The 72,089-nt window shown below is 38.9% G+C and overlaps 1 protein-coding gene and 3 long non-coding RNA genes across 8 annotated transcripts; 2 read left to right on the forward strand and 2 right to left on the reverse strand.

Moving 5' to 3' along the window:
- Positions 1-11,558: 11,558 nt before the first annotated feature.
- Positions 11,559-13,591, reverse strand: LOC114819564 (uncharacterized). 2 transcript variants are annotated; one of them, XR_003766857.2, is made up of 5 exons: positions 13,093-13,591; positions 12,873-12,931; positions 12,497-12,583; positions 11,981-12,150; positions 11,559-11,874 (listed from the first exon to the last, which is right to left on the reverse strand). It is a non-coding gene; the product is annotated as an uncharacterized lncRNA (long non-coding RNA). The 2 variants fall into 2 exon arrangements; XR_003766856.2 differs by having other exon boundaries at positions 11,843-12,150; positions 13,093-13,559.
- Positions 13,592-14,071: 480 nt separating this feature from the next.
- LOC139189306 (uncharacterized) lies at positions 14,072-16,400 on the forward strand. The gene is made up of 2 exons (XR_011573079.1): positions 14,072-14,559; positions 14,699-16,400. It is a non-coding gene; the product is annotated as an uncharacterized lncRNA (long non-coding RNA).
- A 479-nt stretch (positions 16,401-16,879) lies between these two features.
- LOC103430250 (protein CHROMATIN REMODELING 5-like) lies at positions 16,880-37,455 on the reverse strand. Of its 4 annotated transcripts, none has more exons than XM_029088683.2 (31): positions 36,896-37,455; positions 35,271-36,055; positions 35,051-35,118; positions 34,180-34,593; positions 31,663-31,887; positions 31,417-31,500; positions 30,099-30,158; positions 29,906-30,009; positions 29,607-29,658; positions 29,367-29,430; positions 27,857-27,950; positions 27,665-27,752; positions 26,842-26,976; positions 26,571-26,762; positions 26,420-26,487; positions 25,079-25,172; positions 24,832-24,956; positions 24,675-24,738; positions 23,567-23,779; positions 22,730-22,972; positions 22,499-22,609; positions 22,258-22,344; positions 21,813-21,992; positions 21,468-21,548; positions 21,145-21,381; positions 19,533-19,688; positions 19,221-19,398; positions 18,942-19,123; positions 18,224-18,574; positions 18,012-18,105; positions 16,880-17,769 (listed from the first exon to the last, which is right to left on the reverse strand). In XM_029088683.2, the coding sequence occupies exons 2-31, from the start codon at positions 36,007-36,009 to the stop codon at positions 17,327-17,329; spliced, it is 5,226 nt and encodes a 1,741-aa protein (XP_028944516.1). In that variant the 5' UTR covers positions 36,010-36,055; positions 36,896-37,455; the 3' UTR covers positions 16,880-17,326. The 4 variants fall into 4 exon arrangements, with proteins under 4 accessions (XP_028944516.1, XP_028944518.1, XP_028944517.1 ...); XM_029088685.2 differs by having other exon boundaries at positions 35,051-35,115; positions 36,896-37,391; XM_029088684.2 differs by having other exon boundaries at positions 36,914-37,386.
- Positions 37,456-60,928: 23,473 nt separating this feature from the next.
- Positions 60,929-61,696, forward strand: LOC139189705 (uncharacterized). Its single transcript, XR_011573558.1, has 4 exons — positions 60,929-61,025; positions 61,110-61,207; positions 61,291-61,388; positions 61,564-61,696. It is a non-coding gene; the product is annotated as an uncharacterized lncRNA (long non-coding RNA).
- Positions 61,697-72,089: the final 10,393 nt, after the last annotated feature.

Below are 72,089 nucleotides of genomic sequence, written 5' to 3' on the forward strand. Positions count from 1 at the left end.
TTTCTGCGCTGGCAAGCCTCTGTGTTTTTTCTGCTGTCCCGTCCTCTGTCCCCTGCACGCTGCCAGTCTCTTCTCTCCCCACTCTTCCTGCGCCTCTCCCCTTCTCTCTGCCTATCTCCCTTGCTTGCCTCACGTCTTTTCCGCTGCTCCTTCCTTTCTTTCTTTTTTTTTATATTTTTTTCTTTTCTTTGACGCTGCTCAAGCAGCTCTTTTTTTCTCCCCGCTATCCCCCTTGCGTCTCTGCGAGCTGCCCAAAGGCAGCTCCCCCCCTGTTCGTCTAGCTGTCTCGTTCCTTTTTTGGATTCTTTTTCCGTCCCCAGTGTGGACTCCTCCATTTCCTCTGCTTTGCCAGTTGTTGTCCCCTAATTCTTCTGATTTCCTTGGATCCCTTTGTCGCTGACTTGCTTTCCTCCAGCTGCAAAGGCAGCTTGCTTTCCTCTATATTCTCCTCCCGATGCTCTCCTATTTTTTCATTTAGTTTCTAGCAGCCCCACATAGCAGAAAAATAAGTTCTTTGGATCATGTTACTCCTACAAACACAATATATCAAAAGTATCATAAATACTTAAAGCTTCCAAATAAATTAGACAAGAAAAGAAATATAAAATGATGAAATATATAGTTTAAATATTGGTTTATCATTTAGCGTCACAATGGGTTAGCAATATTGTAATTTAAATTTTCTTTTCACGAATAAAATTTCACTTGTTCTATTTTTATTTTCTTTGCATAACAAATCCTATAAACACAAAAATAACGTAAATAGCTCAAAAATATAAGGAACTAACTAAGAAAAGACGAGTGAATTTGAAGTAAAAATATATATAAATATGATCCGATCAAATACCCCCATACTTAGCTTTTGCTAGTCCTCGAGCAAAACAAAGAAAACATGAAAAAGTACTAACATGAAAAACATTAGTTTCCCCCTATGTGACCTTCATAGAATTTCATTTGAGAGCACAAATCATCAAGAACCATAGCTAGCACCAAACAAGTTAATCCAAGTTCATCTTCCTTATTCAAATATTAGCAGTAATCTTTGAATCATCCTTGAAGGGTAGTGTGTGAGATAGCCATGCTAATGCAATTTCAAGTTTTTATTTTTAAAATCATCATATGCAAACTAGTAACCTTCTCACGGGATATACACTCAATCACATATGTGTTTAGTTTTAATGTGTTTCGCTCAAAGAATCAAATGTGAAATTTCTACCATAAGCTTGCATAAAGATCTCATATCCACAATCATAATTGCAAAACTTAAATCAAGAGGACTTTTATTGGATGTAATGAGGCTTAGGGATAAGGTTATTGAAACGAAAGAATAGGAAAACACAAGTTCCAAGCTACATTGCAAGCAATTCTTTTGTTTAGATTTATAAGAACTCAAGCTCTCCAACGATTCTTCTGATACCTCCAATCACACCCTTAAACTGAAACTTTAAAAACTTTTTATTTTCTTTGTGTACAATCTTTCTTTTTCTTTTTTTTTTTTTTTCTTTTTTTTTTTTTTTTTTTTACAAACATGAAATACCCCCACAATTATTCTTTTGCCAAACACCTTCAAAGTACTTCACAAATATTTCTCATAAGACAATTTCACATTGCTCACTAGCTTGCTTGGAAAGGGTAAGGAAAAATGTTTCAGGTATAAGGGTAGACATATCTGGTGATAAGAAATAAAAGGCTCAACATACACGGCTCAAATTGGCAATCTAATGATATCATTTTTCTTTTGGGAAACATGGTTATTTGGGCCATAGTGGTAAACCTAATGCCTCTATCATTTCCAAGTTCATGCAATCAATGACAAACATTTCGAAAGATCGTTACGCAAGTTCTAGAGATGTATCTCACATAAGTTCATCACACATAAAAAAATAGGAGTGTATGAAAAATGCACACACTTTCAATAGGCTCAAAAACTCACATAGGATGTATATGGTCACTAAATTCACATATGAAGCTTTAAGTCATACTTTAGTTTCACAATAACAAGGCTATGTGCATTTGGTTTTTCAAAGATGATCAAACATGTACAAAACTAACAAGAGAATTAGGAATTTCACAAAACACATGTTAACTAAGTTCTTGATGATCATGGTTCAAATTTTATCCAATTATATCATTGGGTCGGGAAACTAACAAAAAATCTAATTCAAAATAATAAGGGAAACAAGACAATATTTTTGGATTTTTAAATTTTCCGATTTTTTTTTTATTTATTTTTTATTTTTAAAGAAAACAAAAAGCAACAACACAGAAACAAATGAAATTCTAGAGATTTCTACCCCCACACTTAAACTTGACATTGTCCCCAATGTCAGAAAACACTATAACGCAAATAAAATAAAATAAATAAATAATAAGAAACAAAATAAAGCAATTGGACTGAAAACTTCCCTAATTTGCAGTAAAATCAAGCGATGACCCCCAAGATAAAATTCTGCAATCAACTTCAAGGGTGGAAATAACCAAAAGTTCCTGCAAAAAAAAGAAATAATTCAGTTAAGTAACGCAAGAAAATAAAATAATAATAAAAAAAAAATTGCAAACGAAAAATTGAAAATCACGATAAAAGACAATGAATAGAACTAATAAGTGATCATTGGTCGTGCTTGTTGACTTTCCACAGCTTTCCTCTTGAACAGGGTGACACTTAGCTTTTTACTTGCAAGTGATGATTTGATGATATTGTACGGCGAAGCTTTGCTCTTTGGTGATGTTGCAGTTCCTTATTTGTTCTCCAAGCAGATGTGGCAGCTTCTCTAGTTCCTCAGCTCGGACTCCTTCCGCTGGGATGATTGTGCAAGCTGCATTCTTCTCTGCTTGTTTCTTCTGTACGTTGTCTCCACATGTTGTTGGTATCATTTTCGCTTGCCTTATCTGTTCTTCAGGTAGATGTGGCAGCTTCTTTGGAAGTACATCAGCAGTGGAAGACGAGTACTCGAGAGCAATTTCTCCATGTCCTGCAGGTTAGAACAAAGACAAGGAAAAGGACATGGAGAATGCATGATATGAGATACTCTTGCTTTCAACCTTTATGATATGAAATACTTTTGCTCTGGATGGGTTGTTTGCAGGGGTATCCCAGGGAATGAGAAATACAGAGTGACTCGAGAGGGTTTTTTGGGAATGCATTCTCGGAGATGAAGAAGTGCTGAGAGGGTGTGCCTTTGCTGTGGAAAGCGAAGGTAAATACTTATATGACTTTTCTTCACAACCGGAACTATTCCCTCACTCATTGTCGGCAGCCGGTGGATGAATGAATAGTACAAATTACGCGCTTTCTGACAAAGCTGCCCGTAATTTCCGCAAAGCTGATTCCTCATTGATATCTGGAATCGGCGCTTCGAGCTCTGAGCATCGTCGATTGTAGAGGTAGCATGTGACACGTGCGGATAAATCTAGAAAAGAAGATTTGCCCGTGGGTTGAAGCCCAGCTTTTGAGAAATGCAACGCCTCTTTTGAGAAAAGAATCCGGCTTTTGAGAAAGGAGCCCCGACTCTTCGATTTGCGAGAGGACGCTTCTTTGAGGAGCGCCTCTTTGATTTCTTCTTTTTATAGAGGCGTTAATTTTGTTCCACAACACACTTGAGCTCCCTCCTGTAAACACTCCCTCCTGTAAACTTCCAAAATCTTAATCAGTCCGACTCTCTTCTTTCTTCACCACCTTCAGAAAATGTCTGGCCCTTCCGATCGTCGTTTTGACTTGAACATTGGTGAAGAGGCAGCTCCGCCTTCACCAGACAACATATGGCGCCCATCTTTCATATCCCCTACCGGTCCTCTTACCGTTGGGGATTCGGTGATGAAAAATGACATGACCGCTGCGGTGGTGGCCCGGAACCTTGTCACTCCCAGAGATAACAGACTGCTCGCTAGACGGTCTGATGAATTGGCGGTTAAGGAGTCTCTGGCTCTTAGCGTGCAGTGTGCCGGTTCCGTGTCCAACATGGCCCAACGCCTATTTGCCCGAACCCGTCACGTTGAATCGTTGGTGGCTGAAATACAGAGTCTCAAAGAGGAGATTAAAGGACTTAAGCATGAAAATAAACAATTGCATAAGCTTGCACACAGTTATGCCACAAACATGAAGAGGAAAATTGACCAGCTGCAGGAAAATGATGGTCAGATTTTACTTGATCACCGAAGGTTTGTGGGTTTGTTCCAACCGCATCTGCCTTCGTCTTCTGGGGCGACACCGCGTAGTGAAGCTCCAACTGATCAACCTCAGATACCTCCTCCTTCCGTGGCCCCGCCGACTGCTGAAACTCCGCCGACTACTGAAGCACCACCTGACCAATGAATGCTATTAGTTCACACATCATTGTAAAATATTTTTAAGTTTAAGTTTTTTTTTTTTTTTTTTTTTTTTCATGAAAAAGAATGTAAGAATATCTTGCATATCTATCAATGTTTCAAAAATAAACCCACACCCAAAAATAATTAAATAAACAAAAATAAAAAAAAATAAAAAAAATGACAATCATGGCAAAATAAAAATGCAGAAAAGTGAAGGTTTTTAGAAACGCAAAACTGATTGTAGAGCGATTCATAGATCTTCCTTTTTTTTGAATACATGGGTTGCCTCCCAAGAAGCGCTTTCTTTAACGTCTTGCAGTCGGACGATACTTCCTTCTAAACTTGGATAGGGCCCATAGCATGGAATTGATCCTTGAATGGACGGTGATACTTGACGTGATCCGGCAATGGTTTAAATTCTAGTGTAGGTGCCTGAATCATCAAAATCAACAAGTTAGTATATACTAAAATCGAAATTGGAGAAGATGGCTTACTTGCTTTGTCCGACAAGAACTCAATGACAAACACCACATTTTTGAAAGTTTCAGGGATATTGGACTTGGCCAGATTGAATGTGATGGTTGGGACTTGTCCCATGTCATAAAATTCAACTTCTTTAGGAATGGTTGTTTCAAGCACATCCTCTTTGATGCATTCTAGACATTCCCCATCCACTTCTTTCTCTTGATTCTTTGGAAAGGTTTCAAAGATGCCTTTCTCACCCTCTTCTTCCTTGGATTGCATGATCCTGCAAGGAATAAAGACATTTAGTGGAACGGGGTCAGGACGAATTGAATTTGGGCTTACCTTGGTTGTAGTGGACTGCATAGAGGGCATATGGGGCTGCGGCAAGGGTGTTGGGGCTAGGGTAGGCTGCAGCAATGGTGGTTCTTCCTTTGCCGTGGCCTTGTTATCCTCCTCTTCTTTGAGCAGTAACTGTTCATCCATGTTTTGGCTTGGTTTTGACATCTTGGGTTCATCTCCAACCTCTATGCCACTTTCCAAGTTGATAGCTTCAATAATTTCAACAGTTGAGTCAGTTACTTCACTTTGTTCTTGCATTTGCCCCATGAATTCTGCGATCTCTCCCATTTGATTCTTCAATTCGCTCATCACTTGGGCTTGATTTTGTGATTCCTGCGTCAAAGAAGTTAGTATGGATGTAACTAAGCACACAAATTAAACCCTCTTTTTGACAATTGTAGTATGGATGTAAGTAGGGTATCGTTCTAGGCCGGGGATTAGGAGGGATTGCTAATCTATTCTAAATTAATTTAAAAATATTAAATAAGACTCAAGGACACAAAACTAGGCTAAAAACTCTAATAACTCGAAACACACTTAGGATAACTCAAAATAATGAAAACAATCAAATTAGACACTAGGAACTGCAATGGACGGAAATTGAATTAAAAGACTAACATCAAAGAAAACTAACTAAATAAAATAATTTAATAATGGGGGGTTTGGTTTTGACGAGAAGTAAATTAAACTTAAATAAATTACAGAATTGACAAAAACATGAAATTAAGGTGAAAGGATAGGTGATGGATTAGCTAGAGGGTTCTTCTCTACACATGACACATATGCAACCTAAATTGATTTTCAGTTGTTCTTTCAATAAGTTGTGAATCTCAACACTTCAGATTAACCGTGAACAGCACTTTTTTAATCTTCAAGTTTTCCTTAAGTTATTGAATTGGACGGGAAAACGCATACAACAATTCAAAACATTCTTCAAAAGTCCCCTACGTGAAAAGCACAATAGAGATACAATCAAAGATCATTAGACTTTGTGAAAACTATAAGTATTGACGAGGCATTCGTAACTATGAAAAGCATGATACTCTTGCCAAGAATTTACTTAACGTGATTGTGACTAGCAACCTTTACTACTTGTGAATATAAGTTCATAACGATTAGGTGAAATTCACTTATATTCTAGCATCAAATTCATGCATGTAAATTAAGTATACATCCTTAATCGACATACAAAAATAAGTTATCAATCAAGCAGTTAAGCAAATTAAATCACAACTCAGAAATCACAACTGAATGTAATCAATTCATATTACAAATATATTCATGGCTTTGAATTAACCTCTAGCCAAAATAAATTTAATTACACATTATGAAAACAGAAATAAAATAGAAGTTTGGAAAGTTTAAACCGAGAGAGAGAACAGCTTGCAGCTTTCTTCACTCCGTGACTTCCCTCTCCCTGCGTTTCTGCGCTGGCAAGCCTCTGTGTTTTTTCTGCTGTCCCGTCCTCTGTCCCCTGCACGCTGCCAGTCTCTTCTCTCCCCACTCTTCCTGCGCCTCTCCCCTTCTCTCTGCCTATCTCCCTTGCTTGCCTCACGTCTTTTCCGCCGCTCCTTCCTTTCTTTCTTTTTTTTATATTTTTTTCTTTTCTTTGACGCTGCTCAAGCAGCTCTTTTTTTCTCCCCGCTATCCCCCTTGCGTCTCTGCGAGCTGCCCAAAGGCAGCTCCCCCCCTGTTCGTCTAGCTGTCTCGTTCCTTTTTTGGATTCTTTTTCCGTCCCCAGTGTGGACTCCTCCATTTCCTCTGCTTTGCCAGTTGTTGTCCCCTAATTCTTCTGATTTCCTTGGATCCCTTTGTCGCTGACTTGCTTTCCTCCAGCTGCAAAGGCAGCTTGCTTTCCTCTATATTCTCCTCCCGATGCTCTCCTATTTTTTCATTTAGTTTCTAGCAGCCCCACATAGCAGAAAAATAAGTTCTTTGGATCATGTTACTCCTACAAACACAATATATCAAAAGTATCATAAATACTTAAAGCTTCCAAATAAATTAGACAAGAAAAGAAATATAAAATGATGAAATATATAGTTTAAATATTGGTTTATCATTTAGCGTCACAATGGGTTAGCAATATTGTAATTTAAATTTTCTTTTCACGAATAAAATTTCACTTGTTCTATTTTTATTTTCTTTGCATAACAAATCCTATAAACACAAAAATAACATAAATAGCTCAAAAATATAAGGAACTAACTAAGAAAAGACGAGTGAATTTGAAGTAAAAATATATATAAATATGATCCGATCATTTTGTGGATGATTTGGGACTTCTAGAAGAGAATGCTTTTAGAAATAGGTTCTAGAAATATATATTTAGGTTCCCTTGCAGCTAGGATTAAGGCATGATAAGATTAAGATAAGATAAGGTTAGGTTGGATAAGGTTTTGGATAATGTTTCCTCTTTTGAGCTAATTCTTTATCTTCTTTGTCTTGAATTTAATTGCTTTATCTTCTTATCAGATTCATAGCCTTTTGAACTCCAAATTCATCCATCCATCTTGGCCCATACATGTGCTATCCATTTAGTGCCCAAAACTGCTCCAAGATGCACTTTCTTGCTACTTTAATCCTTTGGACCTACAAACACACGAAAATAGCTTGAAATACTACATTAACTAAGAAATAACAACACAAATACACAAGAACAAGCTAACTTAGTCGAATAAATATGCTCATATCACCACGTGTCATTATTCATTAGTAATATCCCAAGTGTGTGTTATCAATTAACCTTACATCACTACCGTTATTACCACCACCATTGTTGTAAACATTATCGCTACCACAATTATCAGCAACACCATCACCGCCACTACCAGCAACACCGCCAACACAACCACAACTGTCATTATCACCAACATAGTTGTCACACCGCCGCCATAATATACTGCCACAACCACAACCACTGCATATGTCATTGAATTGTTACCTCTGCAGCCCAACCACCACACCCTGTTATTGGGGCACCAACATTATGCCATCACTATTGTCGTAGCCATCACCACGCCCCTTATTATATCTGTTAATGCACAAAACTGGAGGGGTCTTGAAACAACATAAATCCGACCGTGAATCTGCAAGAAAGTAAATAACATAAGATGTATCGTGGTTCACCCCAATGTTTGGTCTACTTCCACACTGATATTGTATTTCTCTGAGATGTAAGAGGATGAAAGGGTGAGAGAGAGCCTCTATAATGAGAGTGAGGCTTTGGGAGTCTCAGGCCTAAGAATTGGCCTCCTTTAATGCGGAGAGTGAGGGGTCCTTTTATAGAATAAGGGCTCCTCACTTATTACATATTTTCCCCTTTATTTATTACATAATTACATTTGAGTCCCCCGAATATTTATACGATGTCTAAATACGGAGGCTCTAAGTATGGTACCAATAGTAGTCCCCCAAGTCTTCAGTCAAGAGAGTCTTTTGGCTGGAGACTTGAAATTCAGTCCATGTGTGGGCCAAAGTAACTAGATGTCGTCTTGAACTGATACTCGATATGAGACGGTACTCAATTTGAAATGATGCTCAACTAGAAGTAGCATATGTTGCGAGGCTGCTCGGTTTGTGGCTTATGTTGCCTTGGTTGGCTCGGCTTGTGGCGTTTGAAGGTGAGGGGGTCCCTTTTATAGAATAAGGGCTCGCTCCTCAATACAAAAATGATGGGCTAAAGTTGGTGCTCGTGGCGAGACGGTTGCTCAGCAAGCGGCGATGCTCTCAAATGATGGTGAGGGAATCTCTTTTATAGAATAAGGGCTCGCTCCTCAATGCATGAATAATGGGCTAGAGTTAATGTTCTCTAATGATGGTGAGGGAGTTCCTTTTATAGAATAAGGGCTCGCTCCTCAATACATGAATAATGGGTGCTCTCTAATGAAAGTGAGGGAGTCCCTTTTATAGAATAAGGGCTCGCTCCTCAGTACATAAATAATAGGCTAAGTCCCTCAAGTATTTTTCATGAGGCCCAATTGAGGCCCAATATATGGTACATAATGTAGTCCCCCAAGTCTTCGGTCAATAGAGGTTATTGGCTGGAGACTTCAAATTCAATCCATGTGTGGGCCGAAATGGCAGTTGTTCGGAGGCGGTCTTTGTAGACCATGCATTGAAGTTTTGTAGGTGAAGCTTTGCAAGTTAAAGCTTTGAAGCTAGAGCTCTGTAAATGAAGCTTTTGAAGCTAGAGCTCTGTAAATGAAGCTTTCAAAGCTGAAGCTTTTGTAAATGAAGCTTTTGAAGCTAGATCTCTGTAAATGAAGCTTTTGAAGCTAGAGCTTTTGTAAATGAAGCTTTTGAAGCTAGAGCTCTGTAAATGAAGCTATTAAAGCTAGAGCTCTGTAAATGAAGCTTTCGAATCTAGATTGACATGAGTGATGCTCATGAATGTTTATGTTGATTGACATGAGTGATGCTCATGGATGTTGACATGAGTGATGCTCATGAATGTTGACATGAATGATGGTCATGAATGTTTATGTATGATTGAAATGAGTGATGCTCATAAAATGTTTATGTATGATTGACATGAGTAATGCTCATGTATAATTTTGGAGTACTGGGCGTACTTTTGATCACCTGGTTAGTGATAATAGTGGCAGGCTGCCAAATAATTTTGGAGTACTGGACGTACTTTTGATCTACTTTTGATCACCTGGTTGGTGATAATAGCGGCAGGGTGCCGAATAATTTTGGAGTATTGGACGTACTTTTGATCACTTGGTTGGTAATAATAGAAGGCCTTCGCCCTCCCTATAGTATTGCAGCCCATTATTTTGGGCTTGCCATTTTTTTTTTAATTACCCTCTGATGGGGTTTATACAGATGTCTCCGAAAGATAAGAAAAATAAATTACATGTTTTCAGCATGTTGATGGGCATCTTCTGGTCCAACAGAAAGTGGAAACGGGGAATCTTGGTGGGCATCTTCTTGTCTTTAATCATGTTATCTCGTGGGATAGTGGAATAGTAGAGCATCTTCTTTTCGGCTTTTCCTTTTCTTCTTTCTTTTGCTTTTTCTTTCTCTTTTCTTCTTTTGTTTCTTTTCCTGTAGCTTTACTGATGTTATTAGGGGTGGATTTTTTTGCCAAATTGCCGTGCCAACCGAATTGCCAACCGTGCCATACCGATTTTGTGCCAAATTTTTTGTACCAATCGGTAATGGTACGGTATTGTATCGTACCGAAATTTTATGGTACGGTATTGGTAATGGATATCATTACCACGGTATTACCGTAACATACCGAAAATACAATATAATATATAATTTATAAATTATATAATAGATAATTATATAACACATATTTATAATATTCCAATAAATTGAAAATAAAACCCTACTTATATTAGCATTGTTGTTGGTGACTTTGATCTCTTGAAATTGTGGAAATCAAACACAAAAGAGTTCCTAATTCTTTCACAAATAGCCAAAATATCTTTGTAACTCCCACTTCTACTGTTGCTAGTGAAAATGCATTTAGCCTAGGGAGGAGGGTTGTGGACCTTTGTAGGGTATCCTTGACTCCTAAAATAACGAAGGCACTAGTGCGTACTAGTGGTTGGCTTAGGACAGATGAAGTAAACTTCTACAAGGAACCAACGGAAGATATGCTTCAATTTTACAAGAAAATGGAAGAAGAGAAAACAAGAAAGATATGCTTTAATTTATTTAGTAAATTTGTTATTGAATGGTTTTCAACTTTAATTCTTCTTGCTACTAATTAATATGTTTTCTTTGTTTGTAATGTAGGCTTGACACAAACTCAATATTCTACAAGTTCAATGCCTCCTCCAAAAGCTTCGACATCTCAAGCTTGAATAACTGATCAATGAATTCTCCTTTTTGAAGTTTACTTCCAATTTTCATTTGGTTTGAAACTTTAATTTCTATTTGGATTGTTAACTTCTATTTGTTTTGGTTCGTAACTTCCATTTGGATTGTAAGCTTAATTTTCATGATGAATCTTGATGCATCATTTGAATTATTATGTGTGTGAATTGTGAATGATGAATAATAGATGAATTTAATCTATATGTATGAGATAAAGGTACCCAAAAAAAGTTTTGCCCTTAAATTGGGTTAAAAAAACAAAAACAAATTTTGTCCCAAAACAAAATGGCAATTACCATTGCCATTAGGGGTGGTTCGGTATGGGATCCCATACCGAAACCCTTGTCCCGATTCCCATACCGAAATTTTCGGGAATCCCAATTTCAATACCGATCCCAAACCAAATTTTCGAGAATCCCAATTTTCAGGAATCCCGAAATAGTTTCGGGATTTCGGGACAAATCGGGAATCCCAAAAATAATTTTGGGCTTTTGGACAAAAAAAAACTAATATTGGTCCAATTGGACAAAAACCTAATATTGGGCCTGCCCATTGAATGTAACAACCCCCACATATGGGCTTAACTTTTATTCAACCAAATAAAAAAAATATTGGGCAAACCTGCAATGTTTATAAGAGCAGTTCAGCTGCATTTTCCACTTGTATGGTAGCCAAGGTTTTAAAATAAATAAAGTAACAAACCCAAAAGCAAAAAAATTAGTTACAATCTAAAGTTTTAATAATTAAGTTACAAACCAAAAGCAAAAAAATTAGTTACAATCCAAAGTTTTAATAATTAAGTTACAAACCAAAAGCAAAAAAACAAAGTTTCAAGTTTATGAAGATTGTTGACATCTTCGGCCCCTTCGGCCCCTTCTTGTTGGCACTTGTAATCTTTCCCTTGATGTTGATGGTTGAGCCCTTCCCCTTACAATGGGTGGTCGTGATCGTGGACATTAATATATCACAACCACAGTTCAGCATAGTGTGTACATTAATATTAATATATAACAGTGTATATTAATGGAGTTACCTCAGAGCAAATCTTTCCAACAATGGAGATCGTCTCAACAGGGTAACTTCGTCGAAGTTTTTCACAGGCCTGTAACAAATTCAAGGCATATACTGTCGCTTCTTGAACACTGCAACAATCTCCTTTGGATCAGCTTTTGTTACCTTGTATGCCTCAATCTTGTTGATTTCCTGCACAAGGATATATAACAACCATAATAATCACCATCTCTATGAGATATATTACAGAGCAGCGCGTCCTCTATCAAATCCGATTTTAAGATAGTGGTTAACAGAGTGCTTTTGCTTAGAGTTCTTGCTCTGAAACCACTTGAACAGCTAGCTTAGTCTCATGAAACGTTTAACTTTGTTTTTAAACAGATGAGAGACAGTCATCCGTACATGGGATAAAGCTCAGACAATGGAATCCATAACATTCATTATACAATCAAGAGATTTATCCAGCTTCACCCAATTTTCCACAGACAATCAATGGCAGCAAAGAAGAAAAAACACTCATTTTTGTTCAAAATTATACCTTGTTTCCAGGGTAGACCTTTTCCTTGTACCAATCAGGCCTGTTTTGAAGATCTATACCGACTAACTTAATCTTGTCTTGCAAACCCTGCAACTCAAAAATTTCAACAAAAACAAACAATAAGACATGGGTTCTGATTAATTCTCAATTTACCAATTCATGAAATGATTAAAATCAAATACAGACGACATATCCATCAAATATAGCCAACAGAAAAAAAAAAACAAAATCTCGAAAAAATCATTTCCGCACTTGGGATTTGTATTTCATCATATTAGCCAATTTCTCAAACAACAAATTGAATTATCTTATAACAGGGTCATTGCCAGAAGCTCCAAAGACAGAAAAATGGTGAAGAAAAAAAAAGAGAACAAACCTTGTAGTTCAGTGATCCAAACCCGCTGTGCAAATGGACATGTGTAATTTACGTACAACCTTCAAAACACAAAGCAACCAATACACATCAAAACATGGTAATCAACGAACAAAACAAAACTCAGTGACCAAAATAACAGTACCAACTGAGATGACCAAAATAACGAACAAAACATTGTGATAATATAAACGGAATCAAAACGGACAATGCAAAAAGTTACCATCTTCAGCACTTGATTCGCCCTGTCCCGTCATCCACAGTGAAACCAACATCAGTGTTCCTTTTGGCTTATCGAAAACCATCCCAACACGGAAGTTACGAACTTTTTTACCTGAGGTGGAGGAAGAAGAAGGAAGAGGATGCCTGAGGTGGACCGTGGGTTGTGGAAGGAAAGGACGAGGAAGAAGTGAAGTAGTGAACTCTGCAATTCGTCAAGTGTGGTGGTGGGCCGGTGGCTGGCCGGAATTCGTCACAGAGAGAGAGATGAGATCAGAGACGAGAGAAGAGACGGCTAGAACGAAAGTGAAGTTTGTGAAATGGTTGTGACGGCTAGAACGAAAGAAGAGATCAGAGACGAGAGAAGAGGGAGAGATCAGAGATCAGAGACGAGGGAGAGATCAGAGACGAGAGAAGAGACGGCTAGAACGAAAGTGAAGTTTGTGAAATGGTTGTGAGATGGTTTCTGACCTAAAAACATATGAACGGCAAAGATTAAATCTAAAACAATGAACGGTTGAAATAATTCTCTTATAATTAAAAGAAAAAAAAATATATATATATATATATATTATATAATATTTATTTTCGTATGGGAATACCGAAAATTTAAGATTCAAAACCGAATCCCGTACCGAAAATATCGGTTTGGTTCGGGATTACATACCGAAAATTTCGGGATTTTTGGTTTGGGATCGGGATTTTTTCGGTTTGGTTTGGGATTTTTGAGATTTTTTTCCAGCCTTAATTGCCATACCATGCCAACCGAACTTTTGGCAATACCGAACTTCGGTATACCGAAAGTTTAGTACGGTAATGGTAATAGATTTTACCAAACCGAAAATTTGATACGGTAATTGGTACAAGGATTTTGGTACGGTAACCGTACCGAACCCATCCCTAGATGTTATTACGAGAGCAAATGATTTTGCTCGGTATGGCAGTGGAAACTTTATATTAGCCACCCACACAATGCCTTTGCTAACAAGACTCTTGCAACTTGCATCAGCATCTTCCAGGTCATATGGTTCCACACCCCATGCTTCAGTATCCTCTTCTTTTAGTAACTTAGATACCACTGAGCAGGTTTCAGGGCCCACATGCAACACCTTACGCATGTTGAAATTTGTTCGACTTGCTGAGGAGTGAGCTTAGCAGAGAATCCACTGCCAGCCGTCTTGTAATTGTACACCAGTGCCTCCTTCACAGCCTCCTCACTGCCGAGGACGGAGGCTAGGGTTCGGATGTGATAGGACTCGGGCTCCTCATTTTCGAGATGGCGCTTGGTGTAAACGATGTGGACCGCCGTTTCGGAGGAAAAAGCGACGGATTTGGGAGCAGATTGGTCGACCATGGCGAACACAGAGAAGATGATGAGATTCAAAAGCAAAATTGAAGACAGGAAAACCTTGGTGGTGCTTACCATTTTTTTCTATACAATTCAATCACAATTTCAATTTGTGTTTGTTTGGTAACTCCTTCTCTTTTCTTTACTTTTCTGCCTTTGCTTTTGCCTTTTCCTTTTTTACTTTTTCTTTTCTCTTTTTCTCGGTCGACTGCGTCTCTCACTTGCTTTTGCTTTCTCTCTTTTCCTCATTGAGCTAAAAAAGCTGATGGTCCTGCTGATGCATCAAGTCAGGTACAGTTTGTGGGGAACATGCATGATGAAAGTTAGTGGATATCTTAGCAGGAGGAGCTTCCCAGGTGCACTTTAGCAACAAGAATTGACCAAAAGTAGCTCTGCCCTGTTGCTATCGTGACTGGATCAGCCATGATTTCCAGTGATATCGAGCAACGAAAATCTTTCGAATTGAGGCAATCCCCCACCACGCTGACGCCGCTGCATTTGGTCTCGAATCTTCGACCCGATTCACCATCCACAATATCAAAACACACATCGACAGTAGCAAAGCAAACTCTTCAGGCTGCTAAAAAATCCCACCTCTCTTTTCTCCAGGCTCAAATTCTCGAACCCAATTTCCGAATCCAAGAACTTGACTTGCTTCTCACACCTGCTCCATTTCCTAATCCCGAGGAACTCGAGAACCCATTTCAAATCCCCCTTGCCCGGAGCAACTCCATTTCCCTTTCTACTAAATTGAATCCCTGTAGACTTGTGTACACTTTACCGTTTGATGAGTCCACCACCACCACCGCTTATACTACTACCACCAATAACACACACGATCGCTCGCCACCATTTTGGATATTGGAAGTTTGAAACTCGAACGACGACGAGCCGGATAGGGAAAGGGAGTAGTGGTTGGTGTCCTGAGCGGCAGGATTGAAGTTGGGATCAGAAGGGTCAACTACGGTGCAATCAGGCGGCGATTCGAAGAGGGAGAGAGAGAGAAAACCGGAAACGTTAAAAACATGGAGCACCTGGTTCTCGAACTTGGCGTGACAGGGCTGCTCCAGCAACACTCGGAATTCTCCGGTGATGGCGTTGAGAGCAGAGTCGGTGATGCCCTCGGGAAGGAGGCCAAACGGCAAGCCCTGTTTCTGCGGGTGGTCGTAGATGCTCTATGACAGAGTTCTGCTGGCGGGTCGGATCCGGGTCTAGATCTGACGACTGCATATCGAGAGAACTTGCTTGAACGGTCCTATCTTTTGATGTCTGTAGTGACTCTGCCAACAACTCCGACAAGCACTGATAAGCACTGACTCTGCCAACAAAAGCTTTTGATGATCTGACGACTGCATCTCTCAGCTTTTTATGTTTTGCGTTGGGGCGGTTTTGTTCAATTTATGGAGGGATGATGAGATTTTGAGAAATGGGTTTCGCACAACTTAGAGAAAAGTCATAGACTTTTGGAACTTCTGAGTATTTTTCAAATGGGGTTTGCTGGATATAGAGAAAAGTAATGAACTTGGGAGTTTTTGGAGTTTTTGGGGTTTTTGGGGTTTTTACAGATTTTGCAGATTCACGATGGAGGTTGAGAAAATGAAAGAGAACCGACATAGTTTTTTTGTGTCGATTTCCACAGACAGCGCTAAATGTTGACGCACAAAATTGAAGGGGTCTTGAAACAACGTAAATCTGACCGTGAATCTGCAAGAAAGTAAATAACACAAGATGTATCGTGGTTCACGCCAATGTTTGGGCTACGTCTACACTGATATTGTATTTCTCTGAGATGTGAGAGGATGAAAGGATGAGAGAGCCTCTGTAATGAGAGTGAAGCTTTGGGGGTCTCAGGCCTAAGAATTGGCCTCCCTTAATGAGGAGCGTGAGGGGTCCTTTTATAAAATAATGACTCATCATTTATTACATATTTACCCCTTCATTTATTACATAATTACATTTGAGTCCTCCGAGTATTTATACGAGGTCTAAATACGGAAACTCTAAGTATGGTACAAACAGTATCCATTTTTGTTATTATATGCAATTACATTACTTTTGCATTGAAGTTTACCAAATATTTTTACACTACTTTTCAAACTCACCACACGTTTAAAAATATAACTTATCAAACGTTCGAATACTTTATTGAGTAGTGTAGTTGGTCTGGCGTCTACGAGGTTCCTCTAATCAGTTCATGAGAAACGGAAATAAAAATTGCCAAGAAAAATGAAAAGGAAGGAAACCCCGAAGCGGATGCGAGACCAAACCAGAACCAACCAACCAGTCTGACCGACTGAGGTAGAAACTTTCCCATATCCTAAAGCCATATCTCAGCCATTTCTTCTTGCTATAGAACCAATGAACGGTAAATAATAAATATATTGTGAAGTATAACTATAAATAACTCAATATAAAAATATAAAAAATAATAATCTCAGGGGAATACCAAAAAAACTACTTCAAAATTGATATTGTACACTTTCTGAAGGCGTTAATACATTCTCCTTCTGTATGTATACATTCTGTGAGTACGAAAACCGTCTCGCTAACCGGCCCTATTTACGTGAACACAGTACCAACCGAGCTCATCTTCAGGAGAAAATAACAATTGTTGCAAAATTCCACCAACCTTGCAGAGACAGACAATGCTTTGGGTCGTCAGCTCAGCGGCTCAGCCACGCCTTGTACAACGGTGCAAATCCCATTTGGTCGATAACTTGTTCCGATCATCTCAGAAACCCAAGTAGGATCTCCAAAAATTTATTCCCATGGTTGACGTAAAAAAATCCAGAGAATATATGTATGGGCTGTAGTTGTAAATGCCTAAGCAAGAGCCAGTAGACTTCACATCTTAAGCATCCGCTTTCCTCCTACCAATTTGTATGCCGAACTACTTAATACGTGATGTAAAACCTTGTTTTGTTGGTAAACCTGCCTGTCGCGTCCTGTATGGCCTTTCATTCACAGTGCGTTTATTTTCCGATGGTCTTGCACCAAGAATCCCTAATGAGCTTGGATCAGTTAACCGGGTACCATTATTCATATTTCTTTGAGATGGGGCCTGAACTTGGAAATTACTATCAGCTTCCCCTCTCCTTCTCCGTTTCCATGCTTCAAACTTGGCTGTATCATGACCTCTTTGCCTGTCCGAAGGGAAGGAGAAGGGAGAAGGGTCGCTGTCTCTGCCGAAGGGACCAGAAGCGGAGTCGTTCATGTGGGAAGGGCCAGCCTCCACATCCTGGTGCTGTTTAAGTTTTGAATATATTTGATGAAGTCTCTCCCCGGACAGATTTGAAAAGGTAGAAACATATTTCCACAAGCGCATGGTCATCCCTGTAGATGCGCACTTCGTTAATCTCTGACCTATTGGCTCCAATTTAAAACATACCCCATGAAAAGGGAAAACAATTTTGTCATATAAGCAGTCCAAGAGCTTGTCTAATGTAGGATCAACTATTCACGTAACACATTAACCTAATCAATTAAACTTGAAACATCTTGAAACATCTAACAATAGCAGAAACAGAAGCAATCAGCAATGACAAAAATAAAGCATACAAGGATGAAGCACATACTATCTTGTCCATACGGTTCCTCCTCATTTTCTAAAACAATTTGATCTATCGTTCGTCCAAGAAGTTGTAAATAACTTCGAATCTTGGAAAGCACCTGAAAAAAAAAAAGTAAAAAAAAAACAATACCAGCATGAAAATTATGATCTAACAATGGCAGAAAGACAAATTTATGATCTAAGCTGCACAAGACAAATTTATGATCTAAGCTGCACCTTTTCCTTTGGAAGATTGGCACTAGTCGTCTGCAACCGTTGAAGACGTTTCAAGGTTTTAGTTTCATCCTTCATCATCTCTTCACACCATTCCATCCATTTCTCCTCCTTGAACTTCTCATACACTTCATCATCATCCGACATTTCACCCTCCTCTTTCACTAAAGCTTCAACTTTCTGGGGTTTCAGTGGTCTATCCTTGTTCATTTGAACATTAACTCTAGAAGAACCAGTTTTTCCTTTCTTTAGCCCACTGCGAGCCAAAGAAACATTGACAGTAGTTTCCCTATCCTTTGAAGACTTACGACCCACTTTAGCATTTGCATTCTTTCCACCAAGGGCTGCAATTTCCTGGTTACAGTCATTTTATTCATCAACTCACGCAATATAGGAGCCAAATCATTTACTCACATTATTCAAGAAAATCAATCACATTCAGAATGGATCCAAAACACACACAAACTAAAGCACAGGCAAATAAACAGATGACAAGAGTTAAAAGCATTAGGATGGATAGGCTTCGACAATGGAGGATTCATCTTAGACCTTGCAATAAGTTTGACACAAATTCACAAGTACTTAAAACAACGATCATCTCGGCACACTCATAAGGTTTCCACTAAATTTACACTATCCGGTCAAGAAAGAATCATTTTTCTTTTTCAATCCTACTTCCTACTTCAGAAATTATAAGCACGGTTCTAAGTTTATTGCATACCATTTCCAAAAGAGCGTTAGCACGATCTCTTAAATTTGGAGCACGGGGTAAAAATGTTTCATGGTGTTGAAGTTCCACTGGAGCAATTTTCTTTGTAAGGCCAAGCCTTTCATCTAAACGTATCTTTTCCCAATTTCCAAAGCCATGGTAGTATATTCCAATAAGCAATCTTGCGTCATCAACTATCCAGAAGGCAAATATCAGCAAAAAGTAACCAAACTACTGTCTTTCTAGATGGAAGGGGGAAACTTAAATTATAAGAAAATAAGTAATACATACTTTGATTCCAACCACAACCTTTCGACCAATTTGAAGGTTTGAGGTACATCAAGACACGAAACTGAGCAATAGGATCGTCATATCGACTAATGCGTTTTGCCAGGTGCTGAAGTTCACGAACACGATTGAGCAGATCACCAGCTTTGACAGGGACACCAAAAAAATCCAGCATGGGCCCCTAATAAGTACCACAAATTTGTAAAATACATCAGTCAGCAAGTACTCACCCGCAACAAAAACATAAAACAATTAAACATAGGTATTCAAGAAATTCGAAACAAATATATATGAATAGACATTATCTAAAACAACCTTCGAGTCCAGACTCCCCACTTCCACTGCTTCTGTGCAGCCATCAATCAATGCATTAAAAAGCTCAACCTGTGCTTCAGTTGAAGCTGCTGCAACGGCACCACCAACCTCCCCAACTATCGAGGCAATTTGGCTCTCATTCCCAAATTTCATAACCTAATATAAAAAGAAAGGGCAGTGTTAAGATAATTATACATAAAAATATGCATAAATTTATAGTGGCATTTGAACAAATATGTGTATATATAAAGTTGCACAACAACATTTTCTTATCAAATGGGCTGCCTTGCCCTTTTTTTTTTATGGGTTTTTGTTGTTTCTGGTTTGTAAGTTATTTTTTCTACTTTTGAGTTGGTAACTTAGTGCTGCTTGTATCTTTGATACTTATGCCAGCCTTCCTCGTGGAATGGCTGTACTCTGGCCATCTTGCTTTGAATATGAATTACTTACAAATAAGTAATTAGACCATTATAAACAATATTTGAGAAATATTTGATAATTTCTTCTCTGTAATAAACAGTTTTTGAGTAAATATATCTGTTACAAGACACACTACATCCACCAAAAAAACACAAAGGAAAAGTAGAAGGAATGCACCAACACTTTGCACTTATTTTCCTGTCAAAATATAATCACAAGTTCCATTTTTCACCCAAAATTTCCATTGTCTGCCCCTTCACTTGTACTGATCAATACTTCAGTTGATATGTATGAGTTTCCAGACCTCTAATATTTCAGTTGATACTTCTTTGTACAAAACCTAATTAATGAACCACAACTACTCCTGCCCCCTTCTTTTACTCTAAAGAGAAAGACAAGCCCAACCCAACTATTATTAAGTCTAAAAATGTTCCAAAACCACTCAAAATTAGAAGGCATGAACAAAAAAAGGTTAATAATTTATTACTCCAGCCTGACAATTTAGTAATGAAATAAATTATTTATTTGCCACCGAAAAGGAAAGGCTAAACCCAAACACAATAGTTCTCAAAGAAAGTGGACTTTGATCATAACACTCAGCAAGAATACATCGACATAAAAGCAAGGTACATTTTCTTGCCACTTCGATTCTGAAATACATGTATCATAGGAAACAGAACAATCTATAGATATAATTACGTAAGGGAAATATATTATAGCAATGAGATGCACCTAAAAGAAACATCTGAAAAGGACAAAACCATTTGTGAGAAGGTGTCCAATCAGATCAAGTCTAAGACACAGTCTTTTGATAAATCATAAAATATGATGATCTTTCATATTAAAACCACAAAGTAAAAAATCAAAAAAAACAAAAAACATAAAACAAATATCCAAGAGGGACGGGTTAGTGTCGTAAAAAATACTGGCCATTTCAATCCAAAAGTGAAATGCTCCCCCCTACCCCAGTGTATTTTCTTTTCTTTTTTTCAAGCAGGTAAGAGTATGTAAGTACCCTTTCTGTATATATATTTGGGTGCTACACATGAAATATTATGAGCTTTCTCAAACAAGCAAATATGTGGTTATGGGTGGTTTGGATGGAGAGAATGAAGGATTTTCGACAGTTACTGCAAGGTTATGACTATAAAACTATGCACAACAAAGCTGCAACTTATAAGTAGGAGCTTACAGCACGAGAAAATCGCAATGCGTCTCTTTTAGATAAGTTCCCAGAAGACCATCTCCTAACTTGAGCAGATGCTCCGCCAATCATTGGAGCAGAGGTAACTGTATAATCTGATTTCCGCCTTTTCTGGACTCTTTCCTGAGGCTCAGATTCTTTCTTTTTTCTTTTATTACTTCTATCAGGCTGATCGGCTTCTGCATAGCTCTTAGTATTCCTTGTAGCACGAGGAGCAAGCGCTTCCTAAAAGAAAGTAACAAATACATCATTTTATCCGACTGATAGAATACTAGTATGGTAAAACAGTATACAACAGAAGAGATTCATACTTCAGCTTGGGATACTGCTTCTGGCTTTATCCAACGACTCCAAAAACTACCATCATCTTCACCAGTACCAAAATTTGCAACCTGGACATATATGTACCAAGACAAAACAAAGATGAATATGCTTTAACGTGAAAGTAGTAGCAACTATACAGCATCCCTCCATCACCATCTTTACTCAAAATTACCCCGAACCCAAGAAGTCCTGTGCCTTTGATTTTAGGCCACAGTGACATTGTGTTAAAGAAAAGAAAAAAAAAAAAAAAAAAAAAAAAAAAAAAAAAAAAAACTCCTGTGGGAGGGAACTCAATCAAAGTAAGGGAACAGAGCACAATGAAAAAAACATGCCTTAAAAGCACTCAACAATTCATTCCCTTCCTCTGCAGTTTCCTTCTCTTCAACCTTTTCTGCTCTTTCAAGAATCTCATCAATATCCATACTCAAGAGTCCTTTCTTGCTCTCTTCATCATTTTTGTCTTCCTTGAAAAGTTCCTCAGCCCCAAATCGTAGAATAGCAGACAGCTCATTCTGCAATTACGAAATCAAAAAATCAGATATATTAGTTATGCTCATAGAAAGAGAACAATTGGCGTATGGTAAAACTATATATGTGTGTGTATATAAATATATATACTGTTCCCCTTGAAGGTAATACATGTAGAAAGAGATCCATCTATAAGTGGAAAACCACAAATAATCTTCGAATCTTTCTGCTTCCATTTTCCCCACATTTACAAGTCCCTATATAACCCAACTGAATTCAGCACGATAAACAATTAACTCAAGTCCTTACTTTGTCAAATAAAGTCCCTTTCTTAGATTCTTTCTTCTCCAACCTACCCTCTGCATTTAATTTTTGAATCACCAAATGGTCAAGCACCTATGGAACACATTGAAAAAAACAAAACATATTAGATTGAATAAATGAACTCAAGTGAAAAATTGTATGCATAATGCATATGCAGATACTATATGTACAAACTGCACGGTTCAAATTTATAAATCATATCTCAAGATAAAGTTATGTAATGTACCATCTTTTTCTTAGCTCTCTCCAGAATATCTTCCTCGACACTTTTGCTTGTGACAAATCTATAGATGTTAACAACTTCTTGTTGCCCTATTCTGTGCGCTCTGCTCATTGCCTGATTCAGTCATTGAGAAGGGGAGGTTCAAACTCAGGTCTTCAGTGTGAAAGTTAGTTACACTAGCATGTAAAACTATGCCCATTGGTAGAGTTAAGAAAAAAAGTCTTTTAAATAAACCTGAAGGTCATTTTGGGGATTCCAATCTGAGTCGAATATTATCACTGTATCCGCTGTGGCAAGGTTGATACCAAGGCCACCGGCTCGAGTTGAAAGGAGGAAGCAAAAATCTTCACTACCAGGCGCATTAAAATGTTCCATTGCTTGGTGGCGTAAATCGGCCTTTGTACTCCCATCAAGCCGCTGAAATTGAAAACCTCTAATTGACATATACTCCGCCAGTATGTCCAACATTCTTACCATCTGCAATAAATGATTTCAATGATTAGTAGCCATAATATCTCTGTATCAACCAATTAAAATGATATCTCTGTACCAACCAATTAAAAGTAATATAGCATAATCTTGGAAATCTTGTCCCCTAACTAGAGTAAATAATATGCAGCTTGCATCAGATTCACTACAGGCTGGGGGAAAACAGACCAATAACCCCGGTACCTAAGCTGCCTGAGTAACTTTGTAGTCGTTAACTATTAACACATGCAATACTCCAGCATGTGGCCAACTGCTACAGAAACAAATATACAAAATATGTTGACACAGACACAAGTCATGTTTCCACACGAACAGCGTCACTCCCAAATCAAAGATCAAGGCACTAAAAGCATGGCAATTGTAGAGATTAGATAAGTGGCAATTGTAGGAACAGTAAAAGCATGGCAAGAAAGAAGGCCAGTAGTGTTATATCCTCAAACAACCAACCGATGATATTTCCCTACAAATAGCAACAGATATGGATTCCAACACTGAATTGAGATGGAGTTAGAAAGTGCATCGAAAACAACTCAACAAGATAAGTATGAGAAAACATTAAATCCAACTAAATAGTAAATAAACCTGGGAAAATATGAGAACACGGTGCTTTGTTTCATGCAATTTCATAAGAAGCTTATCAAGTATAACCAATTTTCCACTGCTTAAAATAATCCTCTCCAATTTACTGCCATCTTTAATACTTGAGTCCCCACCATAACCATGGTCAGCACTTTCAAACAGAAAGGGATGATTACAACATTTCTTCAACTCTACCACAATATTCAACAACGAAACCTGCAAAGGAAAAAAATAAGGTAAAAGAATGGAACTGCTATTATTTTAAACAATCACCGCACAAAGAAGAAAGAGATGGTAAAGGTAAAGCAGGTATTATTCAACTGATTACATTTTCTATCAGTAGAAATATTGCCTATAATTTCGTGTTCTTTTTATATGGCAATATTTTGGCAACTTAACTCCTATTATCATTAATTTTTACTATGTTGACTGCCAAGTTTCAAAGACGGAATTAAAGGAAGAGGGTGTTGTGAAAGTTTCAACACCAATTTTGGTGCAGGATTTCTTGCTGTACTTGAGTAAACTGAAAAGGTTTCAGTAATTAGCGGACCTCATAAGAAAAGTGAAGGGTGGCACTCCAATGTTGTGAGTCAAGAGACGAGCAAATGTATTTTGTGACATTTCAGTCTTTTTTACTCTTTTCAGAATAGAGGAAGAACTATTGCTGAGTGCACATAAAAAAGGTAGTATCAATGTAAATAAAATTTGACAGAGATAATTATTTATTAGCATGTCAGGCTTTTCCAAATTTCTCTTTTAACTCCAACGGTGTTTGGAAAATAATCATCCCCACATACCAAGACAAACAGTCTTCAATTTTCACAACAGTTCATTTCATGCAAATGATTGAGTTAATTTAAGGTTGAAAGATAAAACACAAATACAGTTACAGTTACAGTTACAATTAATTCTACACAAGGCAAAAAATTATTTTGACTGATATGCTAATTGCAAACCTTACAGTTACAATTAATTCAACACAAGGCAGACACAATCAAAGATCGAGTCAAATTTCCAGTTACAATGCCAAATTTTTTTTTACTAATATGCTAATTGCAAACCTTACAGTTACAATTAATTCTACACATGGAAGAGGAATGGGGAAAAAAACCTGATTCCCACGAACTCCTTTGTTCAAGTTATGAAAGTTGCGTTCCAAAATCCATTTATAGTACCTAAATTAAATAATTCAGAACCAAAGAGCAGAATGTCAAATCAGCTGAAAAGAGTTAATAAAAGACCACTTCATTACAAGTTCAATCACGTACTGTTTCTGAAGAGGAGACATTTCAACCCTAAGAATTCGTTCAATTTTAGGAGGTAAAGACTTTTCCACATCCTTGATAACTCTTCGAAGAATGTGAGGCCTCAATTCCATATGCAGATTAGCAAGCTAAACATAAACCCAAAACAAACATTAATTCATGGTATAGATATAACAATAGTTATCAACAAAGGTGAACATGAAAAATTCAGGTGCAGAGAGAATGTAAATAAAGTTTCACTGGACAATACCTCAATCTCATTGAATGAACTGAGATTCTTGTAATTCTGAACAAAATCATCTTTATTCTTGAACTTATCAGGGTCAAGGAAGTGAAGCAGAGCCCTGAACAATAATTGAAATTTACCAAAAAAGAAGAAAGAAAAAAATATGGAAGGCATTGGAAAACTCATGCATGACCCATGGTATCGGTGCTAGTCAATCAACTCTTTCAAGAGAAGATAGGAAAAATAAAAAATAAAAGAAAAAACTTTACCCTTACCAGAAAACAACTCAAGAAATGATTGTATTTAGGTCAAAGGAAACCACAAAGAGGTTGATCAAGAAGACCAAACCAGAAAACAGAAAACAAACACGCCTTAGAAAGCTAAAACAAGAAAACACCCAGCACAAACAGACACTTGAAGCCATTAGAGAACAAATGCTATCCAGTCTTGCCTAAGCAGAGAGGGAGAGAGAGAGCGAGAGAGAGAGAGAGAGAGAGAGCGAGAGAGAGAGAGAGAGAGAGAGAGAGAGAGAGAGCGAGCGAGAGAGAGATTTCCTTACAGATAAGGGCAGCCAGAAACAAAACTCAATCCAAAACCTCCGTGAAACCAGCTCGCAAAATCCTTAAAGACCCCCAGATAAAATAAATCCAAAATTTACTCAGATAGAAAGAAAATTATCTCTATCCCTCTATTTCTCCCATCCCCTCCATTTCGTCATCACCCAACACCACCAGCTTGTTGTTCTCCTCATTCTCTACCTCCAAACAATCGGAAAGAAGCATCCCCCCTCTTCTCATTTTCCATCCTCTTTCTCTCACACTGAATCCAAGGGGTGGCTGAACACCTCGGATCGGAGCCGCTCATGGCACCAATTGGATATGATACAGAGGAAGAGAAGAAAAAACGAAGAGAGGAGAAAGAAAGGAGAACAAGAGTAATTTTGGGAGAAAATAATGTGTAATGGTTAGGGTAAGTGATGCAGGCCAAGAGAAAACCGCTCGCAAACATGTTCAGAAGGATCCCATATGATATGAATTGTGCACACCCCACCCCTCTTAACGTATACATAGGAGAATAGAGTAACTTTTGGACCCAAATGCTTAACCAAGCACACACACAAGAACATAAAAAAGGTCGTACCCAGTGCACAAGGCTCCCGCTTTACGCAGGGTCTGGGAGAGGTGAATGTCGGCTAGCCTTACCCCCATTTTATGGAGAGGCTGCTCCCAAGTCTCGAACCCGAGACCTACCGCTCATGGGCGAAGGCACTTGCCATCGCACACACACAAGAACATAAGCACTTAAAAAAACAAAATTAATGCATGCACAAGCAGAAATATGAGAATAAGAAAACAAATCAATTACCATAACTCCTCTACGCTGTTCTGCAAGGGAGTACCAGTTATAAGCAACTTGTTCTTCGTGCTAAATTCCTGTCAAACCACCAACGCATCATTTAATGTAAGACGAGTTTAAACTTGATAAAGGTGTGACAATTGATTGGCTGACTGCATACCAAGAGGGTTGTGTACAACTGTGCCTCACTGTTCTTTAATCTATGAGCTTCATCAACCATTAGATAATTCCACTTGATCTTGGAAAGAACAGCCTTATCCTTTAAAACCACCTCATATGTCGTCAATAGTGCGTTAAATTTTATAGGCCGGCCTACTATTTTATCATTATTAAATTCATACTGTTGACAAACCTACAATCAAAGAAATTAACAAACAGATCAATAATTGATATATGAACCTCATACATGTGTACAAGAAAGCAAGTCTTACCTCTCGGCTTGCACGAGTACCAACATACACAATAATATTCATATCAGGGAGCCACTTCCTAAATTCTTTGGCCCAGTTAGACAAAGTGGATAATGGTACAACAACAAGAAACGGCCCATTGATCTGTTGAGCATTCTGCAAGAATGCAAGAATAAAAAATAAAAAAAGAAAGGTTAAAATCTCATGTAAATTACAATCTCACGTTCATTTTTTTGAGAATATTGCGTTTAAGAATGGGAAAAACAAGAACAAACTCTGGAAATCGAAAAACAAACAACCAAGATAAATAACACCAAGAATTTACGTGGTTCGGCAATATGTGCCTACGTCGACGGGACAACAACAACATCTTTCACTATATCAATAATGAGTACAACCAATAATCTTGCCAAATCTCTAGAACTAGGACTTGTCGAAAACCTGAAAGAACAAGAACAAGAAATAACCTCTCTTTTCTTTTCTCTCGTACACTTTACAATATTCTCTCACTCTAATCCCTTGAGTGGTATACAATTTATTGTTTTGCTCCCTTCTCAAAACTAGTACAATAGCCCCTTTATATAGACATAATAAAGGTCTTCTTCAATAAGGATTACTAATCCTAATTGGAATCTAGTTATGAATCCTTCTCCAATTGAGAAACTAACTCCAATTGGGAAAACAACTCCAACTAGGAAAACAATTTAATCCTCTAAGACTATTAATTCCCAATAGACTTAGGACAACTTATCATGGGCTGAAAAAACCCAACACATTTGAAACTACGCTAAATAATATAACATTTTACAAGCTAGTCAGCAAAGAGTTTGGATTTCATCTTCACCTGTAAAAAACCAAGCATTGAAACTGATTGAACAGTTTTACCAAGACCCATTTCATCAGCTAAAATGACATTGGTATCATTCCTCCAACTGCAACATGCAAGAGCTGCTGATTAGAAACTTTCCAAGAATGGCATATTAAGGAATCCCTTTCCAACGATAAATGTGAGATAGAAGTAATAAACAAGCCATGCCTATTAACAAGAAAATTCAAACCCTCAAGCTGATAATCACGAAGCTTTCCTCCCTTCAACCATTCCGGCTGTTCCTCGAGCTTCCGTAGACTTCCTAAACATCATTAACAACAATTTTAAAATAAAAGAAAAATGATCACAGTATTTCAAGAAGAGCAACAAAACAAATCAATACATAGCAAGAAAATGAAAGGGATGAAAATGGAAAGAGCAAAAACTCGATAATATATACCTTTATAATCCTATAAAATATTATATGCCTTTTGTATATAAGGAGAAAAAGGAAAAATACTTCGATAGCTTATCCATTTCATTATTACCAAGAAGAATAACAAAACTAGAGGAATTGGGTTAGTGCCTAGTGAATAGGTTGCAGTATTGTGCCTGGTCAAGGGGGATCCTTATGGTAGGTCAGATGACTCGGAATATACTTTAGATAGTCTTCAGTATCTGTCAACATCAGGCCTCCATATAAGGCCAAGGAGTTGGTTTGGTAGTCCTAAGTAGTATGTGACTTTTCCAGAATTTGAGACACTGATATGAAATAGCACGAGGGATGAGTATTTCCTTCCAGGAAATCCATGTATTATTGTCAGCATACCAATATATCCTAAATACTGTATAGAATCAGATGAAAATGCAGACATTTAATGTTATTATTGAAAGGTATTTCGCCAAAATGAATAAGAGGAAGAAGAAAACAAAGATGATGAGGAAGAAGAAAATCAATTATCAAACCCATAGTGTGGGAGTTAAAAGACAAATAACTTTGAACAGGACATGAACTGTGTAACTATTAGATTTCTAAGACAAGAAAAAGAATAATCCCTGAACTCATTCGAAAATGATGGCCAACATCTAACTCTGCCCTACAGTTCATTTACTCCCACTCACTTATAATCTTAAAAAAAAATCTTCAATTACACACCAACCAAATGTTTCAAAAAACTGCCAACACCAAACAGCCCCACAAAGCTCTAGCTCCCCCCCCCCCTCCTTTTCCTAGAAATTCTCAAAAATTTATAAGCCAAGCAATTTTCTATGATTGGTGAGGGGAATGAGAATTGAGCACTGATGTGTCAAATACGTATTTTAAGATGATTTTGGTTTTTTTTTAAATAAAATTCAGTAACTTAAACCTTATACTAAATCTAAAGCGAAAAAGTAGCACTTGAGTAATGAGGTCAATCAAGATTTAGGATCAATGACCCATTCACTGCTCAGACTCAAGAAAATAAAGTAAACACCGCCTTAAGAATTTTAAGGTCATTGCCTTGTTTAATTGATACTCAATAAACAGAAGTTATGAATTAACTGCAATGTTTTTCCAGCCATTTCTGGTTGTATGCTTAAAATTTGATGTTCCTATCACAGAAAGAGAATGCAATGACTACCTTGCTAGCAAAAATGAAAAACAAGAAAATGCCATGACCCAGGCAGTGAGAATTGAAAAGGAAAAAAATATGCAAACGAGAAGATGATAAGCTAGTTCAAACACTAAGGCCCAAACCTTTGCTCCTCTTGCGCTGGAGATCCACCATTTTCCCTTGTACAGCCATTGCAGCTTCACGAGCCTGCTCATAATAACAATCCACAACCAAAGTTACAAGCATTAGAAAAATCTAATCATGTGCAACTGTGTCCACTCGTGAAAAAGTTCACCACACACTAAAAGAAATAACCATCAATGTTCAGGTGACCTTCAAATGCATGAAAATTAAAAACATGAAGATTGAAGATAGAACACTACCTTGAACTCATCGATAGCATCTTGTGCAAACCCAATATCTACATCCTTCTCCCTACCATCAGATACCATTGACAAATATAAGCATTCATTATTGCAATTAGAACTGAAGAAAAGCCATAGCACCAGAGAGTCAAACACTATTTAAGAAAAAGCACTGGGAACTTGTACAATTAATTTAGCATGAATAGTACAATTTTAACCCAAGCATATACGAAAGAGATAGGCATGATATACAAAATGAGCAAATAATCTGCAGTACTGGACAGAAAATGATTTTCAATAAGTCAAGCTTAACTTACCATGTTGCTTCAGCATAAGACAACCCTTGCCACTTGACTAGATACTCCGGACCCACATCACCAGAGCTATCTTGCCTGATGCGGTCTGCAATTATTCTCTCCACCTGAGAATCATTTACAAACCATTGTAAGCAAATGAGAAAAATGTACTTTCAGAAAGTAAATCAAAATTGTGAAATGTAGGAAAGCAAACCTGACTATTCTGCTTGATAAGATCCAAGTCCATTTCCTTGCTCACATCATGAACCTCAATCTAGCAAGCATATACATAATCCCCCAAAAAAAGATAAATGAGCTACTTCACATGAAAACAAAAAATAATAAATAATAACAAAAACCATAAAATCTGATGCGATCTATTACATGGAAAGTCAAATATCAATTACGCATGGGAAAGAATCATGATGCATTTTATAAATGAAACATTTCCACAGAACGTGTCCAATTTTAAAGTCAATAGACTTCAATCAGATTTTTTGACAACAAACTAATGCCAAAGTTAAAAGATATTCTTAAGGTGGCACCCAATTAACAACTATTCTTAAGAGACTGAGAATCTAACTTTCACAATATTTAGTTAGGAACAGGGTTTAAGGCTCTTCCAGTGTAAGTCCTTTCAAAATTAAAACAAAATCTACAGTTTCTGGTTCACTAAATTTCAACAGAAAAACAAACAGTAAACACAAAAGGACATTGACAAAATTCTACGTCTAATGCCTCACTCCTCATCCATTTCATATTTTTCATGTTTTGAGCACCATATTCTAATAACATTACAGAAAACACCTCATACTTGCCCTTACAAACCTGTTTCGAAATTTAAGGCAGAATATGACTATAGGTATACTGCCTTTTTCTTTATATCACAGAGCCCCATTACAACAACAACAACAAAGCCTTTTCCCACTAAGTGGGGTCAGCTGAAATAAAAATAAAAATAAATTTATAATACAGGGGTCAGGTTGTCCAGTGGTCAGACTAGGGAAAACATCATGTTTTTCATCAAGGACAACAAAAATAGGGAAAACACCATGCTTTCATCAAGGAAAACAAAAATAAAGCAGCAGTCCAATCATGAAATAAAGCCTGAAAAGAACTATCCCTAAACTCAGAAGATACAACACCAAAGGGAAGCCCAAAGGTCCCAAAAAACTCCACTTCATCAACCCTGTGCTTCCACAAATGTATTCCTCTACATTCCCACAACCCATAAGTATTTTTGTACAGTAAATATTAAGCTATGCCCCTGTACTATATGCAAAAGAAGAAGCGTTGGCAGACATTTACTGAGCAAAAATACTTCAGATTAAAGTATTACATTTCAATGAAAACATTTGTGTCTTACAACGAATATGTCATTTTAAAAATTTGTACAGCGCACAGTGAGCTCTTCTTGATCCCATCTTAAAAATAAAAAACAAAAAACAGAAAGAAAAGGGAAAAAACAGTGGCATGTTCACTTTATGAGTACTTCGGAAAATAAATCCATGTTGAAAAAGGAAAACAAGTACCTCCTCACGTGATATTGTGTTCCTGTACCTGGCATCTTCCATCACCTTTTTAGTGTAATTTAAAACCTTCTTAAAACCGCTAAGCTGCAAAATAAAAACCAAAACATAGAGCATCTTGAACAACAGATTGTACAAAAAATCCAAAAGATAAAGTTACAATACCAATACATTTGACATAATGTATCTAATAAATTAACTCAATCCAGTGCTTGTGCATAACCAAGAAGAAATACTATAGAGCATTACATTTTGTAGCTCGGAAATTGATTTCCACTGACAGTGCAAATGGGACTGCCCTTTCCATTTAATCAAGAACTCCATATGATTCCAATCTGGCTCAGAATCAAACAAGTGACTTAATAGGATAGGATCCGTTGATCTATTGTTCCTGAGAGCATCTTCAGCCATGCCTTTAGGCTGATGCCAGAGCACCTTTTCAATATAGTCACCATCCTCTTCTTCAATCTCCTCCTAAAAGAACAGATACAAAATTAAATGAATAAATCAAGCATCAGAAATAACAGAACAAAATTTTTAACATACAATCAATGAGGGATAACCCAAACTAAAGCAGTTAGACACTAGCAACTACAGAAATAAACAGATACACAATAGGCATGGAGCATCAAGTGCAAGAAAGTTCCCTGCCCAATTACATGTTCTTTATGGTCTGGAGCATTCCATTATGTAAATAGAGAAAGACTCACACACGCACTTCTGCTCAACACATTCATAATAGAGGTAGCACCATTAATCAGATGGAGATCAGGAGATCTTGGATTATTATAACAGGGGAATGATCAAGCTAAAGAATAAAAACCAGCAAAAGCTTCTCTTTTTTTTATCCTGACATGAACTGAAAAATATAATGTAATATAGAAAGATGAGTTACAAGAGGTCTGTCTCAGCATAACAAACTACCATAGCATCACAAGAATTAAATTACCTTCAAGTCAACACTCCTATCCGCTCAATATGAATTATAAATTCACAAGCAAGGGAGTATCCTATTCAACCGCATTATCGAATATACTTGTATGCCACTGAAGCTCAAGAGAAAATTTTATAGGACGGCAATAAGGCCGGCAATGTTGTATGGCACAGAATGTTGGGCGGTGAAGCATCAACACGTACATAAAATGGGTGTAACGGAGATGAGGATGCTTCGTTGGATGTGTGGGCACACAAGAAAGGATAAGATTAGGAATGAGGATATCCGAGGTAAAGTAGGAGTAGCCGAAATTGAAGGAAAGATGAGAGAAAATCGGTTACGGTGGTTTGGACATGTGCAAAGAAGGCCTACTGATGTTCCGATTAGAAGATGTGACTACGAGATAGAGGTCCAGGGCCGAAGGGGTAGAGGAAGACCTAGGAAAGCTTTGGAAGAGACTCTAAGAAAAGACTTAAAGAGTACTTGGATCTAACGGAGGACATGACACAGCACCGAGCGCAAAGGAGTTCTAAGATTCATATAGCCGACCCCACTTAGTGGGAAAAGGCTTTGTTGTTGTTGTTGTAGTTGTTTGTATTCAAAACAGTCCACATAAAAACAGAACCTAGAGATCACCAATGAGTGAACCTTTCCTCATGGCCCCAGAACCCAAAAGATCCTTGACCAGCAAAGAGACCACAATTTCATGGCCAAATGCACCGCTAAATACAAATTTACAACGTGGAAGAGGAAGGCCAACGCTCTTGCCAGCATATTTGAACAAATATACCACATCACAAAGACACTAAGGGTCTTCTTTCTTGCTGCACATTGCAAGTAGTTTTCCTATGTGCCACCACATGCAAGAATTTGGACTTTGAAAGTCTTCCAAATCATCCTATCCTGGATTAGCAAAGAATCATTCTAATCTAGAGTAAAGAGAATATTACAAACCGAGGAAAACTAAACGGAACCCTAATATGCAACATATTCAAAACTTGTCCAAATTTTTTACCAAAATACAAAAGCTCTAGTGGAATTTAACCTGAATATCACCAGCTTCACAATTTTAATATGCCCCAATTTTTAATGAGATGGAGAGAACCAATTACATGATTTGATATCCATCAATGCAACTTTAATATATGTATGCCTAACAAATTTCTTAAACTTCAATGATGCACCAATTACCACCCAATCTCCAACTCGATCCAAAGGGACCGCTGTATTTAGCAAAAACATGCTAAGGAACCAAATTCCACCAAGACCAGCCATTCTAATATTTAACATAATGGGACACTTGAACATAAAGATTCATCGTAGAAATCCTTGAGCTCTTTGCCTTCCTTTCCTTTTTTATTCTTTTGCGAATGAAATCTTTGTCTAACCTATCTTACAATGCACACAATTACACATTCATCCAGTACGTTCCTTCGAATGTTCTAGAAACAAGCTGCCTATACACATTAGCCTATGAGTTTAAACTGTTTTAAACTACATCTCCACTGCACTTTTAGAAAACTTAATCAAACCAGCAGTCCACCTTATTGCCAAAAGAAATTCCAAATTCATTTGCATTCTAATTTCTGTGTTACGTTACTTTTTCCAACTATAGCTTTTGACAGTAGATAAGTAGCAAAAAAAAAAAAACAAATCATTACATGACAAATCCTTAACATAAAAACAAATCTTATTTCACTTAAGGATGTCTAGGCTCAGTTTTCCCCAATGTTGCACAATTTCCAATGTGAGAATCACACATGCAAATAAAAGATGTGATCTTAAATGGTACCAAAATACATGGATGTTAGATCACAGAAGTAAACAGATACCTTCTGGGACTTCTTTTTCTTTCCTTCTTCCACTTCATCGCTTCCATCACTTTCAACATATGAGACCTTCCTAACAGACCTCGTAGAAGTTCGCACCTCACCATTTTGTCCAAGAACATTTCTTCGGCCGTTACTTTTGCGGGTATGTACACCTTTCCTTTTGATACCTTTAAAATCCTCGTCACCATCACTCTCAGAGTCCTCCGCTGAGGACTCATCATCATCAAAAGATGACTTCCCTCTTCTTTGGCGACTAGACGAATGATATGATTTGCGTTCCCTTGTCGATTTAGCATCACCTTGATGCCTACTCTTAGGTTTCTTTCCATAATAAGAATCATCTTCATCTGAAACATCAAGCTCATCATCACTATCATTGTCTTCATCAGAATCTTCACCATTCCAATTTTTATCCTGGTGTCATCAAAGAACAACTTCATTAGTGTACTGTAGAATGACAAAACCACTGAATACATCACCCAATGCAAAAGACAGAGAGACGGAGAAAGTGACAAGTATACATGAAAAAATAAACAAATAGAACACTATTCAAAGTAAGTCAACAAATAATATAACTGATTTTTTTTTCTTTGAAACTACCCTCTTGAAAATTATGCACTACAAATTGCAAATAATCTTCCAAGGTTAATTGACCATAGGGGTGCATGTAAAGCTCTGTTCCTTATCAGTTAAACACTCAAAAGTAAAAATACAAAGTTAGAATTGGGAAAATAAAGTGAAAACGGCAGTTGCAAGAAATGAGGCTCTAGCAGAGCGTAGAGCCATCAGAACAAATTTTTATATAATAACTTCTGACAACTTCAAGCCAGCAAACTAATAACGTAAATTTACTAATTAAACTGATTATCACCTTCTGTGCAGTGCGACCACTCCCAACACCATAGTCAGGTTCAAAATCTGCATCATCAGGATCATCTTCTGCAAAGAAGGAGAATGATGAAGAGAAGTAAAAAATTACTACATCATCAAAATATTAAAATGATAAAAGGTATATAAGAAATGAAGGATCCATATTCCTGCCCAACAGCAGCAAATTCTAATAAAACGAAAAGATTTGCAAAGCAAATTACCATCTTCGTCTTCTTCATAATCAGCATCAGCAGCATCAAGATCTTCGTTGGCATCATCACCATCTTCAAAATCTTCAATATCATTTCTAGAAGTTCTATGATGTGCATGGTTACTGACTGAATTAGGCTTTAATTGTGGCCTAGAATTTGACCCAACGGAATGATGAAACCCTCTATAGTGCATCGATTCACTCTGTTCTTCCCCATCCTGCTCATAATATTCATCAGATAACATTTCATCTGCAGGGATGTCAGAATGCCCCCGTTGTCCCTTGCTTACCTTTGGCCTGCCATCATCTTCAAAATCTATTCTATCTTCCCCGACATCTGAAGAATTATCTTCAGATCCAACAGCATTTCTGTGGTCCGACCCACTTTTAGTTTCCTGACCAGAATCAGACCCGCCCTGTGAGTGCATAGGCTGACAGTCCTTCCAAAAGGTCGAACCCCACTTTCCAGCCACAGTTGTCCTCCTCCCAGAAGAGGGCAAATTGGAAACTCTTGTACCCATACCCTCATCTGTTGCTACCTCATTGTGCAACCTACTAGCATCATCATGTTCACCTTCACTTTGATACTGCACATCCATGTTGATATCAAATTCCTTTTCACAAGATTTTACATCCACATCATCATTCCCTGTAGAACTGTGAATTCTTTCAACACTTTTTCCCTGGGTCTTTTCTTCGAGGACACTTCGTGAAACAGTGTCTTTAGAATAGTTCCTAAAAAAAGCCATCAGTTCTCATGGAAATTCTATGGATTCATATTAGCAATGTCTGCACCTGCAAATAGCAAAAACACCGGTCAAAGTGGAAACAAGGTGTTTCCATCATTGCTCAATTCACAACAAATAAATTACTTCAAGTGTAGGCCAAAATAAATTAACATTCTACATGTGAATCTGAGCATCGAAACTGAAAACCTGGAGAACTATTCATATAACAATAAAAGCAAAAATTTGAATCCTCCATCAACCTGAGACAACTAAAGAAAACCCAAGAACGAACATCACAAACAGTTACTTAAGAGATAATGAATAACTTTAATGGGCTAGGACCAAACATAACATCTTGAATGAACCCTGTAAAATTACATTTATAGTATAATGATTGTATACAAATTTTGAAATTCCTTTTTTCTTTCTTCCCCCCACATATTCTCAGCATACAGGCTTAGTTTGTCAGTTCAATTACACAGTGTTGACTTTTAAAACACCGGAAACAGTAGATACTTCGGACCCATTGCATAGACATAGAAAACGGGAAGAAAAACAAACTGAGTATATCAATACCGATACTCATTTAGTAGACACAACTAAGCACCTAAACCCCTGCAAAAATGCGAAAACTGACTAAAAATTCAACAAAATCCAACTCGGTAACAAAAAATTCGTCAATGTCACAAGAACAATCATGTAATCAAGCCAAACAGAGCAAGCAATAGATCAAAGACCGAACTCGCACACTGGAACAGAATCAACCGCCAAGAGCCCTTTCAAATTTCTACAAGAAAACCCTAAATACGAACCGCAACCCTAAATCCATGCCTAGAAACCCTAGTTTCAAACAATTCACATCGAAAGGAGCAAATCCTAACAAAGGAGCCGATGATTGAGAGCTTACAGAGAGAGCCAGACTCACGCTGTAAGAGCGCCCCCAGGAAACAAGGTCAATACGGGGAGACAGAACTAGAGGTCTGCCGTGTGCGCAGGTTAACAATCTTGCGCACCTTTTCCTACGTGCACTCGCCGGCGAATGACCCGCCGGGAAAAGGATACTGGTTTTTTTCGTTTTGGTTCTACGGGCCCGGTTATGGTCGGGCTTTGTGGTGGGGAAGCAGCGATGGCGGCGGCGGATAAGATGAGCCGAAGATTAGGTTACGATTTTAGGTGACGGCGTCGTTTCAGATTTATCTCGACGACGACGATGACGACGGGGTTGTGGTGGCGGAGGGGGTCAGTTTCACAGAGAGAGTTTATAGAGAGGGGGATATTATCAAATGAATGGGTAAAAAATGAAAAGAAAAAAAAATTGGAAGGATATGCGAATTTTGATTTTCTTTCGAGAAACGTGTTTATAGAGAGAGAGAGAGAGAGGGAGAGGGAGAGGGAGAGAGAATGTGATTTTTCATTTTTAACATGGCCAATTTGTGGGTTTAATGTTAGTGAAGGACCAATGGTGTTAAACCGCATGGCGAATTTTGTGCAGTTTGATCTTTTCTTTTTTGTTAACGACTATTTGGACAAGAGTGGGCACGGTTTAGTTTAGTTATGTTAGATGTTATTTGAGATAAAAACAGAAATAGAATCAAACTATTTGGTTTTGCGATTAGGTTTCAAACGGTTTTAGTTTCTGTTTGCGCCACTTATAGGCTCATTAAAAATTAGCATTAATGCAAGTATTCAACATTCAAACAAATTCAAAAAAGTTCAAAATCTAACCACTTAGTACTACAGTATAATGGTAATCCTCTCACTTATTACAGTTTAATGGTATTCCTCTTCACTTGTAAGTGAGAGATCTTAGGTTTGATTATCGCCAAATGCAAATTTGAACCACATTATTACTAACTCATTGTGAGACTTAGCCACCCCCTCCATTAGTATAGATAATATCATTTCTTAAAAAAAGTTCAAAATCTAATCGTTTATAAACTAATGTCTTATGGCACGAATACAACCCAATTGAAAACAATTTCATGATGAACACCGTACTAAAATTCAACTTACAACAGAGTTCAACATCAAATACCTTATAACATTACCTAGGAGTGTTTAGTCTAATGGTCAAGCCCTTGGTTTGTTACCAAGAGGTCTGGGGTTCGACACCTCCCAAGGTACCCACCTAGCAATTACTAGAGTTTCTTGCTTCCCAAATGTTGTGGCATCAGGCGAGGGAGCCTAGTGGTTAGTCAGGTCAAAAATCCAAAGACACTAGATTCTTAAAAAAAAATAAAATAAAATAAAAAGATACCTTATAACATTACTTTAGTACAAGCATACAACCCAATTGAAAAAGTTAAGTTTATCATACTATAAAAATAATGTTTAACGTCAAAATATCTTATGACATTAGTACGACCCCAAAAAAATGAAATTGTTCATGCAATTTACCAAAAAAGTTTTGGTGTTTCAAGTCACTACTTTGAATCGTTCAACTTTTTCTCAATTCCTTTCTTTTAAGCACTTACTCTTTGAAGGTTTATGAGGCCTTTGAACTTGAGAATGCGATGCTTGAGAAGACTTTAGACATTGTAAAAGTAAAACCGAATAACTAATTACACTTCAATACCTAATTAGGTATTAAATTAAATAATATTTTATAGGGTAATAGAAAACCACCTCAACTATGAGTTATATCACAATCTTATACCTTATGTTTTAAATATTGCAATATCATATCTCATTTTACAAGTTAGTTACAATGTTAGACCTTCGTTAAGTTTACTGTTAATTTAATGTTAAATGACGAAGTGGCAAGCTGAGGGCCACTTCCTCATCAAACAAGTGAAAAATTAATTAAATGTTAATAAGTTTAAAATAAATTAACAAAATTAAAAATAATGAAAAATAATGAAATTTTATAAGCCCTAATTTCCCCACGCCAATATGTGGCTCCAAATTGCGACCCACAACCCCTGATTTTCCAATTCAAATCGCAGTCGCAGGGTACCCAATCCACCATTCTAACTCCACCAACTAGAACTCCAACAAGAGCAGCGACTCCCCACACAACTAAAATGCAATCGATCCTGACAAGTTCTTGCACCCGGTCTGAATCAAGTACTTGAATCGCCGAAATTCTAATTGGTTGAGACAGGTTATGCAAAATCGACCGGCGACCTGCAACTCTCTAAATTGAATTGGGCTTGCGGCTAAGACAGGTTCTTTCACCTAGCGCTAGACCCGCCTCCCCCGTTTGTCAAAGATGGAGCAGGAGTTGTGCCAATCAAAGAAGGTGAGATTGCTGGGTGACGACGGGGTGTGGTTGGGAAAGTGGATGGAGTGCGGGGTTTTTGAGACGGTTGGGTAAGAGTGGAAGAAGAGCCTGCATTTTATTTTATTTTTGGAAACTAAAAGCTTGGTGTTCTCTTTGGGAATATATCAAAAGAGAGGGGAAGCGAATGAGAAATGGGGAAATGGGATGAAGGAGTGGGCAAGTCCGGAAGAGGAGGGCGGGTTTGGTCTAATCTCACACCTAACCTCGATTGCTATGGCAGAGTGCGATGGTTCTTCAGATTGACTTGCAGGTGGCAGGTTGTTGCAACGATGGGTTATTTTTGGCTTTGAGATTGCATCTAGGTGGGAGAGGAAGTGGTGGTGGGGTTGGGGGACCGGAGGGGGAAGATGAAGATGGCTCTTTAATCTTTTTCGTTGTCGCATATTATTTTGAATTAACTAATGTAATTATATTTTTAATAGATTTCTTTTTGGCATTGTTAAATTACTAAATTTTTTAAAATTATTTTTTTGTTACATGGAACCAAGGAACAAAATGCCGATAATATCGGCGATACGGTACCGATATTTTAATAGGTATTCAACGGATTTTCGTCAAAATATCGCGATATTATCGATAATATCCATAATATGTGATATTTCCGAAACTATCACGATATTTTGGAACTATGCTACTCGGAGAAGAACCGGGGAAGAACGCCGGAGCTTCTACAACTCCGGCCAACTATAAAAGAGCACCTTCGACATCGATCTAGGTATCAAAATGAAATAGAAGACGAGATGAATGTTTTTATAAATTCCGTTTGTCGTGAAACGGTCGGAGGTGTTCGGAAAGTTCGTCGACACCCACGGCCTCGCCGGAGATGGGTGTGCCTATTTCCGAGCCGATTTCGTCCCAAAAACCTCGCAAAAACACGATTTTGAACTTAAATTTCACATATAAGCTTCAATCTAGAACAGAAAGAGACAAACCCGAAACTTACCTAATCGGAGAAATTCAAGAACCTCGCCGGAGTTCCTGCGTTCGCCGAGTTGTGATCGGATCATATTTATATATATTTTTACTTCAAATTCACTCGTCTTTTCTTAGTTAGTTCCTTATATTTTTGAGCTATTTACGTTATTTTTGTGTTTATAGGATTTGTTATGCAAAGAAAATAAAAATAGAACAAGTGAAATTTTATTCGTGAAAAGCAAATTTAAATTACAATATTGCTAACCCATTGTGACGCTAAATGATAAACCAATATTTAAACTATATATTTCATCATTTTATATTTCTTTTCTTGTCTAATTTATTTGGAAGCTTTAAGTATTTATGATACTTTTGATATATTGTGTTTGTAGGAGTAACATGATCCAAAGAACTTATTTTTCTGCTATGTGGGGCTGCTAGAAACTAAATGAAAATAAAAGGAGAGCATCGGGAGGAGAATATAGAGGAAAGCAAGCTGCCTTTGCAGCTGGAGGAAAGCAGGTCAGCGACAAAGGGATCCAAGGAAGTCAGAAGAATTAGGGGACATCAACTGGCAAAGCAGAGGAAATGGAGGAGTCCACACTGGGGACGGAAAAAGAATCCAAAGAAGGGGAGAGAGACTGGCAGATCAGAAAAGAGAGGGGGGGAATAAATGCTGCCTGCGCAGCGAGCAGAAAAAGGGAGGGATTGGTGCAAAGAAAAGGCAGCGCCTGGAGGGACAGAGGGATAGACACGGGAAAGGAGAAAACAGGAGAAAACAGAATAATAAAAAATAGAGAGGAGAAACCGATGGGGTTTTGAACGAAGAGAAGCAGGAAGCTGCCTGGCAGCTAGAGAGAGAAGCCCTTGCGCAGCAGGCCCTTGGCAGCGTGATATAGGCAGAGAGACCAGCAGAAAACCGAGACGTGAGAGAGGACAGCAGGCAGTGCGCCAGTGAAGAAAGCAGCAAAGCTGCCTTGGGCAGCTTTAATCAGAAACAAGCAAGGCACAGAAGCAGAAACAAGTAGGGCACAGAGAACTGAAACACTCTCCTATCTCGGTTAAATCTTTCCAAACTTATATTTTAATTTCTGGTTTAATTTGAAAATAATGTGTAACTAAATTTATTTTGGCTAGAGGTTAATTCGAAACCATGAATATATTTGTAATATGAATTGATTACCTTCAGTTGTGATTTCTGAGTTGTGATTTAATTTGCTTAACTGCTTGATTGATAACTTATTTTTGTATGTCGATTAAGGATGCATACTTAATTTACATGCATGAATTTGATGCTAGAATATAAGTGAATTTCACCTAATCGTTATGAACTTATATTCACAAGTAGTGAAGGTTGTTATCCACAATCGTGTTAAGTGAATTCTTGGCAAGAGTATCATGCTTTTCATAGTTACGAATGCCTCGTCAATGCTTATAGTTTTCACAAAGTCTAATGATCTTTGATTGTATCTTTATTGTGCTTTTCACGTAGAGGACTTTTGAAGAATGTTTTGAATTGTTGTATGCGTTTTCCCGTCCAATTCAATAACTTAAGGAAAACTTGAAGATTAAAAAAGTGCTGTTCACGGTTAATCTGAAGTGTTGAGATTCACAACTTATTGAAAGAACAACTGGAAATCAATTTAGGTTGCATATGTGTCATGTGTAGAGAAGAACCCTCTAACTAATCCATCACCTATCCTTTCACCTTAATTTCATGTTTTTGTCAATTCTGTAATTTATTTAAGTTTAATTTACTTCTCGTCAAAACCAAACCCCCCATTATTAAATTATTTTATGTAGTTAGTTTTCTTTGTTGTTAGTCTTTTAATTCAATTTCCGTCCATTGCAGTTCCTAGTGTCTAATTTGATTGTTTTCATTATTTTGAGTTATCCTAAGTGTGTTTTGAGTTATTAGAGTTTTTAGCCTAGTTTTGTGTCCTTGAGTCTTATTTAATATTTTTAAATTAATTTAGAATAGATTAGCAATCTCTCCTAATCCCCGGCCTAGAACGATACCATACTTACATACTTTACTACATTTGATAAAAAGAGGGTTTAATTTTGTGTGTTAACTTATTTTTCACATCAAATTTTGGCGCCGTTGCCGGGGATTAGCAAAGTTGCTAATCCCTTGTCTTAAGTCTTGTTTAAATTGTTTAGTTTTTTTTTTATTTTATTTTATTTTTTTATTTTTATTTTTATTTTTATTTTATTTTATTTTATTTATTTATTTTATTTTATTTTATTTTTTTAATATTTTATTTTTTTATAATTACCCTGTTTTGTTTACTTATGATATTTGATTTAGTTTTATTTCTTTGATATCAGGTACTAAAAGAAGTAAGACATGGCAATTGCTAATCTTCAAGCTCAAATGGCAATTCTTACTTCTCAATTGTCACAGTACATCGAAAGGACCACAATACAAAGCACCCCTACATTCGATGTGTCCTATACGCAAGGATATCAAGCAGATCAACATCCACAAAGGAGTTGGGAGAGTTATCATGATCATAATCAATCAAGGAACAACTTGTTTTCTAACACGTATAATTCAGATTGGAGGGATCATTCAAACACTATGTGGTGGGAACCTCAACCAGTTCAACACGAAGGATATTGGCAGCCTATAATGAGTTCTATTCAAGCCCTGCTCAGCCACCACAACCTCATACACAATATACCCAACCAAACTCAGGTTCGTCAATAAATTATGAACAAATTCTTAATGAATTAAATTCTTTGGCGCAGGGCTCACAAAATCAAGCCAAGGAGGCTCAACAAGGAGAATATTGGCAGCCATATGAGGAGTTCTATACAACGCCTATGCAGCCACCACAACCTGCCCCGCAACAATTCCAATCAAATTCAGGTTCGTCAATAGATTGTGCTCAAATTCTTGATGTACTAACTTCTTTGACGCAGGAATCACAAAATCAAGCCCAAGTGATGAGCGAATTGAAGAATCAAATGGGAGAGATCGCGGAATTCATGGGGCAAATGCAAGAACAAAGTGAAGTAACTGACTCAACTGTTGAAATTATTGAAGCTATCAACTTGGAAAGTGGCATAGAGGTTGGAGATGAACCCAAGATGTCCAAACCAAGCCAAAACATGGATGAACAGTTACTGCTCGAAGAAGAGGAGGATAACAAGGCCACGACAAAGGAAGAACCACCATTGCTGCAGCCTACCCTAGCCCCAACACCCTTGCCGCAGCCCCATATGCCCTCTATGCAGTCCACTACAACCAAGGTAAGCCCAAATTCAATTCATCCTGACCCCGTTTTACTAAATGTCTTTATTCCTTGCAGGATCATGCAATCCAAGGAAGAAGAGGGTGAGAAAGGCATCTTTGAAACCTTTCCAAAGAATCAAGAGAAAGAAGTGGATGGGGAATGTCTAGAATGTATCAAAGAGGATGTGCTTGAGACAATCATTCCTAAAGAAGTTGAATTTTATGACATGGGACAAGTCCCAACCATCACATTCAATCTGGCCAAGTCCAATATCCCTGAAACTTTCAAAAATGTGGTGTTTGTCATTGAGTTCTTGTCGGACAAAGCAAGTAAGCCATCTTCTCCAATTTCGATTTTAGTATATACTAACTTGTTGATTTTAATGATTCAGGCACCTACACTAGAATTTAAACCATTGCCGGATCACGTCAAGTATCACCGTCCATTCAAGGATCAATTCCATGCTATGGGCCCTATCCAAGTTTAGAAGGAAGTATCGTCCGGCTGCAAGACGTTAAAGAAAGCGCTTCTTGGGAGGCAACCCATGTATTCAAAAAAAGGAAGATCTATGAATCGCTCGACAATCAGTTTTGCGTTTCTAAAAACCTTCACTTTTCTGCATTTTTATTTTGCCATGATTGTCATTTTTTTATTTTTGTTTATTTAATTATTTTTGGGTGTGGGTTTATTTTTGAAACATTGATAGATATGCAAGATATTCTTACATTCTTTTTCATGAAAAAAAAAAAAAAAAAAAAACTTAAACTTAAAAATATTTTACAATGATGTGTGAACTAATAGCATTCATTGGTCAGGTGGTGCTTCAGTAGTCGGCGGAGCTTCAGCAGTCGGCGGGGCCACGGAAGAAGGAGGTATCTGAGGTTGATCAGTTGGAGCTTCACTACGCGGTGTCGCCCCAGAAGACGAAGGCAGATGCGGTTGGAACAAACCCACAAACCTTCGGTGATCAAGTAAAATCTGACCATCATTTTCCTGCAGCTGGTCAATTTTCCTCTTCATGTTTGTGGCATAACTATGTGCAAGCTTATGCAATTGTTTATTTTCATGCTTGAGTCCTTTAATCTCCTCTTTGAGACTCTGTATTTCAGCCACCAACGATTCAACGTGACGGGTTCGGGCAAATAGGCGTTGGGCCATGTTGGACACGGAACCGGCACACTGCACGCTAAGAGCCAGAGACTCCTTAACCGCCAATTCATCAGACCGTCTAGCGAGCAGTCTGTTATCTTTGGGGGTGACAAGGTTCCGGGCCACCACCGCAGCGGTCATGTCATTTTTCATCACCGAATCCCCAACGGTAAGAGGACCAGTAGGGGATATGAAAGATGGGCGCCATATGTTGTCTGGTGAAGGCGGAGCTGCCTCTTCACCAATGTTCAAGTCAAAACGACGATCGGAAGGGCCATACATTTTCTGAAGGTGGTGAAGAAAGAAGAGAGTCGGACTGATTAAGATTTTGGAAGTTTACAGGAGGGAGTGTTTACAGGAGGGAGCTCAAGTGTGTTGTGGAACAAAATTAACGCCTCTATAAAAAGAAGAAATCAAAGAGGCGCTCCTCAGAGAGGCGTCCTCTCGCAAATCGAAGAGTCGGGGCTCCGTTCTCAAACGCCTGATTCTTTTCTCAAATGAGGAGTTTCCTTTCTCAAAAGCCGGATTCTTTTCTCAAAAGAGGCGTTGCATTTCTCAAAAGCTGGGCTTGCTCAGAAACCACGAGCCGAACCCCGGATTTCAAAAGATCAATTTGTCCAGACGTGTCGTCACTTGTCACACGCAAATTGCTTTGCGAAAATCTCGGGCAGTTTGTCGAAGCACCAATTCAGAAATCGAAGAGGGAAATTCAACAGTCAAAAACACGCTAGCTTTCTCAAAAGCTGGGCTTCAACCCACGGACAAATCTTCTTTTCCAGATTTATCCGCACGTGTCACATGCTACCTCTACAATCGACGATGCTCAGAGCTCGAAGCGCCGATTCCAGATATCAATGAGGAATCTGCTTTGCGGAAATTACGGGCAGCTTTGTCAGAAAGCGCGTAATTTGTACTATTCATCCATCCACCGGCTGCCGACAATGAGTGAGAGAATAGTTCCGGTTGTGAAGAAAAATCCTATAAGTATTTACCTTCGCCTTCCACAGCAAAGGCACACCCTCTCAGCACTTCTTCATCTCCGAGAATGTATTCCCAAAGAACCCTCTCGAGTCACACTGTATTCCTCATTCCCTGGGATACCCCTACAAACAACCCATCCAAAGCAAAAGTATTTTATATCATGAAGGTTGAAAGCAAGAGTATCTCATATCATGCATTCTCCATGTCCTTTTCCTTGTCTTTGTTCTAACCTGCAGGACATGGAGAAATTGCTCTCGAGTACTCGTCTTCCACTGTTGATGTACTTCCAAAGAAGCTGCCACATCTACCTGAAGAACAGATAAGGCAAGCGAAAATGATACCAGCAGCATGTGGAGACAACGTACAGAAGAAACAAGCAGAGAAGAATGCAGCTCGTACAATCATCCCAGCGGAAGGAGTCCGAGCTGAAGAACTAGAGAAGCTGCCACATCTGCTTGGAGAACAAATAAGAAACTGCAACATCACCAAAGAGCAAAACTTCGCCGTACAATATCATCAAATCATCACTTGCAAGTAAAAAGCTAAGTGTCACCCTGTTCAAGAGGAAAGCTGTGGAAAGTCAACAAGCACGACCAATGATTACTTATTAGTTCTTTTCATTGTCTTTTATCGTGATTTTCAATTTTTCATTTGCAATTTTTTTTATTTATTTTTTATTATTATTTTATTTTCTTGCGTTACTTAACTGAATTATTTCTTTTCTTTGCAGGAACTTTTGGTTATTTCCACCCTTGAAGTTGATTGCAGAATTTTATCTTGGGGGTCATCGCTTGATTTTACTGCAAATTAGGGAAGTTTTCAGTCCAATTGCTTTATTTTGTTTCTTATTATTTATTTATTTTATTTTATTTGCGTTATAGTGTTTTCTGACATTGGGGACAATGTCAAGTTTAAGTGTGGGGGTAGAAATCTCTAGAATTTCATTTGTTTCTGTGTTGTTGCTTTTTGTTTTCTTTAAAAATAAAAAATAAAAAAAATCGGAAAATTTAAAAATCCAAAAATATTGTCTTGTTTCCCTTATTGTTTTGAATTAGATTTTTGTTAGTTTCCCAACCCAATGATATAATTGGATCAAATTCGAACCATGATCATCAAGAACTTAGTTAACATGTGTTTTGTGAAATTCCTTATTCTCTTGTTAGTTTTGTACATGTTTGATCATCTTTGAAAAACCAAATGCACATAGCCTTGTTAATGTGAGACTAAAGTATGACTTAAAGCTTCATATGTGAATTTAGTGACCATTTACATCCTATGTGAGTTTTTGAGCCTATTGAAAGTGTGTGCATTTTTCATACACTCCTATTTTTTTATGTGTGATGAACTTATGTGAGATACATCTCTAGAACTTGCGTAACGATCTTTCGAAATGTTTGTCATTGATTGCATGAATTTGGAAATGATAGAGGCATTAGGTTTACCACTATGGCCCAAATAACCATGTTTCCCAAAGAAAAATGATATCATTAGATTGCCAATTTGAGCCGTGTTTGTTGAGCCTTTTATTTCTTATCACCAGATATGTCTACCCTTATACCTGAAATATTTTTCCTTACCCTTTCCAAGCGAGCAATGCGAGATTGTCTTATGAGAAATGTTTGTGAAGTACTTTGAAGGTGTTTGGCAAAAGAATAAGTGTGGGGGTATTTCATGTTTGTATTTAAAAAAAAAAAAAAAGAAAAGAAAAAGAAGGATTGTATACAAAGAAAATAAAAAGTTTTTAAAGTTTCAGTTTAAGGGTGTGGTTGGAGGTTTCAGAAGAATCGTTGAAGAGCTTGAGTTTTTATAAATCTAAAGAAAAGAATTGCTTGCAATGTAGCTTGGAACTTGTGTTTTCCTATTCTTTCGTTTCAATAACCCTATCCCTAAGCCTCATTACATCCAACAAAAGTCCTCTTGATTTAAGTTTTGCAATTATGACTGTGGAGAAGTGATCTTTATGCAAGCTTATGGTAGAAATTTCACATTTGATTCTTTGAGCGAAACACATTAAAACTAAACACATGTGATTGAGTGTATATCCCGTGAGAAGGTTACTAGTTTGCATATGATGATTTTAAAAATAAAAACTTGAAATTGCATTAGCATGGCTATCTCACACACTACCCTTCAAGGATGATTCAAAGATTACTGCTAATATTTGAATAAGGAAGATGAACTTGGATTAACTTGTTTGGTGCTAGCTATGGTTCTTGATGATTTGTGTTCTCAAATGAAATTCTATGAAGGTCACATAGGGGGAAACTAATGTTTTTCATGTTAGTACTTTTTCATGTTTTCTTTGTTTTGCTCGAGGACTAGCAAAAGCTAAGTATGGGGGTATTTGATCGGATCATATTTATATATATTTTTACTTCAAATTCACTCGTCTTTTCTTAGTTAGTTCCTTATATTTTTGAGCTATTTACGTTATTTTTGTGTTTATAGGATTTGTTATGCAAAGAAAATAAAAATAGAACAAGTGAAATTTTATTCGTGAAAAGCAAATTTAAATTACAATATTGCTAACCCATTGTGACGCTAAATGATAAACCAATATTTAAACTATATATTTCATCATTTTATATTTCTTTTCTTGTCTAATTTATTTGGAAGCTTTAAGTATTTATGATACTTTTGATATATTGTGTTTGTAGGAGTAACATGATCCAAAGAACTTATTTTTCTGCTATGTGGGGCTGCTAGAAACTAAATGAAAATAAAAGGAGAGCATCGGGAGGAGAATATAGAGGAAAGCAAGCTGCCTTTGCAGCTGGAGGAAAGCAGGTCAGCGACAAAGGGATCCAAGGAAGTCAGAAGAATTAGGGGACATCAACTGGCAAAGCAGAGGAAATGGAGGAGTCCACACTGGGGACGGAAAAAGAATCCAAAGAAGGGGAGAGAGACTGGCAGATCAGAAAAGAGAGGGGGGGAATAAATGCTGCCTGCGCAGCGAGCAGAAAAAGGGAGGGATTGGTGCAAAGAAAAGGCAGCGCCTGGAGGGACAGAGGGATAGACACGGGAAAGGAGAAAACAGGAGAAAACAGAATAATAAAAAATAGAGAGGAGAAACCGATGGGGTTTTGAACGAAGAGAAGCAGGAAGCTGCCTGGCAGCTAGAGAGAGAAGCCCTTGCGCAGCAGGCCCTTGGCAGCGTGATATAGGCAGAGAGACCAGCAGAAAACCGAGACGTGAGAGAGGACAGCAGGCAGTGCGCCAGTGAAGAAAGCAGCAAAGCTGCCTTGGGCAGCTTTAATCAGAAACAAGCAAGGCACAGAAGCAGAAACAAGCAGGGCACAGAGAACTGAAGCACTCTCCTATCTCGGTTAAATCTTTCCAAACTTATATTTTAATTTCTGGTTTAATTTGAAAATAATGTGTAACTAAATTTATTTTGGCTAGAGGTTAATTCGAAACCATGAATATATTTGTAATATGAATTGATTACCTTCAGTTGTGATTTCTGAGTTGTGATTTAATTTGCTTAACTGCTTGATTGATAACTTATTTTTGTATGTCGATTAAGGATGCATACTTAATTTACATGCATGAATTTGATGCTAGAATATAAGTGAATTTCACCTAATCGTTATGAACTTATATTCACAAGTAGTGAAGGTTGTTATCCACAATCGTGTTAAGTGAATTCTTGGCAAGAGTATCATGCTTTTCATAGTTACGAATGCCTCGTCAATGCTTATAGTCTTCACAAAGTCTAATGATCTTTGATTGTATCTCTATTGTGCTTTTCACGTAGGGGACTTTTGAAGAATGTTTTGAATTGTTGTATGCGTTTTCCCGTCCAATTCAATAACTTAAGGAAAACTTGAAGATTAAAAAAGTGTTGTTCACGGTTAATCTGAAGTGTTGAGATTCACAACTTATTGAAAGAACAACTGAAAATCAATTTAGGTTGCATATGTGTCATGTGTAGAGAAGAACCCTCTAGCTAATCCATCACCTATCCTTTCACCTTAATTTCATGTTTTTGTCAATTCTGTAATTTATTTAAGTTTAATTTACTTCTCGTCAAAACCAAACCCCCCATTATTAAATTATTTTATTTAGTTAGTTTTCTTTGTTGTTAGTCTTTTAATTCAATTTCCGTCCATTGCAGTTCCTAGTGTCTAATTTGATTGTTTTCATTATTTTGAGTTATCCTGAGTGTGTTTTGAGTTATTAGAGTTTTTAGCCTAGTTTTGTGTCCTTGAGTCTTATTTAATATTTTTAAATTAATTTAGAATAGATTAGCAATCCCTCCTCATCCCCGGCCTAGAACGATACCCTACTTACATACTTTACTACATTTGATAAAAAGAGGGTTTAATTTTGTGTGTTAACTTATTTTTCACATCAAGTTGCAGAGACGAGAAAGAGAGGGAGAAAGATGAGGTTGCTGATGATGATGGGTGTCTTCCTGAAGCAGGTGCGATGGTGTGCGTGTGTGTATGTGTGTCTCGGACCCTCGGTGCAGAGAGAAATGAGAGAGACGGCGTCGACGAGAGAGGAGCAGAAGGCGATGTGGGAGAAGGATCGAGAGACCTTGGGTCTCTGTGCATGTGTGTGGGAGAAGGATCGAGAGACCTTAGGTCTCTGTGCATGTGTGTGGGAGATCTGTGTGTGTGGGAGAATGGAAAAGGGGGAGAAGAGAGATCAAAGAAGAGAGAAGGATCGAGAGAGAGAGACTGTGTGCGTGTGTTATGTTGTGTTGTGTTGTGTTGTGTGCGTGTGTTGTGTTGTGTGCATGTGTGGTGGCGTGTTGGTGTGTGTGTGTGGTTGGGTCATTTGATTATCAAATTGGATTATTATTCATTAATATTAGGTTTTTTTTATTATCAAATTGGATTATTATTCATTAAATTGGATTATTCATTAAATTTGATTATTATTAAATTGGATTATTATCAAATTGGATTATTATTCATCACTATGTTTTATATTAGGATTATTTTTTTATCAAATTGGATTATTATTCATTAATATTAGGTTTTATTATTCCATATTATTTTTATAATTACTTAAATTTTTACAATCATTTTCTTTACTTCGTATTTAATTCTTCTGTATAATAACTTTATTATTTAGGTTCTCTTATATAACCGTCATCACTACTATATTTTTTTGCCAAAAAATAATTGTCTAATTTTCATGAAAAAAAAATATAGGTACGTTTAAGATATCCAGTGGAGTTACTAAACGTGATCCAGCTTGGGAACATGGAGACCCAATAGACAGAAACAAACATGACACAATTTGCAAATATTGTGGTCGGGTAATGAAGAGTGGCAGAGTGACACGACTTAAGTACCATCTTAGTGGATTAGATCCAGCAAAAAATGTCCAATGATGCGACAATGTCCCCCCAGAAGTGAAGACATTCATCAACACATTATTAATAAATAAAAAACAGCAGAAGGAAAATATAACACATGGAATGGAAAATATTCGAGCTGGGCTACAAAGGGAAGTCTATGGCCAAGCGGTTGACAGTGATGATGATGACGATGAGGACGAATGTGATGATGACATGGGACCTGAAGAACGATGCAGTTTGAAACAAGCATTACGTGCCTCCAAACAGTCAGCATGGGAAAGAGAACACCTTTATAAAATTTCTAATAGAGCACAAGGTTCCGAGACAAGTGATGGTGCACAAATGAGACGGGGAGACAGTCTTAGAGAATCACAACCAACACCACCAATAGCCCCAAGTTTATATAAGTCATCCAAAGCACGTCAAAAGAGTGTTTGGAGTTATTTCACTGGAGGTAATGTGAATGAGGGAATGGGGCATCTAATTAGCAAGTTCTTTATCTATGAAAATGTCCCTGCTGAGAAAGCATCATCACATCATTTCAAAAATATGGCAGTGGGATGTCAACAGGCCGGTGTTGGAGTACAACCTCCCACTCCCTATGAGATAAGAAACAAATATTTGGATATGTAGTATAAAGACATTGGCGAGTATGTTAACAAGTTGAGGTCAAAGTGGGAAACTAATGGTTGCACAATCATGTATGACGGATGGAATAGCCCGACCAGATTGTCTATCATAAACTTCATGGTATACTCCAAGGGAAAGATAATTTTTTTGAAGTCTGTTGATGCTTCAGACCATATAAAGAACTACAAGTATATTTACAAATTATTGAGGGATGTAATCATGGAGGTGGGAGAGCATAATGTTGTCCAAGTCGTGACCGACAACGGTTTTGCATTTGTCAAAGCTGGAAAAAAGTTAATGAAGCATCGTAATGTGTTTTGGACATCATGTGCAGCACATTGTATTGATCTCATGTTTGAGGCAATGGGGAAGAGAGAGAATGTTGTTACTGTGGTAAAAAGAGCTAGAACGATCACAAATTATATTTACAATCACGGTTGGTTGTTGGCAAAGATGCGTGAATTTTGCAAAGGAGACATTATTCGTCCAGCTACCACTCGATTCGCCACCAACTATATTGCATTAGACAGCCTACTTAAGAAGAAAGTAGGGTTGAAGCAACTATTCACTAATGACGATTGGGCCAACCACAATTTGAGCTGCTCAAATGCAGGTCGTATGGTGGAAAGTATAGTGCTTGATCATGCTTTTTGAACACAATCAGAACATGTGTGCCAAGTGTTTGAACCTCTTTACAAAGTTTTCGGATCGTTGACACAGAAGTGTATCCTACTATTGGGGCAATATATGAGTTGATGCGTGTAGTGAAGGATGAATTGGAAAGAAAACATGGTGCAAGATGGGTCATAAAGATAATTGAAGATCGATGGTATAAAACATTATACCACGATTTGCATGCAGCAGGTATAAATTATGTCATAATTTGCAATTCATTTCTTTAATTGCATAAGTATTATTTCTCTTATTAGAGTATGTGTTTCTTTGAATAGCATATTATTTGAATCCTCGATACCAATACAGACCCGGTGTTGGAGATAATGGTACTCTTATACGTGCTGTACATAATGTATACTCTAAATTAAACCCTGCATCACCAGCAGTTGGCCAATTTGGAAATAAGGTACGTAATTACTTAAATTATAATAATTACTTTGTTGGATTAAACTAACATAATTTATTGAATTCAGCTAACATGGTTTAAAGATGCAAGAAGAACTTTTGGAGAACCAACATCAATTGCTGCTCGAACAAAAATGTCTCCTAGTGAGTGTAAACATATTTCACGATAAGTTTATAATAGAATTTATTGGAGTTATTAGGCTTATCAACATTGTTTTTCATTGTAGCTGAATGGTGGATCATGTATGGGACCGATGCACCAACTGTGAGAAAGTTAGCAATCAAAGTATTATCACAAACAGCTTCCTCATCTGCTTGTGAAAGAAATTGGAGCACATTTGCACTCATACACACAAAGCAAAGAAATAGGTTGGCTCATAGTCGGTTGGAAAAATTAGTTTATTGCTACTACAACATGAAGCTTCAAATTCGAGATAAGGAAGCAGAAATAGATCATGTCGACCGTGGTGACCCACTAGATGTGTTTGATATTGTTGCTGAAGATGATGATACAGATGGTAACCAACTTTATCAATAGATTAGACCTTTTCATTTAGATGATGATGAAGGCAACCAAGCTCCCAGAGTTGCTGAAGAAGCACGTAATGAAGAGATAAATGTAGAAAGAGTATTAGCGGAGGAGGTGGGATCTAGCAGCGCTGACTCTTTGGAAGAACTTTTGCGCCCAAGACCAAGAAACACTGGAATTCCACCTTCTTCCAATCCTACACAACCACAACATCGTGCTGATACTAATGATAGCTCTAGTACAAGATCAGGAGGAGACTCACCTACCACCGGAGGTGGGAATGATGAAGGATATAGTGGAGCTGAAGGTAGTGGTGGTGGATATGGAAACTATGTTGGACCACCTCCCAGATTTATGGTGAGGCAAATTTCATGCATGCAACACAGGATGAGGACCATGGCAGTAGGCGGGCAGGACCAGGAATTGGTGCCATAGGGAAGGACTATACTCGTAGAGAAAGAGGCAAGGGGATTTTGTCAAGTTAAGAAGATGACTTGTTATCTATAACTTCGGACTCTGTTGAAGTGGGAAGTAGTAACTATGGTTATACTCATAACCAACCATTTTCCTACCCTTCATATCCCATTCATGTTGGGATGGAATCGAGTGACTCATGGAAACAATCAAAGACTCAATCTTCAAATGATTTTGCTTATGGACAAGGTCAACCAATCTCGGATCCATATGAGTGACATGTTAATAATTACATGCAAAACTATTTTGGGGATTTATCATGTGATAACTACTCTTCACAATACACTCACTCTACACATAGAGATAATGAAGATAGTGAAAAATTTGAACCTCATAGGAACTCTATGTGGTACTAAGTCACTCATGTATCTTACCATGCAATGTATAAAGTGTAAAATATTGTACTAATTCATTATATATAAATAATTATGGTGTGTTTAAACTTCTTTCATTAATTACTACATATTTTCTACACTCACAATGTTTGCCAGCTCGCTATATAATCAACTTGATAATGTTAAATCCATCATGCAATGCATTTCCTTTCAATTTTTTTTGATAAACTAATAGATAATTAACTAAATAAACATCCTGCAAAGTTTCAATAAAAATTTCCAAGTTTTTCTTACAATTTCCGTGGTTTCCATATTATTTTTATCGATATCGATATTATCTCGATATTTCCATCGATATTTCCGTATTTTTGGACTACCGATATTTCCGATATCATCGATATTTAATACCTTGCATGGAACAAATTATTATAATAATTTTGAACTCTTCCCACTCTCATTAATTATAATAATTTAAAAATAAATAAATAATTTAAGAAATTAGTTCGGTTGAAATTATATTGACCTATTAACCCTACATGACAGCAATCATCATCGTAGACACAAGGACTTGAGTGATTCACCCATAATAAGCCACGGATTCAACAACGCATTTAAGAAGGTTATCGTTTTTAGACAAAATTAAGGTGAGGGACATATAAAAATAGTTTATAAGAGGAAGAAAAAAAATCTACATAATATTTAGTGGTAAAATAACCTAGTGATTGAACTCTTCAAAACTGAATAACTTGTTGGAAATTTTCAAGAGTAAGTTATTCCAGTTTAATAATAACTTTTTTGTTTCATAACCTTTTTTTTATTATTCAAAAGCCAAAACTAAAGAAATTTTTATGTAGAATAATATGGGGTGAAGATATTTTACAAAAAGTTGGGATAAAATCATTTAGGCGATAACTTCCTCATTTCTTAACCATTTTAATTGATTCAAAAGTCTACTTGAAGCATTTTTCGTGTCAATTAAAATTTTATAATCAATTTTAGTTGAAAACCACTGTATAAGCACGTTTTTACAAAAAACGAAGAAATAATGATTTTCACTATTGCAGAATTAGTTTTATCAATATGATACAAACTTTAAGGCAAGGAAGTATAAGGAAGTTTTATTGCACTTAATTTTGATGAAAAATGAGTACTGAGTCAAGAAGTTGGAGCTTGAAAGTAGTTGTAAAGATAAGAAATTGACGGACTATTTGTGGTAACTTCTCTTTATCTTTTCATCTTTATTTCTAATGAGAACTTTGGTATGTGCGTGCCTGAAATGAGGCTGCCCAAGTCTGGTTTATAGAGAAAATTAGCCTTAAAGCTAGAAGCTTTAAGAGTTATTACATGTTGTAGATGCTTTAGGGAGTAATGGAGGTGCAAGAAAGTCTCTATAGCAGTATAGACAACTAGCTTCACTAGGCTTGGAAGGTGAATTAAACCAAGTTTTAAATGGAACTCTTATAGCCACACACATTCCCTCATTAACAGTTTTGGTACCTCATCCTATTCCAAATCAATTTGGATGTTTTTCTAAAAGTTTTGTGTTACGATTTTGCATGGGACTAAAGCAATTTTGTTAATCTTTTCACCAGTACTTAAGCATAAGTTCACAAACACGAAATGCCGACACATAAGTGAAAATTATAATCAAGAACTAGTGTGCCTAAATAAACTTGACTCCAACTTATTATTGGAGTATGCCTGAAAAGCAATTGACGTGGCAACACGTAATTAGTTATTCGTGGTAACCCAATGTCGATTCATCGACACCAAGGGCAAATGAGAACATCTGTCAATCGAGCACATGACCTAATAGTGGATTAGGAAGGTTCGTTATTGATTAGGATGAGTGAGAGGAATACCTTAAGTTGTAGAGATGATATTGTAAAGAAAGTTGCAATCTTGAGATACATACATTACGGATCTTAAGTCCTAAATTATGTTTCTAGCCATATTGGCTAGGATGATCGAATGGACTATTGAACATCCACAAAAGCTAGTTTATGTCGTATTCAGTAGTAGGTCTTAGACTAAGCATGTAGTGACATGGAGACATATAGTTCGAAAAAAGTTCGATGCTCTAAAATATATGATCAGAATTGTGCTGTATGAATTCAAACATATTTTGATTAATGTAGTCAAAAGTCGTTATCAGGTGTTACTATTTCGTTTGTGGATATTCTTATAACACACGAAGGGTAGTCAGGTTCTTCGTTGTGCTAGTAAGAGTTGTGGTGGGCCTGATGAGCATTACACATGCAATGGGCCCAAATAATAGCAGTAACAATATCGCGATAGGACCCAGAAAAAAGAAGAAGATAAAAGCTCGCACCTAAGTAGCATGAGCTTCCTAAGATTGCACCCAAAGCAGACCATCATCAGATACTTGACCAATAGAAGCAAAAACATCAATAACGAACTTAGCCTCAGAAAATATATGACAAAAAGTGATGGAAAGAAATCGATAAATCAACTTCTGAATGCCGAAAATGATGGTATGAAGAGTCCAAATTTTTTTATATTCTCAGCAATGTAAATTAGTATCTGTTGACAGATACCAAATTGAAATGAATGAAAAGAATAATTGGTAATTGAATAAAATTATTTTTAATAAAAAATACGTTGTTTTTATTTTTCTACGTGAACAATGTAAATAGATTATAAAAGATGCAAAGTATGTGAGACGTGTAAGACTTTTTCCCACTTTATCTGTTTATAAAAAGATGTTATAAAGGTTCTTTTTGTAAGACTTTTTCTTTCTTCCTAAGTATCTATACTTTTAGAAATATAGAGTAGGAAAAATGAAGAAACAAACTTGAAAAGAATAACGCGGAATCTTTACTCTTGTTTTTAATTCACCTACAAATGTCTCCTTGTTGATGGATTACAAGATCAATCTCTAATGTTGTTAGACTATTTATTACCATGCGGTAGTGCTAAGGGAGAAATAGCACACCAAGGGGATGAAGAGTGTTGATGCACAAAATCAGCGAAGACTTTGGTACAACAGAAAGTGTCAGGTTTTGTGACCTTCGCTTGGTTGCTTCGGTCACTAGTGAGGATAAGTACGTAAATGAATAGAGACAGAGAAGCAAACACAGGATGTACGTGGTTCACCCAGATTGGCTACGTCCACGGAGTAGAGGAGTTCTTATTAGTAGTGAAGGGCTTACACAAGTACAAAGGATCAAGCTCTCAATTTAGTGAGTTCTTGTGAATGATTTAACACAAATGGCATTAGCCCATATTGTGGGGGAATGACCCCTATTTATAGAAAAACTTGTAGCTTTGTCACATTGACATGTGTCATGTTATGATTGGTTCTTGATGTCGACACGTGCTGCGCTCTGATTGGCTTCTAATCTTGACACGTGTCGAGTAGTGATTGGCCTCCTGGTCGGAGGGGAACTCTTCTGGGTCCTTGACAGTATAGCGTTGGCCGGTGCTCGGTAGTTTCGGGATTGGTCAAGTATGGTACAAACAGTGCTCCCCTAAGTTCCCGAGTGAGGGAAACTCCTCGGTTGGGGACTTGCAAGATCCAATCCCTTGAGTAATCACGAAACTTCTAAATACCGAAGTGTGGTCTGATCTTCATCTGCCCTTCTCTGGAAGTACCTTTCCTCCATCCGGGAATGGTGTATTTAGCTGATGAAGATGCACAAGGTAATGTATCAATTTCACTTTGAAGCTTACTTGTAGTTTCAGGCTTGGTCAAGTGCAATACAAACCCTATAGTAGGAGTCTCCCAAGTCGCCGAGCTAGGAGATCTGCCGAAAGAGGTGACAGACAAGGTAAGCAGTCAAACTTCCAAGTAAGCAACCCAGGATCAGAGGTTTGACTTCGGCTTCCGGTTGATTGTTCTCCTTCTCCTTGTCTCTCATTCAACTGCCAGGATAAGGAGAAGCAAATGGATAAGAGATGATATGAGATACTTTTGCTTTTGAAGAAGTAACTTTCCACAGGCTTATTCTTGAACTGTGCTGGAGGGTTTTCTGGTGCCCTTCAGAGTATAAGGCCGACTCAAAAATTTGAGGGTCAAAACAAGTCCATCAAATCTAGAGTACGTTCGACCTTGATGATATGGGATACTTTTGCTGTTGACGGAATAATGAATGTGGTATGGAAAGGTGTCGTGCTGTAGTGATCTGTTTCAGCTCACCGTTGAACCTTCTGCTTCAATCTTTTGCATGGCAGAAGTGGTGTGCAACCTTTGCATTTAAATGGTCCTTCAGAACATTCCTTCATAGTGACTCATCCACGCTTGGCAGCTTCAGTGTAAAGAGCCAATATCTGATCAACTGTCATGAGGTATTTGCCGGTGGAATTCGTGACCTTGACAGCAGTTGAGGATGAGTACTCGAGAGCAATGCTAAGTAAGCAACCAGGCAAAGGCTCCAGGCAGTCAGTTCCAAATTGGAGGTTTGATTTCAGGTTCCGACTGACTGCTCTCTTTCTCTTTGTCCTGCAGGTGTGGACAAGGACAAAGACAAAGACAGGGAGAAAGCATGATATAGGATACTCTTGCTTTCGACCCTGATGATATGAGATACTCTTGTTCTTGGTGTGGCTTATTTGCTGAGGTATTATCGGGGGGAAATAAAGCTGAGTATTTCGAGAGGTTATGTTGAGGGTGCCTTTTCGAACGCGAGAAAGGGTTGAGCATTTTTGCAGGTTTGCCTGTCCGTTGAGGAGGGAGGTCAATGTATATAGGGATTTCCCAATAACAAGTAGTAATGTTATTCCTTTACCCTTCTTGGTCACAGCAATGTAGTGGGAGCTGCCAGCTTCACGTGTTTTAATTTTGTCAGAGCACTTTGAAAAAGTGGTATGTGGTATCTGGAAAGCTGATGTTACGTGTGAAGATTACAGACAAGCTTTATCTAAGGAAATCTGGCTCTCGAAGTTCTGAGAGTTGTGCCTCTTCGGTTTTCGAACAAGCAATCCCGTCGAGGATCTGACTCTCGAGATTCGGAAAGCGGTGCTACTCCGGTTTTTGAGAAAGTAATTATGTTGGGAGTCTTTTCTCGAATGTGAGTAAAGGTTGGACGTTCTTGCCAACTTGTCTTGCCGCAAAACACGGAGGTCGACACACATAGGGACTTTCCAGTTGTCAAGCAGTGGTGCTGTTCCTTTACCCTTATGGGTAATAGTAGGGTAGCTGGAACTTCGAAATGCTCGTGCCTAAACTTTGTCAGAGATCTTTGACAAAGTTATATGTGGTACCCGAGGAGTTGATGGTGCATATGGAGAGCGGTGATTGAATAGTAAGATTCACGTGCTTTCTACTTCACCAGAAATCTTCGACAAATTGCCCGTAATTTCCGCAAAGCTGAGTGTGCATGTGACAGGTGCTGACGAGGCTGAAAAAGCAGGTGCTTCTTCGATTTCTGAGATCGGCCCTCGTGGTCTCTGAGCAGCCCAGCTTTTGAGAAAGCAAACGCCTCTTCGATTTCTGAAGCTCCGTCGAGTGCAGATTTTTATAGAGGCTGGCATTAAGTTCCACAGCACACTTGAATCTCTACCAGTAGAAGCTCATTTCTTGCACTTCTAAGATCTTGATTTGTCTGACCTTTTCCCTCTTCAACACATTTGAAAATGTCTGGACCCTCCGACCGTCGTTTTGACTTGAACCTTGGAGAAGAGACAGCCACGCCTTCTCCAGACAACATATGGCGCCCATCCTTCATATCCCCTACTGGTCCTCTTACCGTTGGGGATTCTGTGATGAAGAATGATATGACCACTGCAGTGGTGGCCAGGAACCTTCTCACTCCCAAAGATAACAGACTACTTTCCAAACGGTCTGATGAGTTGGCTGTTAAGGACTCTCTGGCTCTTAGTGTTCAGTGTGCAGGTTCTGTGTCTAATATGGCCCAACGCCTATTTGCTAGAACCCGCCAAGTTGAATCATTGGCTGCTGAAGTGATGAGTCTCAAACAGGAGATTAGAGGGCTCAAGCATGAGAATAAGCAGTTGCACCGGCTCGCCCATGACTATGCTACAAACATGAAGAGGAAGCTTGACCAGATGAAGGAATCTAATGGTAAGGTTTTACTTGATCATCAGCGGTTTGTGGGTTTGTTCCAAAGGCATTTATTGCCTTCGTCTTCTGGGGCTGTACCTGGTAATGAAGCTTCAAATGATGAGCCTCCAATGCCTCCTCCTTCTGGGGTTTTGTCAAGTACTGAGGCTCCGGATAACCACCCTCCGGTGCTTTCTCTTTCTGGGGCTCTACCGACTGCTGAGACTTCCCCTAAGCAACCTTTGTGAAGGCTCCCTTTTGTTTGTTTATTTTGACTCATGTATATGTACATATTTGTGGCTTATCGAAAATATTAATAAATAAGATTTGCTTCATTTCAACATATTGTGTTAAATACACCAAAGCCTTCTTCATAAAGTTCTTTGAATTTTTGCTTTTGTTGAAACCTGTATTGTTGAAGCTTTGTGAGTGAAGCATGTAGTTTGAGGTAGTGTTCCCTTAATTTCCCGAGTGAGGAAAACTTCTCGGTTGGAGACTTGAAAAATCCAAGTCACTGAGTGGTTGTGAGACTGCCGAGTATCAAGGTGCAGTAGCATATGGTGGGAGTCCCCCAAGTCTTCAGGCGAAGAGAGTTGCCGAATGAGGTGTCTAGCTAGTAGTCAATGTCATGAGTAGGAAAACTTCACTTGTTTCTTTTCGAAGTGGTAACCCAGGGCTCTTTCTTCATATATTGTTTTTTTTTTTTTTTATGAAGATGTGTTAGGCCCAAAGAAGTGGAGGCCTAGGCCCTTTTTTTTTTTTTTTTTTACTCCCTCCCTTTTTCTTTGGAATGTTTGTACAGATATCTATAATGTGGCCTTTGTCATGATTTTGGAGGATGGGTGTATTCGAATCCAATGAGGGGTAGGGTATGACTCATTATCATGTGCCATGATTTTGTCTTCCTTTAGCTTTTCTTTTGCTTTGCTTTACCATTTTTGCTTTCCTTTAGTCTGCCTTTAGCTTTTCTTCAATATCACACCATTTTCTATGGCTCAGATCGCAAAACCATCTTCATGGCTCGTGAACTACAACATATCCGAATTGGAGATCCATCGGAGCAGTACAACTCCAGAAATTCAGGTACGATGAGTGATTGTTCGTCATTTGTATATCAACGCGTCAGACTTGTTGTGAGCTTCAAAAACTCTCTTTTCTCTTGCTCAGATCAACATACTTTCTTCATCGAAGTTGTTCCTTAACTTGTGAACTACAACATATCCAAAATTGAGATCCCTCGGAGCTGTATAACTCAAGAAATTCAGGTATGATGAATGACTGGTTATTATTTTTCTGTCAACCCGTCAGATTTGTTGTGAGCTTCGAAACTCCATTTTCTATTGTTCAGATCAGCATACTTTCTTCATCGAAGTTGTTCCTTAACTTGTGAACTACAACATATCCAAAATTGAGATCCCTCGGAGCTGTATAACTCAAGAAATTCAGGTATGATGAATGACTGGTTATTATTTTTCTGTCAACCCGTCAGATTTGTTGTGAGCTTCGAAACTCCATTTTCTATTGTTCAGATCAGCATGCTTTCTTCATTGAAGTTGTTCCTCATCGTCTCTTTCATAACATATCAAAAATTCAGAATGAACTAATGGTTAAATATTTCCAGATCTTCGAAACATCACAGCAGCTTCGAAATCTGCAAGAATCCGACTATCATGTTTGGAGCTTCAACACTTTAATTTCCGTCGCTCAAACAGAAATGGTTCCTTCTTGAAAGTTGTTCATATGCTCAAAAACTATAGGGTGTCCAAAATTCAGCTCCATTGGAGAAGAGCAGAGGTTGCAGAAATTTGATAGATGAAAGGAGGCGGAAGAGGGAGAGAGAGAAAAAGTCTCTTGGGTTGGATTTCTATTTTGGGGCAGATTCCAATTTTTGTAGCACCTGCATTATTGATGAATTGCTTGTACTTTTGTCCATTAAGAAACCTGGGACTTTGGCTTGTTGTTGGATCTATTATAATATGTTTGGGAACATATATAAGTGAATAAATAAGAAGGAAGATTTTGGGCCCTTGTGGGTGTAAAACAAAAAATGTTTATGTTTACCCAAGTGTTTTTGTACAAGTTCAAGGGCATCTTGGGTTTTGTGAACAAAATTTGGTTATTTGGAGCAAGGTTTTGTGTTGAAGCTTTGTAGGTGAAGCTTTGGTGTTGAAGCTTTCTAGGTGAAGCTTTGATGGTGAAGCTTTGTAGATGAAGCTTTGTAGATGAAGCTTTCTAGGTGAAGCTTTTTTAGGTGAAGCTTTGTAGGTGAAGCTTTTTTAAGTGAAGCTTTCCGGGTGAAGTTTTTTGGGTGAAGCTTTGTGGGTGAAGCTTTTTAGGTGAAGCTTTGTGGGTGAAGCTTTTTGGGTGAAACTTTTTGGATGAAGCTTTTTGGGTGAAGTTTTGGAGGTGAAGCTTTTCGGGTGAAGCTTTTTGGATGAAGCTGTTTTTTTTTTTTTTTTTTTTTTTGGCGCTTGACACGGTCTTCATTTGCTTGTTTTGTAGTGACTGTGGAAGACGGATTGCTTTCTGATTGAGAAGGGTTCCGGCATCGCTTTGCACCATCTTCATGTGGGTAATATAGGAACTTCCTTATGTTTTGATCATGCATGTAGTGATAGAATTTGTTTCTTCTTATTGTAGATGTCAGAGCCTGGAAGTTCTAGTGATGAGGGCTCTTCTAGCTTTAGCTCTAAGTCTGAGTCTGCAATGTCGGAGTCTTCAGGGTCTTTGTTAGAGTCCTGTACTAGAGAAACATTGGATGATCTTCCCAACCGTCAAACTTTAGCTATTGCTAGTTCTTCCTCCATGGCGTTGGGTAAGGGGGTTGTTTTTGATGCCATACCCATAGTTCGCTCTGAGTTCACAGCAGACCATCTAAAGAATAACTTGTTAAATAATGAGAAGCAGGTTGAGGCGCTAAGGCAGTCATGTAATATCCCTCGTAGTGTAGGGATACGTTTGGTACATGATGAAGAATGGCCTTCTGAGCCTCCCCAGGGTCATGTTATGTTCTACACCCAGATATTACTGACTTTAGGGGTGAGACTACCTTTACATCCGTGGTTGCAAAAGATGTTATCTTTGATCGGATATGCACCTGGGCAACTCAATCCTGGTTTCTGGGATACTTTGATTGGATTTTATATCATTTGGATGGAGTGTGGGTTGTGTGAGCCTTCCTTCCATCAGTGGCGTTACTGTTACAAGATGCGCCCAGCAAAATCATGCACTGGTTATGCCGAGTGTGCATGTCGGAGTGAGAGAGAGCGTATTGTGTATGGTAAGAAAAAGGCATACTACACATGGAAAAACCGTTGGTGCTTTCTGTATAATGATTGGGAGTATGATAAGGGTGTCACGCCTGAGCGACGTGTGCTTACTCACTTCCAGACTGTAGGTTGTAACGTATCAACCGTTCGTACTATTTGCTATTTGTTGTGGTCTTTTCTTGCTTCTAACACTTTGCTTCATGTAGTGACGCGGGGCACCATCCAACTGTTTGGGCAGGAGCTATCTGACATAGAGAAGGTGTTGAGGGTGCCCAAAGAGGATAGACACTTAAGCAAGCTACGACCCTTATTTCGTCGGTACGGTTTCCAACCCTTAGTTTCCGAGAGCCAGGGACGATCGAGTAAGTTGTATCCTTCATGTAAACTTAGCTCAATTCCTTACTTTATTTGGAAAGTTGTATTTCTTATTTTGATTTTCCTTATGCAGTGGAGAAGGTAAGCAAGAAAACAGGGACTAGCACCAATAAAAGGAAAGCACCAGTGTTAGTTCCTTCGGAAGACATCCTACCGCATAAGAAAATTCATAAGTTCCGAGGGGAACCATCCGTTAGACCTAAGTCCCAAGATGGGGTCCTTAAGGGGCCTGCCTTTAGGAAGACTGGAGTCGAGGCCGTTGAAAATGCTGCTGCCGTAGTTGCAGGAGAAGGGAGCCGACTGTTGCCTCCTCCTCTTACTATGGAGCACACTGTCCAGGAAAGTGATCCTGGTTCCCGCCATGAGGGGAAAGGCAAGGAAAGAGCTGGCAGTGTCCCGTGGAAGAACTTGAGGGTTGCCACGCGGCCAAAGGATTTTGGGGATATCAACAATTGCTTGGCAGGGCGTCGATTCGCCTTCGATGAGCTCGGAGAGCCCTTAGCTAAGGATGAATTGGATTGCGACCGGATGTTGAAGCTGTCTTCATATGTGAGTGTTACTTTGTCATTTCCTTACTTTTTCCTCTTTATTATCATTATTTAGGTAGTGATGATCGTCTTGCCATGCAGGTCATGGCCGAGTATCACGACAGACTGCAAGAGGTTGAGCGGTACAAGGCAAAACTGAAGGAGAATAAGCAGCTTGTGGACGAGGCCCGAAGGAATAAGGGACTTTTGACTCAGGCTCTCCAACTGAAGGACGAAACCATGGAGAGCTTGAAAAGGCGAAATGGTGAGAACCTAAGGCTTAAGAAATTGCTTGAGGCAACTAAAAAACAGTTGGAGGTGGCTACCTTGGAGGTATCCAAGGTTAGGGGAGAATTGGATAGTGCCTTAGTTGAGATTTCTGAACTGGAGAAGAGCATTCCAACTGAAAGGGAGGCTGCTGTGCAAGAATACTTAAGTTCTTCGACCTTTCATCTTGCTATTAAACCCTACTGTGCTCAAGAAGCTCGCTTTGAAAAAAGGAAATGGATGGCCGTCCTTGATCGTTATGATGATGGGAGCATTCTTCGAAAATACCACGAAGATATAGATGAGCATCATCGAAAGGGCGAGACATTTGTCCTTGCTGTTGATCCTAGCAGCGAAGATGAGTCTGATAATGAAGGTAGTGCTGATGCACAGACTCAGCATGGTGAAGAGGATCTTGGGGATGCAGAGGATGATGGTAGGACGCGGAGTGATACTGCCAGGGGTTCGGCTTCAGATGACAATGAATAGCAGTGTCTTTACTATCTGCATGTATTCTGGATGTAGTAGTCTGATGTGTGTATAACATGTGCCCATGTTATAAGCTTGAGAGTTTTGGATTTTAGGTGTTTATGAGTGTTTGCACTATTATTAATGCATGTTTGGCTATGTATGAATAGATCTATTGTTTGGATATAAGCCCTTGTTTGGTTGTTCCTTTCTTTGTATAGTCTTGTCGACACATACTTAGATTTTGTTTCGTGTTGGATATATCTGCTTTGAGGTTTCAACACTTGAGTGTTCCATTGCTAGGAATGTAAAAGAGTGAGGGCTGAGTTGGCTAAATTACCTCTTTATTGAATTCATTGCCAAATGGCCTTCATTACATAGGATGCCGAACAGCTATAGCTCAACACTTGTACATCGTGAGTCTATTTGTAGTAGTACTTCAAGTGATCAGCGTTCCATGGATGGCCAAGGGTCTTGCCATCGGAGCTTCTAAGTGTGTAAGAGCCAGGGCGACTGATGCCAATGACTTCATACGGTTCATCCCAGTTTGGACTAAGTGTGCCTTCACTCGGGACTCTGTCGCAGAGTAATATTTTCTTTAAGACCCAGTCTCCTATTTTGAAAGAACGAGGCTTGACCCTAGAGTCATAATAGTTGGCGATGCGCTGCTTGTAGGCGACATTCCTCAAGTGAGCTTGGTTTCTGTGTTCCTCGACTAAATCCAAGTTGAGGGTGAGTTGTTTGTCATTTTCACTTTGAATGTAGTTCTGGACTCGGAATGTTGCTTGCTCGAGCTCAACAGGGACAACCGCCTCTGTGCCAAAGGCAAGTGAGAATGGAGTTTCTCCTGTTGAAGTCCGATATGAAGTGCGATATGACCAAAGAACTTGGGGTACAAATTCTGGCCAACAGCCTTTAGCTTTGTCCAAGCTGGTTTTCAAAGTGCGCTTGATTATTTTGTTGATGGCCTCAACTTGTCCATTAGACTGGGGATGAGCTGGAGAGGCAAAGCATAAGTTGATGTTGAACTTAGAGCAGAACAACCTGAACTTCTTGTTGTCAAACTGTCGCCCATTGTCAGTGACTATCGCATTGGGAATGCCGAATCTACAAAGGATGTTCTTCCACACGAAGTCTTCTATCTTTGCCTCAGTAATGGTTGCCAAGGGTTCTACTTCGGCCCACTTTGTGAAGTAGTCCACTGCAACGACTGCGTAACAGACTTTGCCCTTCCCTGCCGGCATTGGGCCGATCAAATCAAGTCCCCACTGGGCGAAGGGCCAAGGGCTGATCATAGGAGTAAGAGGCTCTGGAGGGGAATGAGGAATAGTCGCATATCGTTGACATTTGTCACATAAGCGGGATACTTTGATGGCATCCTGGTGGAGTGTTGGCCAGTAATATCCTTGGCGAAAAGTCTTGTGTGCTAGGGACCGAGATCCAGCATGATCTCCACAGACTCCCTCATGTATTTCCCGAAGGACGATTTCCGCCTCGGCAGGCGTAAGACACCTTAAGTATGGCAGGCTAAAACCTCGCTTATAGAGTTGATCATTGATGATCAGGTAGCGGGTAGACTTGTATCGAATTTGCTTAGCCTGGACTTTATCATTTGGGAGGGTGCCATGAGCAAGGAAATTATAGATCGGGGTGATCCAACTATCCCCCTGTTGTAAGTTGCATACTTCTGCGGCCATGGTGCTTGGTGTTGCCAACAGTTCGACATGAATTTTTCTTCCAATCTTGTCTTCCACAGCTGAGGCGAGGCGAGCCAGGGCGTCTGCATGACTGTTGGCCGCTCGAGAAACTTGGGTGATCTGGTAGTGGAAGTGCTTGAGCAAAAGTTGTGTTTGCGCAAGATATGCTGCCATGGAGCTGTCCTTAGCATCAAAGTTGTTGGTAACCTGGTTGACCACTAATTGGGAGTCACTGAAAATATCAATTTGTTTAACCCCGAGGTGTTTGGCCAAACGTAGTCCTGCTAGAAGGGCTTCATACTCGGCCTCATTGTTTGATGCCTTGAATTTGAAACGAAGAGCATACTCCATTGCTACTTTGTCGGGCGAAGTCAAGACTAGTCCCGCTCCACAGCCCTGTTGGTTGGATGAGCCATCAACATACAAACTCCATGCTGAGGTCGTTGATTCTACCTTCTGAGCTTCCGATGGTAATGAAGCTACTGCTTCAGGTGTAGAAGCAATGTCAACAGGATATGTGAAGTCGGCGATGAAATCTGCTACTGCTTGGCCTTTTTCGGCTGGTTTTGGTTGGTAGGAGATGTCAAACTCACCCAATGCTATCGCCCATTTGATCATTCGTCCAGACGTGTCAGGACTCTGGAGTATCTGTCGAAGAGGGTGATTGGTAAGCACGATGATGGCGTGTGCTTGGAAATAAGGGCGAAGTTTTCGAGCAGACATGACCAATGCTAGAGCTAATTTCTCAATGTTGGAGTATCGTGTCTCCGCATCTTGTAGGGCCTTGCTAGCGTAGTAGACGGGCCGTTCGACACCACTGTCCATTCGAATAAGAACAGAACTGACTGCTGAAGCTGAAACCGATAGATAGATGATGAGAGTGTCACCAACTTCTGGTTTGGAGAGCAGATGGGCTTTACTCATGTACTCTTTGAGGTTCCTGAATGCCTTGGCACATTCCTCCGTCCATGTAATGTACTTCTTATTTCCCTTGAGTGCTTTGAAGAAAGGAGCACATCTGTCTATGGCCTTAGAGATGAATCTGGTTAAGGCTGCCACCTTGCCAGTAAGGCTTTGGATGTCTTTTGAAGTTATTGGCTCTTTCATGTCGAGGATTGCTTTGATCTTTTCAGGGTAAGCTTCAATGCCTCGTTGGCTAATCATGAAGCCTAAGAATTTGCCAGAGCCCACGCCGAAGGCACATTTGTTGGGGTTCAACCTCATTCGATACCTCTTTAGAATGGTGAAAATTTCAGATAGGTTGGTGATGTGTTGGTCAGCATGTTTGCTTTTGACTAGCATATCATCAACGTAAACTTCCATGTTCTTCCCAATTTGTTCGGCGAACATTGAATTGACCAGTCTCTGATAAGTTGCTCCTGCATTCTTTAGGCCGAAAGGCATGACTTTATAGCAATATAGTCCCCTGTCAGTAGTGAAGGCCGTGTCTTCTTGGTCTGAGGGGTTCATGAGGATTTGGTTGTATCCTGAATAAGCGTCCATAAAGCTCAAGAGCTCACACCCTGCCGTAGAGTCTATAAGCCTGTCAATAAGAGGAAGAGGGAAACTATCTTTCGGACACCCTTTGTTTAGGTCGGTGTAGTCAACACACATCCTCCACAAGACCTTTTGAAGTGAAAGACTTTCTTTGGTCGGATTTTTCCTAACAAGGACCACATTTGCTACCCATGTCGGGTAATTGACTTCGCGGACAAAGCCTATGCCTTTGAGTTTTTCAACTTCTGCTTTCATTGCCTCGTATCGTTCAGCGTCATAAGATCTTCGCTTCTGTCTCACCGGCTTGATCTTGGGGTCAATACTCAAACGATGACAGATGACATCGGGAGAGATGTCTGGCATGTCCTCGTATGACCAGGCGAAGACTTCAGTGTTCTCTTTCAAAAAAGATATCAATGCTAACCGAAGGGGTGGTGACAATGTGGTGCCAATATTCACCATGCGGTCTGGATGATCTCTTGAGATAGGTACCTTCTCCAACTCTTCAGCAGGTTGGGCTTGCTGGGTGAAAGAGTCATCTCGAGGATCATCGGGTTGATTGTTGCTATCAGGAAGATCCAAGTTCGCTTCATCTAGGCTGGTCTTTGTGACTTTGTCATGTACAGACAGGGTTTCCTTGGGTCCGGGCAAGTGTTGTTGCTTAACTGAAGTGTTGTAACATGATCGTGCACTAAGCTGATCTCCTCTGATGTAGCCGTTGCCATGGGGGGTTGGAAATTTCATCAACAGCATATGCGTGGATACCATAGCCTTGAGATCATTGATGCCTGTGCGCCCAAAGATGACATTGTATGCCGTTGGGCAGTCAACCACTAGGAAGTTAGTGGTAATGGTAGCCGTGTAAGGGCCTGTACCAATAGTAAAGGGTAAATGTATGCTCCCTAAGGGTTGCACGATATCACCGGAGAAGCTTATCAGAGGAGAAATCGAGCGATCGAGCAAGTGTTCAGCTACACTGAGTGCCCTGAAAGCTTCGGCAAACATGATATTGACCGAAGCCCCTGTGTCTACGAGGATTCGTCGAACATCAAAGTTGGCTATGTGAGCCTCCACGATCAATGGGTCGTTATGAGGGTAGATGATGCCTCTTTCTTCCTCAGGGTAGAAACATATCGGATCCCAGTTAGGCTTTTGATACTTCCCTCCCCTGATGTCTTCCACGTGAAACACTCGGTGACCAGGCCTCAGAATTCGTTCACTGTTTTTCATGGCCCTATTGGAAGATTCAGATATGGGTGTGCCGCCGCTTATGGAATATATGACATTCACCTGGCGTTGGTTACGGTTATCCCTTTGAGGGTGAAGAAGGAATTGATCAATTTTTCCTTCTCGTGCCAAAGCTTCAATACGATCACGGAGGATGATACATTTCTCGCTATCATGGCCGTTATGCTCATGGTAGCAACAAAACATGCCCGCGTTATTCGGGGGCGTGTAATCTGGGTGCCTCGGCTTTGGCTTTGGTATCAGGTGAGCTATGCTGGGGTAAATGGCCGCGCATGTGGCATTCAAGGGCGTGTATGTCTCATACCTTGGGGTAGGGGGTATCTTGACGCGGGTTTGACCCACTGCATTGACTGCCTGGGGGCGAGCGTTATTGTGGCGATACCCTTGGTTATCGGGATAGTGTCCCTTACTCTTTTTACTGGAAGGAGAGTGGTGAGGATGGAAATCCTTCCTCTTGCCTTGAAATTGATATGTCTGTTGATTCGGTGAAGCATTATGCAAGGCATGGGGAGGTGCCACTGCTGTTTGGAAAGTCGAGGTCTTCTCATTTAGGTGAGTCTGGCTTCCACCTCCCACTTGTTGATAAAGGATGGTTGTAGGGGGTTTCTCCTGATATGTCTTTGCCTCGGCGGAGGCATGGTTATAAGCCTGCGCCATCACCTCAGAGTAAGTCTTCCAAGTATTGGCATTGATCATGTATTTAAAGAAACAATCACGTAGGCCTGCCGTGAAGGCTTTGAGGGCAGTCTTGTCGTCTGCCTCGGCACACCGAGAGTATTCATGGCTGAAGCGGCCAGCACACATACGTAATGACTCGTCTGGCTTCTGGCGGATAGTGTACAAGTCATCTGCAGAGTGCAAGCGATCGGTTTGGAAAATGTGTTGGGAAACAAATAGTTTCCTCAATTCCTCAAATGAGTCTACCGTCTCAGGTGTAAGACGACAATACCAATTTAGAGCTCCACCAGAGAGGGTGGAGGGGAAGAGAAGACATCGCTCTTCGTCGATGTGCATCCGGTATGCCATGGTGGACTCAAAGAGGTTAAGGTGCTCAATCGGGTCCTCTTTTCCAGTATAAAGTTGCAAGCTAAGCTTTTGCTTTGTCTTTGCTTGAAGGGGGGTGTTGAGGATCCTCCTTGTAAGAGGGCCAGGCCTGGGTTGGTTCCAGTCAGGTATTTCAGCCTGACGTTCAGCCTTCAACTTGTTTACTTCCTCAAGAAGTTGTAGGACAAGGGGGTCCTGAGCGGAGTTATGTGTCACTGGAGCTTTCTTTCGTAAATCTCCATCTCCTATTGGAATTAGGAAGGTTTGATCAAGGGCATGTGATTTTTCCCTGGACTCGCTGTACTGGCTTCCAGGGTATGTCTGTCGGAACACCTCTGAGTCCCCTGTACCCTCATGTCTCTCTAGGACTTGTTGCCCCTTCCCCAAATTGGCGGCCGGCTTGGGCCGTGGCAGGGGACCGAGTCTCTCAGAAATCCTTGGGTCATTAATCTTTGAGCTTATATGGATGGAATTCTCTCGACGTTGCTTCAGGAAATCCCGACAATCGCAAAAGACGGCTTTCGATCCTTCTGCCCCTTCAGCAAAGAGGTGTCTCCCTCCACTTCTCATGGTTCGGGTCGAAGCAACTGGGTTAAGAGAAGCCTCATGTTGATTATCAAGTCGAGGGGTAATCTGTTCCCTATCAGGGATATCTATGTCGAATGCATGTGACCCTCCATGTTGGAGGGCACCCAGTTGATGGTTGACTTCCACGGGGGCAACAAGCTCGCGTGTCTGAGCTTGCCTAGCTTCGTGGAGTGTCTCGAAGAGCTTCTCATATTGCTCCTGGAGGACCTCATTCCTCATTGCTATCTTGTTGTTATGAGCTTCCAATTCATCGACTTTAGCTTGAAGAAGAACTCGTTTTCCTTCCTTCTTTCGTTGTTTCGCACTATGTGCAAGGGGGGTGTCATTCTGTGTGCTGTGGCTTCCTTCGCTTCCCATGCTGGAGAGGGATGCCTGATCAAAAGAAAGTGTACGAATGATAGAAACCAGCTTGACACAGCTGAAGAGAGTAGGAATAAGTGTCGTTTCCCACAGACGGCGCCAAATGTTGATGCACAAAATCAGCGAAGACTTTGGTACAACAGAAAGTGTCAGGTTTTGTGACCTTCGCTTGGTTGCTTCGGTCACTAGTGAGGATAAGTACGTAAATGAATAGAGACAGAGAAGCAAACACAGGATGTACGTGGTTCACCCAGATTGGCTACGTCCACGGAGTAGAGGAGTTCTTATTAGTAGTGAAGGGCTTACACAAGTACAAAGGATCAAGCTCTCAATTTAGTGAGTTCTTGTGAATGATTTAACACAAATGGCATTAGCCCATATTGTGGGGGAATGACCCCTATTTATAGAAAAACTTGTAGCTTTGTCACATTGACATGTGTCATGTTATGATTGGTTCTTGATGTCGACACGTGCTGCGCTCTGATTGGCTTCTAATCTTGACACGTGTCGAGTAGTGATTGGCCTCCTGGTCGGAGGGGAAATCTTCTGGGTCCTTGACAGTATAGCGTTGGCCGGTGCTCGGTAGTTTCGGGATTGGTCAAGTATGGTACAAACAAAGAGAAAATGTATTTCATATTGGATTGATTTGTCTGGAGGAATGAATCATGTTTTTATAGACTTTATCGTACCCTTTTAAGATAATTATGAGACTGTTGGAAAATTTAATAATAATATTATTATATTAAATTTATTAATAGAATGGAAATTAGAAGTGGAACCTTTTGGTAGAAAGATGTGTCTACTCAA

This window comes from Malus domestica, chromosome 11 (assembly GCF_042453785.1).
Source record: "Malus domestica chromosome 11, GDT2T_hap1".
Lineage (NCBI taxonomy): Eukaryota > Viridiplantae > Streptophyta > Magnoliopsida > Rosales > Rosaceae > Malus > Malus domestica.

Bases quoted from the DNA above. Each gene is read 5' to 3' on its own strand.
- LOC103430250 (XM_029088683.2), bottom strand. From the start codon at position 36,009: ATGGCTTTTTTTAGGAACTATTCTAAAGACACTGTTTCACGAAGTGTC. The intron at 26,763-26,841 runs GTAAGACTTGCT...CTTTGATTGTAG, and splicing joins GTACTCGTGCAAGCCGAGAG to GTTTGTCAACAGTATGAATT. The intron at 21,549-21,812 runs GCATGTTTTTTT...ATATATGTCCAG, and splicing joins AATTGTTGAGTGCTTTTAAG to GTTGCAAATTTTGGTACTGG.